This window comes from Zingiber officinale, chromosome 6B (assembly GCF_018446385.1).
Source record: "Zingiber officinale cultivar Zhangliang chromosome 6B, Zo_v1.1, whole genome shotgun sequence".
NCBI classification, from domain to species: domain Eukaryota; kingdom Viridiplantae; phylum Streptophyta; class Magnoliopsida; order Zingiberales; family Zingiberaceae; genus Zingiber; species Zingiber officinale.
In genome coordinates, this window is record NC_055996.1 from 7,478,413 (window position 1) to 7,550,501 (window position 72,089).

Genomic DNA, 72,089 nt, shown 5'->3' on the forward strand with positions numbered 1-72,089 from the left:
CAGGAGCAAGTTCTTTACCTCTAGAGGGGGAGATTTCGGAAGGAGTAATAGGGACTTGTTCAAAAGTAGCTATGGTATGTGAAAGGAGACAAGGAGCTGAGGTATGAGGTTTTTTGCACTTCACCACGAAGGGACCCTCCTATTCTGAAGAGCTTGAGGATTCCTGAAGTCGCGCAGATGGAGGTAATAAGCCAAGGAAAGAAGAGGGTTGATTAAGATGACGATCCCTCAATAATTCTTCACCCATTCTAGTTAAAACCGCCTTTGTCAAGAGAGTATTCTTGTACATAAAGGCAGGAAGGATAGCATCAGCAGAAGAAAAAAGAGAAATTTATGTTAGAAACAATACAATAATGGTTCAAAACATGACTAAGGAAAATATTCTTACCAAAGGAAACATCCAAAGTTGTGTCTGTTGTGCTAAGACTAAAAGCAAACAACATGTCTTCCGCAATTAGGGTAGGCAAGTTAAATTTCATGCCCTTTAATTTCCTCATAGAATAATGAAGAACAGGATCTTCCAAGATATTGCCTAATTGGGGAATAGGGGGAATATTCCAATGCCAAGTTATTGGGTACGGTGGCGGAGAAGGAAGATGCATAAAGAAAAACTTGTCCTGCCATTCTCCTTGAGAGGGAATTCTATGGAACAGAGTAGTTTTAGGGCATGATTGAAACTTAAAAACACTATCTTCCACTTGACGAGGAACGAAAAAATGATAAAAAAAATCAAGGAGATAAGGAAAAATCTAGTAAACAGGAAACGACAACAAAATCAACCATAATAGAGAATAATTGGGGAATGAGTTGATTCAGGGGTAGGTCAAAATATCTACTAACATCAACAAAGAAAGGATAAATGAGAAATCTAAAATCACATAAAACTTGTTCTCAAAAAATCGCCATATTTTTTGGAGGAGGAAGATGAGCATGATCCCTGGAGGTAGGAATGACCAGGCATGTAGGGAAGTTATAGTTCCATTAAAGCTCACAGACGCAGAAAACTCGGAAGAGCACCGAGTGTATCACCCATCGAAAGTTGACATTGTTAACAGGAGGAGGTGGAAAAAACAAGGAGAGTTAGCAGAAAACAAAGAGTAAAAGATATGCGGATTGGAGGAGGAAGACGAAGTGTTAGAGATTTTCCTCTCGTTTCTCTTTAAAAGCCCTGGTATGGTATCAAAAAAGGTGTTTCAAGTAGAAACATTAGATTAAGATGATAAGAAAAGCAGGACTGAGGAGGAGTCGTTGGATGGATTGATAAGGCGATGGACATAAGTACATACCATACGTCATAGGCATGCATGTCACCAATAAAGAAATAGTCTTGGTAGTCGATATAAAAGGTTGCATTCCCGAAATGTTATAATCATTACCAAAATTAAACTTAAAAAAATTTAGAGATCTTAGAAGAGATTTCTTGTATTATGAATTTGGTCGGTCGGTACTAGCCGATCGAATTTCAGGACTAGTTTAGAATATATATATATAGATATATATATTCAGTCACCAAAGGTCGGCCGAATATTAAGTTTAAATTTAAACATAGAAGTAAACTCGATCGGTCACCAAAGGTCGAACGAGTATTAAGGATGAAATTGAGTATAAACATAAACTCGACCAGTCACCAAAGACCGACCAAGTATTAAGTTTGGAGAAAACAAAAATATAAACATAAACTCAACCGGTTACCAAAGGTCAGCCAAAGGTTGAGTACGAACGAAATCAAACATAAAAGTGAGCTTGGCCGATCAGAAAGAGTCGGGCAAAAATGGTTATCAGAGAAGGATAATTTTCTTATAGGAAAATTAATATGTAAAGGCAATAAAATAGATCCGAGTGAATGATAAAACTTAAATAAATAATTAAAAATATTAACCTAACCATTCATTAATAAAACCCAATCAAGTTAATCTAAAGTTGTGCAAATCTATAAGTACTCATCAAAGAGAGACAAAAACAGAGGGTGCCAAGAATTGGAACATCATAAGAAATAAGAAAAAAGTTAATAGTTGTTCTTCATTACAGAAGTCTAAAAATTAAAACAGCTTAGGAAATAAGTCGGGGAATATATCGTCAAGTAGTTCTCGACGGTCCAAGAAGTTAGATGGAGGGACAGAAACTAGGTGTCCTTTCTTCATTAATTGCTTTACACCCCCCTTAGCTCCAAGGGTGAAGGCTTTGGCAATTAAGGTAGCAATAGGAGCATTGAATTCAGGAGATTTTACATTATTCTTTTTCTCTTCTCAAATTTATCATCTTCACCCACCATATATTCTTCCAGAGCCTCTTGAGAAGCTTTTAATTTGGACTCCTTGGAGGAAAGCTCTGCTTTAACTGTGGTTAAGGATGAACTTAGAGAAGTTAACTCAGAATTTTTAGATTCCAAAGAAGCATCCTTAGCAGCTAATTCTATAGCATGAGCATCCTTCAACCCTTGTAGCTGAGATAATAATTAAGCGTTCTCAGCAGTATACTTATCCACTTTGGATATAAGTTCAGTGCGAAGAAGTGTCTTTGATTTAGCTTGAGATTCAAAATTCTCTGCAGAGGCTTTCCATTTACTTGAATTTTCAAGCTCTACCTTGAGAAGCTTGCGAGCCTCTTGTAATTAGCTGGATAACTCTGAGGCGTGAGAAGAAGATGTTCTAGAGGCTTGCTGTCTTAGCTTGGTAACTTCTTGAGATAAATTGTATAGGTGTCAGGCCACACTCATACGGATAATCCACCGCTGTCAGAAAAGAAAGTTATTGTTAGAATGCATTAATGAAAAAATAGAGGAACATAGGGCATGTTACCTTAGGTTCTTCAAAAGAAAACTTATCAGCCAAATCGATAGAGGTGAGCTTCTCAAGTTCTTTACAAGCCTCTACCCAAGCTGTAGTTAAAGAACCCCCCAATAATATTGGAAGGGTAGGAGAAGATGTGGAAGAAGATGATAAAGAGCTATGGAGCGAAGGAGGAGAGAAAAGAAGAATAAAGGAGCCCTGAGTTCCTTGGGTCGATAAGGAAATTGGTTCCAAAAAAGTCACCATGAACTCAGGGTCCGAACTAGCACTTGGAAGAGAGGGATCTTCCGATAATCGAAGAGGGGAAGAAGCAAGTACAGGGTACAAGGAAGAAAGGGTAGGTTCTGAAGAAGGAGCTGGAATATCTCTGATGGGTATATCTTCAGAAGTAGAGATTGTTGGTTGCTACTCGGAAAACCTATAGGTTCCACTGTACAAAATTTTTGTACAAAGGTCTGAACCTTTTCCTAGCTACCATGTGTTCTTTTAAATTAAATTTTGGATCGCCTGCGGAACTTTACACGTTTGATCCAAAACTTAATCTATTTGTTCTTTTAGGTTTTGACTTGGATCTCCTGCGGAACTTAACACGTTTGACCCAAGTCTCCTTAAGTTATTAATTCCATTAAATATTAATTTCCATAAAAGGTTCCCAGTACTGACGTGGCGAGGCACATGGCCTTCTTGGATATGGGAGCAACCACCACCGACTAGACAAAACCTTTAATAGAAAGCTAATATTTAATTTCCTAAAATAACTTTAGGTTAACCAAAGAGAACAATCAAATCACAAGGAAAAGAAAGAAATAAAAGAACACAACTTCGAAAAACCATATTCGAAACACTAGAACGTAAGCCTCTTGTATTTAGTATTATTTCCAAAAATAACTAGTATGATGCGGAAAGAAAAATTACTAGTTATACCTTTTAGAAAAACCTCTTGATCTTCTACCGTATTCTCTTCTTATCCCGGACGTCGTGTGGGCGACGATCTTCCGAGACGAGAACCACCACGCACCTTCTTCTTCTCCAAGCAAGGTTCGGCCACAAGAAGAACCACCTCCAAGGAAGAAGAACTTGATCACCACCAATACTCCAAGGGATCTTCAAGATGAGGCTTCCTCCTCTTCTTCTTCTCCTTCCTAGGTCCGGCCACCAACAAGAGCTCCAAGAGATGTATGGTTCGGCCACCAAAAGAGAAGAAAGGAGAAAGGCTAAGGGCCGGCCACAAGAAGAAGAAAAGAGGGAGAAAAATAGAATAGATTCATTAGCAATGAAGCCTCCTCTACCCCTCTTTTATAATCCTTGATCTTGGCAAATAAGGAAATTTTAATAAAACTTCCTTAATTCTTTTGCCATTGAAAAGGAAAATTTATTTAATTAAAATAATTTCCTTTCTCAATTTTATAATGGCCACAAGAAAAAAACTCCAAGCAAATAAAATTTTAAACACCAATTAAAACTTCCTTATTTGCTTCCGGAATTTTATAAAAATTTCTCAATAATTTTTATCCCTTCATGATTGGTTTATAAAAAGGAAATTAAAATCTTTCTTTTAAACATGTGAATAAAAAGAAAGTTATCTCTAAAAATTAAAATCTCTTTAATCTACAAATAAGGAAAGATATCAAATCTTTTCTTAATCTCTTGTAGAAACTTATAAAAGAGAATTTTAATTTTAAACTTTCTTTTAAATCATGAATATGTTTAAAAGGAAAGTTTTCTTAAAATTTAAAATCCTCCTTTAATCAACAACTAAGGAAAGATTTCAAATTTTAAACTCTCTTTTAAACATATAGATGATTTACAAATAATGAAAGTTTTTACCAAAAATTAAAACCATCCTTTTAAACTACAAATAAGGAAAGAGATTAATCTCTTCTCTTAATCTTTTGTAGAAAGCTATAAAAGGAAATTTTAATTTTAAACTCTCTTAAAAACATGATATCCACATGAGAAATAATTTTAATAAAAATCCTTTTAATATTCTAGTGGTCGGCCACCTAAGCTTGGGACCCAAGCTTTGGCCGACCACCAACTTAACTCATCCACTTGGTCTTGGCCGGCCCTAGCTTGGGTTCCAAGCTAGCTTGGCCGGCCCCATTTGATGGGTAAGAAGGTGGGTATGCGGTGGGTATAAATCTCTATATACTAGAGGCTACGATAGGGACCGAGAGGAGGAATTGGTTTTGGTCTCCCGATAAAATTAAGCATCCCGTGTTCGCCCCGAACACACAACTTAATTTTATCAATAATAATTCATTCCACTAGAGAACTATTATTGAACTACCGCACCAATCCCAAATTACATTTTGGGCTCCTTCTTATTATGAGTGTGTTAGTCTCCCTATGTTTAAGATAACAAATGTCCACTAATTAAGTAAGTTACTGACAACTCACTTAATTAATATCTAGCTCCAAGAGTAGTACCACTCAACTTCATCATCATGCCGGACTAAGTCCACCTGCAGGGTTTAACATGACAATCCTTATGAGCTCCTCTTGGGGACATTCTCAACCTAGATTACTAGGACACAGTTTCCTTCTATAATCAACAACACACACTATAAGTGATATCATTTCCCAACTTATCGGGCTTATTGATTCATCGAACTAAATCTCACCCATTGATAAATTAAAGAAATAAATATCAAATATATGTGCTTGTTATTATATTAGGATTAAGAGCACACACTTCCATAATAACCGAGGTCTTTGTTCCTTTATAAAGTCAGTATAAAAGGAACGACCTCAAATGGTCCTACTCAATACACTCTAAGTGTACTAGTGTAATTATATAGTTAAGATATACTAATACCTAATTACACTACGACCTTCCAATGGTTTGTTCCTTTCCATCTTGGTCGTGAGCTACTGTTTATAATTTATAAGGAACCAATAACATGATCTTCTGTGTGTGACACCACACACCATATTATCTACAATATAAATTAATTGAGCAACTACATTTATCATAAATGTAGACTTTTGACCAATGTGATTCTTATTTCTAGATAAATATTTATACCAAAAGCTAGGCTTTTAGTATACACTCTAACAATCTCCCACTTATACTAAAAGACTAAGCTGCCATATCTGCTGCCATACATCTGATTCCCATGCCTCTCAAAAGCTCTTGCCTTAAGGACCTTAGGTTATCATCTGATGCAATCTAGGCGGCAACAACTTCTCCTCGTTTATACGATTTCTCGTATTGGGTGGTACTTGCGCTCTATTGTGTTTACTTGCCTCATAGACTTATGGTTTCTTCGAGTTTGTTACTGCACCAACATTATTACAACAAATTGGAATAATCTTTGGACAAACCAGAAATCATATCTAAATCTATCTTGAGGTTATTGAGTCATTCAGCTTTTATGGCTACCTTAGAGGCTTGCCATATACTAAGCTTCTATGGTGGAGTCCAGATAAACACCTATGCCTATCACTCTTCCATAGTTATGACTTTACCTCCTAAAGTAAACACAAAACCCCGAGGTTGACTTAATATTGTCCCTGTCCGATTGGAAGTCAAAATCCATGCAACCCATAGGGACCAAAATAACTGCCTTGTAAACTAGCATATAATCTCTAGTGCCTCTAAGGTACTTATATGCTTTATTGCAGTCCAATGTCCTTGTCTAGGGTTACTTTGATATCTACTAACTATGCCCTTGGCAAAATAGATTTCTGATCTCGTGCATAGCATACATTAGGTTGTCTAATTGCCAAGCATAAAGAACCGCCTACATGTCCTCAATCTCCTTTGATGTCATCGAAGACATCCCTTTAGATAAAGACACTCCATGCTTAAAAGGTAAGAAACCTTTCTAGGAGTCTTGCATGCTAAAAACGAGCAAGGATTTTTTCGATGTATTAAACTTGGGATATATCTATATATATATTTTTCTTGCGATCCCTTATTACTTTGATCACAAAAATATATATATTCTCCCAAGTCCTTTATATTGAATTATTTGGACAACCATACCCTTACTTCTGACAACATTTTGATATTGTTTCCAACTACCAAAATTGTTATCTACGTATAGTACAAGAATCACCACCACGTTTCCATCACACCATTTGTATACTCAAGACTTATCCGTTTACTCAATAAATCCAAAGGTCTGGATTACTTTGATAAACTGGATGTTCCAAGACCTTGAAGCTTTGCCTCAGTCCATAGACTGATTGAGCTTTCACACAAGATGCTCTTAGCCCTTTGTAATGAACCCTTCTGGTTTGCTTTATGTGGATGCTATCTTCAAGACTTCCATTAAGGAATGCTGTCTTGACATCCACTTGCCAAATAGATAAAAGAATCTGGATAGACTTAGACATGGCTACTAGTGAAAAGTTTCCTTTTTCATCAAGCCTTGCTTTTGAAAGTTTCTACCTTCCTGTCTATCCCTCTTTTCCTATTATAGACCTTTTTACACCCAAAGGCTTTTACACCAATTGGTGTTTCTACAAGCTTCCAGATTTTATTAGAATACATATATTCTAATTCTGTTATTCATTACTCTTTGCCAAGATGTTGCATTTTTATCTTGGAGTGCTTCGTCATATGTCCGGAGATCAGGTTCATATCCTCCAGGGATCAAGTCAAAAAACTCTCCCAAAACATGAATCCTTTTAGGTTGCTTATCAACCCTCCCACTACGACAAGGCACTTTCTGCAATTGTGTATCATTTGTGATACGTGTTGCAGTTTCCTTGTGGTATCTCATCTTGTACAGTTGGTACTAGTTTAGACATGTCTTCTATTATTTCCTTAAGAACAAATTTTCTTATGGGCACATAGTCATTTTCTAAAAATCGGTCATTGATAATGACCTTCTGATTTTTAAGACTATAAACCTACTTTTGTTTCTCTAGGATAACTCACAAACAAGTGAACTCCTGTCCAACTTATCAGTGTCTCTCATATGCTAGACCACCCAAATCCGAATATACTAGGCTTATGCCCATTCTGCAATTCTATGGGAGTAGAGAGTTCTGACTTTTAGAAGGTATTATGTTCACTTCTGTTTCTAGTGTATATCCTTAAAACAAATTTGGTAATAACTCATCATCGATCTAATTATTCCATAAGAGCCTTATACCTTCCTTTTTCTACACCATTCTGTAGGGGTGTACCAGGTGTAGTTAGTTGGGATTGAATCCCTACTTTTGATAAGTGACTCCTAAATTCTCCCAAGTGGTACTTGCCACTACGATCTCACCGTAGTGTCTTAATACTTTTACTTTGACGTTTCTCCGCATCAGCCTTGTACACTTTGAACTAATCAAAGTACTTAGTCTTGCGGCACATTAAGTAAATGTATTTGTATCTTGAATAGTTATCTATAAAATAGATGAAATATTCGATACTACCTCTTGCCTGGATAGTCATAGGATCACATAAATCAGAATGAACCAATTCCAACATATCTTTGGCTCCATACCCCTTAGACTTAAAAGCTTCTTGGTTATTTTTCCTTCCAAGTAAGACTCGCAGGTTGGAAAGATTTCCACTACTAATGAACCCAAAAGTTCATCAGCTACCAATGAATCCTACTCAAGTTAATATAACCTAGCCTTAGATGCCAAAGATATAATTGGTTCATCTCCGAAGGTTGCTTCCTCTTAAAGTTAGAAGATGTGTTATAATTTCCATTTATTACATCGTGGGAGTTATTGGATTATAAATTGTCAACCAACATACCAGAATCGATAACTTGTCTATTTTTCTTGATAACAGCTTTGTTATCAAAATAGACACAATATCTATTCTATAATAGTTTGGAAACTGAAATCAGGTTCTTCCTAAACTTAGTACGTAAAGACAATTACTAATAATCCAAATTTTATTCTCATTAGAGAATAAACCTCTCCCACTGCAATAGCTGCTACTTTTGCAGTAGTGCCCATGTGGACGGTGTTTTTTTTTTTTTTTATTTTCATTTAGTTGTCGGGTTTCCTGGAACCCTGCAATGAATCAGTGGCTCACATATCTACACACCAGGTACCGGTAGATAACTCCACTAAACATGTTTCAACTAATGAATAAAATACACCTATATTGTTCTTAGTTCTAAAAAGACAGTCTACCTTAATGTCCAAATCCTATTTCCAATCAATTATAATTGGGACCACTAAGTATATCAGCTAGGGATTGACCATTATCCTAAGAATCACAAAAATATTTGGTTAAGACCAACACCTTAAAAATCCCCATGAAATTTTGTATGCCACGTTAGTGTGGACGTATACAAATTCAAAGAGGAAATTTTATCATTTAATTTTATTATCTCGTCATCCTTACTTTATGACGAATAAAATAGTTGGTCTATCTTTAATCAAATATTTGGTCAAGACTCTAAATTTAAAATAATATTGATTCCTCTAACAATACTATTTAAATTTACCAACACCTCAAAACACCGTGCATTTTGCATGCCACGTTAGTGTGGACGTATACAAAATCAACATTTGTAAGAGGAGGGTTTTCACCCATTAACTATCTTGTCAACGTAACTTTATGACAAATAAAATTATCTCAAACACCGTTAATTTTGTATGCCACGTTAGTGTGGACGTATACAAAATCAATCATTTGTAAGAGGGGTTTTAACCCTTTAATTTTATTATCTTGTCAACCTAGTTTTATGACAAATTAATAGTTGGTTTTATTTGGTCACACAAATAATAGCAGTGACTCCGATGGGGAGGATACTATTAGATATGTCTAAGTGTATACCATTACTTGACACTAAGTCCATTAATAAGATTATGCCCCTTCCGTTGGGGAAGATCACACGCTCTTAATTAACTTCCTATAGTCATCCAAAAATGGAAGTCTGTTCTAGTGATCTGCAAACTAGCTCATCCGTTATGGAGGAAGGCACTCAGAACCAACGCGCAAGTTTGTTTGCATCACTTACAAACCAGTAATGGAGACCACGGGATTTACTTAAAAATCCCTCTCCCACTTAGTTATTTATAAATGAGGAATTTTAACTATGCTAGCCTACTAAACTTGTAAACTAACATGCACACACAGCACAGTATAAAAAGCAATAAATAGAAAATCTAATTTTCAACTATTATGGCTTTAATCTTTAGTTGTCCTCTGTGTGTTGTCATCCCAAGCTACTGCCATATTTGGCCACTGCCTCCGGGTCTAGCTGTCGCATCCATCTTGCTCCTAGTTCCGCTGCGCCTCTGGTCCATAGAAGGTTCCACGCTTTGCAAGATTCGATCCACGACATAAATAGAATTTTACATTTTTGATCCTATATTCCATAAAAGGAATGTACATGTATCTAGATCAAAAATAAAATCCTAATAAAACTAAATACAGCTCCTGCTGTATTTTATAATACAATCATGCACACACAATAAAATGCCCTTGACATGTCCAAGGGTCCAATCACACACATAATAACTATAAGCCATAATAGTTGGATCCTGCATCCACAAAGTTAGCACATCCTACTATTATCCTGCCTAAATTATGTATGACATGTGCATAATTAGACTAAATACCAAATACACAGAGGCAAAACCCTAGCTCTGATACCAATTGTTGGTTGCTACTCGGAAAACCTATAGGTTCCACTGTACAAAATTTTTGTACAAAGGTCTGAACCTTTTCCTAGCTACCATGTGTTCTTTTAAATTAAATTTTGGATCGCCTGCGGAACTTTACACGTTTGATCCAAAACTTAATCTATTTGTTCTTTTAGGTTTTGACTTGGATCTCCTGCGGAACTTAACACGTTTGACCCAAGTCTCCTTAAGTTATTAATTCCATTAAATATTAATTTCCATAAAAGGTTCCCAGTCTTGACGTGGCGAGGCACATGGCCTTCTTGGATATGGGAGCAACCACCACCGACTAGACAAAACCTTTAATAGAAAGCTAATATTTAATTTCCTAAAATAACTTTAGGTTAACCAAAGAGAACAATCAAATCACAAGGAAAAGAAAGAAACAAAAGAACACAACTTCGAAAAACCATATTCGAAACACTAGAACGTAAGCCTCTTGTATTTAGTATTATTTCCAAAAATAACTAGTATGATGCGGAAAGAAAATTGACTAGTTATACCGTTTAGAAAAACCTCTTGATCTTCTACCGTATTCCTCTTCTTATCCCGGACGTCGTGTGGGCGACGATCTTCCGAGACGAGAACCACCACGCACCTTCTTCTTCTCCAAGCAAGGTTCGGCCACAAGAAGAACCACCTCCAAGGAAGAAGAACTTGATCACCACCAATACTCCAAGGGATCTTCAAGATGAGGCTTCCTCCTCTTCTTCTTCTCCTTCCTAGGTCCGGCCACCAACAAGAGCTCCAAGAGATGTATGGTTCGGCCACCAAAAGAGAAGAAAGGAGAAAGGCTAGGGCCGGCCACAAGAAGAAGAAAAGAGGGAGAGAAAAATAGAATAGATTCATTAGCAATGAAGCCTCCTCTACCCCCTCTTTTATAATCCTTGATCTTGGCAAATAAGGAAATTTTAATAAAAACTTCCTTAATTCTTTTGCCATTGAAAAGGAAAATTTATTTAATTAAAAATAATTTCCTTTCTCAATTTTATAATGGCCGGCCACAAGAAAAAAAACTCCAAGCAAATAAAATTTTAAACACCAATTAAAACTTCCTTATTTGCTTCCGGAATTTTATAAAAATTTCTCAATAATTTTTATCCCTTCATGATTGGTTTATAAAAAGGAAATTAAAATCTTTCTTTTAAACATGTGAATAAAAAGAAAGTTATCTCTAAAAATTAAAATCTCTTTTAATCTACAAATAAGGAAAGATATCAAATCTTTTCTTAATCTCTTGTAGAAACTTATAAAAGAGAATTTTTAATTTTTAAACTTTCTTTTAAATCATGAATATGTTTAAAAAGGAAAGTTTTCTTAAAATTTAAAATCCTCCTTTAATCAACAAATAAGGAAAGATTTCAAATTTTAAACTCTCTTTTAAACATATAGATGATTTACAAATAAGGAAAGTTTTTACCAAAAATTAAAACCATCCTTTTAAACTACAAATAAGGAAAGAGATTAATCTCTTCTCTTAATCTTTGTAGAAAGCTATAAAAGGAAATTTTAATTTTAAACTCTCTTTAAAAACATGATATCCACATGAGAAATAATTTTAATAAAATCCTTTTAATATTCTAGTGGCGGCCACCTAAGCTTGGGACCCAAGCTTTGGCGGCCACCAACTTAACTCATCCACTTGGTCTTGGCGGCCTAGCTTGGGTTCCAAGCTAGCTTGGCCGGCCCCATTGGATGGGTAAGAAGGTGGGTATGCGGTGGGTATAAATCTCTATATACTAGAGGCTACGATAGGGACCGAGAGGAGGAATTGGTTTTGGTCTCCCGATAAAATTAAGCATCCCGTGTTCGCCCCGAACACACAACTTAATTTTATCAATAATAATTCATTCCACTAGAGAACTATTATTGAACTACCGCACCAATCCCAAATTACATTTTGGGCTCCTTCTTATTATGAGTGTGTTAGTCTCCCTGTGTTTAAGATAACAAATATCCACTAATTAAGTAAGTTACTGACAACTCACTTAATTAATATCTAGCTCCAAGAGTAGTACCACTCAACTTCATCATCATGTCGGACTAAGTCCACCTGCAGGGTTTAACATGACAATCCTTATGAGCTCCTCTTGGGGACATTCTCAACCTAGATTACTAGGACACAGTTTCCTTCTATAATCAACAACACACACTATAAGTGATATCATTTCCCAACTTATCGGGCTTATTGATTCATCGAACTAAATCTCACCCATTGATAAATTAAAGAAATAAATATCAAATATATGTGCTTGTTATTATATTAGGATTAAGAGCACACACTTCCATAATAACTGAGGTCTTTGTTCCTTTATAAAGTCAGTATAAAAGGAACGACCTCAAATGGTCCTACTCAATACACTCTAAGTGTACTAGTGTAATTATATAGTTAAGATATACTAATACCTAATTACACTACGACCTTCCAATGGTTTGTTCCTTTCCATCTTGGTCGTGAGCTACTGTTTATAATTTATAAGGAACCAATAATATGATCTTCTGTGTGTGACACCACACACCATGTTATCTACAATATAAATTAATTGAGCAACTACATTTATCATAAATGTAGACTTTTGACCAATGTGATTCTTATTTCTAGATAAATATTTATACCAAAAGCTAGGCTTTTAGTATACACTCTAACAGAGATAACCCGTTTCTTGGGAAGGGGCGCTAATGTTAACCTTCGTCCAGGATATTTTCTTATGGGAGCAGCTTCTGGTGCTTGTTCTTGTAGCTCCAAAGGGGCATCCTCTGGAGGTAAACTTGTAGAGGCCTCTCCAGAAGCGGAATGGGAACTAGGAGCAAGTGTTGGTTATGTAGAGGGCTCAGGCAAAGAGGCATCAGATGCTTGAGCTGATGCGATATTGAGTTTTGCTCTGAGCTCTTATTCCTTAGTTAGTAATTCCTCCTCTTCTAGGAGGATTACCTTGTCAACCAAAGCTCTAAATATAGCATCCACTACAACAAACAAAAGGGTATTTTAGTTAGTAAAGGAGGGATAGTTAGAATTTCGGAACTTACCAAAGGAACATTGTAGGCTTTTTTTGAATAGGGCTCAAGCCAAAAAGATATAAGAGATCACTGCGTATCCATTGGTGAATGTGGAAGCAATGACCTAGTAATTTACTGGAATAGTCAGAAAGAATTGGCTGTTGATGAAGCTCCTTTATGTCAGGGAGAGAGGGAAAGGAAGATTGTCATTTGGTAGACCAGGCGACGGGCCCAGGAAATTTGACAAAGAAAAAATATGATTTCCAACCCTTGATGGATGAAGGGTTAAAACAGTTATTTCTGAAGCATGTTGAGCTCTTAGATCATCTAACTTCTCAGTCTTTTGTTTTAAATCCAAATAAGCTTTGTCCCTCAAAGCTACTTCAGACCGAACTTGAGACTGAGCTGCTAGTAGACATACCCCTAGCTCTCTTTGGTGTGAGTGATGTAGATATAAGGCTTGCATAGCCTCCGCCAAAGACGTCTCTTTCTTGGACAATAGTTGATCCCAAGGAGGAAGATTTGAAGCCATAACTCTCAATAATATCTCTAGAAGAGAGTGAAGCAAGAAAGAGTAAAGGTTGATGTTGCAGAAGTTAGGATCACACCTTTATTTAACTTGGTTATCAGATATATGATGGGGGGACACGGGATCACTGTGGTAGGTATGAAATGTTCAAAAAAAGGATAGAAGTAGACTTAGGTCTAGTCAGTCGGTCATACCTCCTTCAATTAGACTTAAAGGGGAGGCTAGTGATATGGGTTATGATAAATCGGCCTAGCGAGTGAAGGAGGCATCTAGGTTGAGAAAGATAAGAAAGGTATATAGTCGGTTAAATGAAGGCCGACCGAGCACCCACGTGTTCATATATGCTCGGCCAGGAAAAGCCCACCCGAGAATAAAAGCATTTAGCCTTATATATGGTTCTCAACATATTACTCAACATATTACCGGCTGACCGCAGGCCGAGCGAGCACCCACGTGCTCATATATGCTCAGCCGGGAAAAGCCCGCCCAAGCATAAAGGCATTTAGATTTATATATGGTTCTCAACATATTACCAGCCGACCGTAGGCCGAGCAAGCGCCCACATGCTAATATATGCTCGACCGGGAAAAGCCCGCCCGAGTATAAAGGCATTTAGCCTTATACATGGTTCTCAACATATTACCGGCCGACCGCAGGCTGAGCGAGCGCCCACATGCTCATATATGCTTGGTCGGGAGAAGTCCGCCCAAGGGTAAAGACATTTAGCCTCATATATGGTTCTCAACATATTACCAGTCGACCGCAAGCCGAGCGAGTGCCCACATGCTCATATATGCTCAGCCAGAAAAAGCCCGCTCGAGCATAAAGACATTTAGCCTTATATATGGTTCTCAACATATTACCGGTCGATCGCAGGCCGAGTGAGCACTCACGTGCTCATATATGCTCGACCGGGAAAAGCCCACCCGAGCATAAAGGCATTTACCCTTATATATGATTCTCAGCATATTACCAGCCGACCGTAGGCCGTGCGAGCACCCACATGCAAATATATGCTCGGCCGGGCAAAGCCCGCCCGAGCATAAAGACATATTCAATAGAAGGTATTCCTAATATACAGGCGACTTGAATGACTGGCTAAGACATATTCAACAGGAGGTATTCTTAACAGCATATACAACCAACTTGAATGACCGGACAAGACATGCCCAAGAGAATATTTGGCGGGAAATATCTTCTAGAAGTTTTTTCAGTTATAATGGCGTGCCCCCTTATTGCATAAAGTATAGAAGATGACTTCATCTCCTAATAAATCCTAACGAATCGGGGACTACTTCATGACTACAGAGGTCACTTGAGGTAGTATAAAAAGGGGGATCCTCTTCGTTGGCAAGATACGCAAGTTCTAGCATCCAAACTCTGTTTCATTTCAGTTACTGTTCTTCTTCCTTTCTTCCACTTTTTGAGAGAAAAACTGACTTGAGCGTCGAAGGGCCTAGCTAGGGATCCTCACCCTAGTCTTGGTCACTAACGCTTTGTTGGTTTATCTCGTTGTGCGTAGGATTGCAGAGGTCTTCTTTTAGATCTCAAGGAGGTTATCTTCATCAGGGATTGTCGTTCATCGAAGCCAGCGCACATCTTTGTAGATTTAAGATAGGATCAAATTTAGAGCCGTCTGTGGGAACTATTCACCTGGATCTGAAGCTACGAAGATGGAGGAAGCTAATAAACCCAACACCATTACTATATCGCAGGATGATTTGGAGTTGCTCATCAATGCCAGAGTACAGAAGATATTGCAACAACAACAACAACAAGTCAATACTGGTGGCACGTTACCTGTAGTGCTACCTCCGGCGTTGTCTGTAACTTCTCATTACCGAGAGAGGGAGATCAAGGGAGGAGATCTAGTTCATTTGTTCTCTGCTCCTCTCTCTCCCACTCGACGTCATAAAGCATACTTCCGGACACCTCTTGAGAAAGGGGGATGAAGAGCAATTCTTCAAGAATCTTCTGGAGAAACCCCTACAAGGGGAAAACAAAAGGGAAAGATAGTAGCCAGTGATAGTTCTCCTGAAGGGATTATTACTCCATTCTCTTAACGAGTGTTAGATAATCCGTTGCCAAAACATTATCAGAATTTAAATATCGAAGAATACTCGGGAACAACTGATCCTGAGGATCATCTTCTTAAATTTGAGCATGCGGCGCTCCTCCAACAATTTACCGATAGAGTTAAATGTCGGATGTTCCTTACTACTTTCGGAGAAGCAGCTCAGAGATGGTTCAAGCGATTGCTGGAGAATTCTATTCGTCGCTTTAAGGATTTTCACAAGGTATTCTTACATCATTTTCTAGTAATCGGAGTTACCATAAAACTCCTTGGAGTCTCTTTTCTATCAAGCAAGGCCCTAAAGAATCTATCAGAGCTTATATTAAGAGATTCAACCAAGTAGCTATTGATGTTCCATCAGCCACCACGGAGATCTTGGTAAGCACCTTCTCTCAGGGGGTTAATGACAATGACATTTTCAAGGATTTGGTTAGGAATCCTCCTACCAATTTTGACATATTAATCGAGTGGGCTTTGGAGTTCATTAATGTGGAGGAGGCTCAAACTACCCACAGGTTAATATTTCTATGTCGGTTCCGGCAGTAGTATGTCCGGTGGGACTTGCCCAGCCCCCTAAAGGACCTCAGGCGGATCCGCACCATCGTCATCCAGAGCCTCGGCCTCAAGTAGTACAACAAGTGGATGCTCTCACGCATTTCCCACAAAGGTGGTGCATGTATCATCTAATCAGTACCCATAACACAGAAAACTATTTTGCTCTAAAAAATCAACAGGCGAGTTTGTCAGTTTATTCCGAAGAATGTCCCATTATTCAAGCTTCACTTCGGATGCCTTCATGGAGCTCTAGGAATTTTTTCCAGAATTCTTTAGCTAAGGAGTAGCCGATGTGATTGGCTTCTTGATGTAGTAATATGCTTAGCAAGTGGTATTCCGCTCAGCTATTGTCTACAAAGTCATTTTGCTCCTTCTTCGTCCATAGGTATTCTTCTTTCTCCTCTCCTTGTTGATCCTTGGTAAATACAAAACCGTACTTGATTATTAAAAGCATTTTGAAATTGGTTTTTAGGAATACCTCCATTCGGTGTTTCTAGTGTGTGAACTCTACCCTTTGGCGAATTGATGCTTGGTTTAGCCATCGATTTCTTTGCTTCGCTTGGCGGTTAGTCCTTCTGAAGCATCTTAGCTCTGATAACATTTGTTGGTCCCGGTGCAACCAGCAAGACAGGGTGAATTGCCCGAAATGACAAAGATACGCTTTCCGAAACTTTAGACTTTGATTAAAATAAATCCTTTAATAAACAAAACTAAATTGCATAAAATAAGTATGAGACAAAAAAGGATTTACTTGGTTTGCAACCAGGGAGGTTGTTAATCCAAGGCAAGTGAACCTCAACTAGTCGACTTCTTCTTCGACATAAGTCAGAGGTGGAGAAGCCTTGTACAGAATGCTAAACGAACATATCTTTGAAGAATGGAATGAAAAACTCGAATGCAACAAGTGTTGTACTAAATGAAGAAGACTAGGGCTCTATTTATAGCCCACTGGTCAAAACTAGTTGTTTACTGACGTGGCATCTCCGGGCTCCCCCAGTGTGGTAAACTTTATCTCCACACAACAACTTGAAGATGAAAATTTTTCATGCTCGGGCACTTGGACCATGTTTGGGCACTCGAACCGTTGCTGACATGGACCTGAATAGTGATCCACTACGACGAGGTGCCCGTTGGGTACCCTGGTGGTCCGAGCACCTGGACCATCTTATCTAGGTGCCCTGATCAGTCAGCCTTAGGCTGATCGTCCAGCACCTTCTCCGGTCACTGGCTCCTTCTCCGATCGCTTAGGTGATCTCCAGCCTTCCAGAGTTGAGCTCACCAAAATCCAACTCCGACCTTCTCCTCGAGCAGTGTTCTTCTTCGTCTTCTCGTCCTTCAGATGAGTCGCACACGTCCTTCTCGCTCCATCGGAGTATTCTTCCATAGCTTCTCGTCCCTTAAATGCACCGAGTCCATCGACTCGATTCCTGTGTCATCATTCTCATCCGCTATGTCTTCCGTTTGACTTCTTGTGATTCTAAGCTTCTGCATACTTAGACACAAGGATCAAATACACAGGACCTAACTTGACTTAATTGATCATATCAAAACTACCACGGAGTACTTATAGGAAAGACATATTGCTCTAGAATTAGAAAGAGTCAATCTACGTTTTTGATATTCTTAGAACCTGAAAAGTCTGATGAGCCTTTAATACCTTTTCATGCTTTTTCATCATTAAACTCACTTTTATTCTCAGACTTAGGAAATATAAACCTAGTTTATTGAGGCCTTAAGAAATATAACCATATTAATGCATTTTGACTTATCTCGCAGAGTTGCTCCAAGTCTCTCCTATAAAGGCCATCATTTGTATTGTTTGGGGCAGAGATATTATTTTTGAGATTGAAATATATTTTAGGTTTTAAGCTTGTTAGAAGATTTATATTCTTGTTATCTCTCTAAACTATTTGTGGATTTCTTAGAATAGTGAGTATTGTGTATTATGTTACCTCCTATTTCTCCTAGCTGTCTGGTGTCATAAGCTATAAAAGATCTTCCTAGTAGAAGATTCCCTTTATGATTTAGATAACATCAATTTAAAGACCATTCAAGGTGCTACTAATTATTAAATCTTAGCCTTGCGAGTTACAACAAATATCTTCATATTTTTCTAAAGTCCCAAAATAACTAAAAATGGAACAAAACAAGAATAATGAGATAAGAATGCAAGATATATATCAATTTAAAGATTTGCATTGGTATATATACATATCCATTCATGAATCTAAAGTTCTTCATCTTAGAAAGTTAATTGTCTTGCCTATCTTTGTATGCCAGTACTAATATATAATGAATTATATTGAGAATAAACTATCGGTACTCTAATGCATTCGTCAACCTAAATTGTCTCATAGTTACTTCACCAAAGCACTCATTATGCAATTCATTATTGTGAGAAATATTGATTTATTACTTAATTACTTTTCAAATTTATTAATTATATAAACATATTAGCTCAAATTTTAAATTAGAGAGTAAGCTAAATTACTTTGTGTGTGTGAGAGAGAGATTCAAGTCTCTATCTTTTTATGTTGATTTTATTGTAGAAGGGTGCCAAAGAAGTTTCCGCCACCATGCCGAATAAACTTTGCTTACAAGAGTCAACTTCTTAGCTGGGAAGAAGATAATGGCATTTACTTGATCATTACGATATACATTATATTAATGCATTTCCAATCGTGATGGACTGATGGTCCCACTTGAAATATGTGACCGAGATTAAGGATCGTATGAATGCTCATGCAGCAATCTTAAGCCTTAAGCTACCGCTAGCTGCCCGTGTTACATGACAAAGGATCAAATTAAAATAATAATAATAAAGCTTAATGAGTTGACAGTGATCGAAATCTTCTGCAAATGATCAATAGAGACAGATAGTAGTTGGAGATTGATTAATGAAGGAGGATAGTCGGCATAACTCTATCAATCAATTCAAAAAAATAGTTCACTTAATTAGGTCCATATTCTATATGATTGGAGTTATAGATTAACTGTTATATTATAAAGCTTTAGAGAAGAAGCCTTAGCTTCTAATAATTGTTCGTCATGTTTATCTCATTCATATAGATACCTGCCTGATGCTTATATAGGAGGCCTAGCTCCTTGATTGGCCAATAACTACTTTGAAACCTTTTTAATCGACTAAAATCATGTTCTTGTTGGGATCTTATATATCAACAGTACAATCAACTCAACAAAACTCGAGCTAACTCAAATCTTATTATAATCTCTCAGGCAAGTTAGTACTCCTATAAATTCACTCCACCAATTATGTTGTCTTCACCACCTGAGTAACTAACTACTAAGCGACATGCTTCCGGCAGCATGATTCTCTCAGGTGCCTTTTCTGTAACTCCGATGAGTCTGTAATACCTTTTAGGATTATCTCATAATTTCAATCAAGTACGCAGGCTAATTTGTGCTTTTAACAGTATACTTTGTGAATCTAGCGCTCGGCCTAGCAAATTCTGAATTACGATTGTTGCGTGCAATCGTCAAATTATCCCACCAATGCTAGGTAGCCCAAACGGCTCTCCAGGACGACCAAATTGCATTAGGGACCTCAGAAGGTCTGTTGCTCCTCTGCCTCCACTTGTACAAAATGTCCTTGTACAGTTTAGAGCGGTAGGTATTCTAAATTTTCTTGAACATTTCCTCCTGGTACTCCTCTCAAACATATTTCTTCTACAATAGTATATTTTAATAATTAATATTATGTTAACTCTAAATATGTTTCTATTGAAAATACTTACCAAAAAATCACCATAATAAAAATTCTTCATATCCTGGTTTACGAGCCACCATGTAGTACTAACAAGAGATAATCGTTCTTTAAACTTTTTAAATATATACAATACTACCTGGTGACTATCTGGGACAAAACTGTATGAAAAAATATCATATATTAGATATGTTTAATAATTAAAAAGAAACTAAAGTGCTGAAATAATTACTAAATATTGTATTACTTATCAGTCACCAACAACTCGCAAAACAATCTGGTCACCACATGATCTTTGTGCTGGTTGAATGACTATATATGCAAAATCACAGTATAAGATATACACATTTAATATTATTGTCTTCTAACTAAGGAGATGAAAAAATAAAAAGAAAATTCATACAATACACCATGACATTATTAATAATTTTTAATCACTTGATGTCATTCTAAATCAACTAAAGTAACATTTTGTAAGTTATCATCGCTAAACTCCACTAATACATCAACTTCCTCACTACCAGACATCTCTCCATCATTTATTTTCACGTAAATGACATTAACATTTACAAGTAATTGTGATGTAGATTATATTTATGTATCAACTGAGTATATCTTGACTTCTTTATTTTGATATGCATCATTATTTTGGGCAGTTATGGTGTTTGACATTTCTATAGTCGACTGAGGCTCTATTTGACACACTGCTAACCATTCAGTAAGTCTTCTTTTCTTTATTGGGTACTTAAGATAAAATACTTAATCAGCTTGTATCATAAAGATGCAATACTCAAACTTGTTGAATCTTTTGTTTGCGTTGACCTCAACTTCATTGTAGAAATGATATATTATAATACTTGTTCTTAGAGTTGGATCATACCATGAGCATCTTAACAATACACATCTTTTTAAAGATAAAGCTGGATACTCAATCACGATAATTTCCTCAAGTCTGCCATAATAATCAAATTGAGGTTTATAAATCCTTTTACGCAAACACCAGAATTATATGTAAGTCTTTGTGAATCCATTAACATAAAATCTGAATCCATTAACATAATAACCAGAGTAGATTGTTATGTTACGGAGAGGTCCTTATGCAAGATTTTTTTAGCCTTTCATCTTGCGCATTTGATATTCTACAGACATTCACCTATAATAGTAGTAATTATATAAATTATATGCATATATAATATAATTTCATTATAATAAATAATTTAATCACTAACTTACATAAATTTGAAACCAATATGCAAATTCATCCTCTAACTTGGTCTCTACCTCACTTGCACTTATTGATGAAGTTTGTAGATGCAGTTGTTGTTCGTACAAACTGTCAAAGAAGGTAATTTGAGGGTGTATTAGATAGCATGTCAAATATTCTTCAATAATGTATCATATTTATACTTGAACTATTATCTTATGCATGGTTTGAACTCTTCACAGTTCAAGAGTATGTATGTTCTAGCAGTATGATACTCTTATTCATTTAACCATCTAGAAATAGTTGCACCCATTGTCTTACCATGAAACTTGAAAATAGAAAGCATCTCTGGGTCTGTTGGTTGAGTATCATTAGAATTTCGAGGATACTTACGATGTCTAATTTTTACATTATCAACAAAATAGTAAGAGCAGAAGGAAGTTATTTTTCAACCAAATATGCATTACATATTGATCTCTCAACTCTTACTTTGTTACGAACATTATTCTTTAATTTCCTTGGAAATTTTTCAAATGGGTACATCCATCTGTATTAGACAAGACCACCTAGTTGTGTCTCATACGGTAAATGAATAGGTAGATGCTCCATAAAATCAAAAAAACTATGTGTGAATATTCGTTCAAGCTTACAAAGTATCATTGGAATGTTTATCTGAAGCCGAAGCATATCTGGTGTCATAATAACCCTTGGAGTCAAATCTCTGAAAAAGAGACTCAATTTTGTAAGTGCTTGCCAAATATTATTAGGAAGTAGGTCATGGAAAGCTATTGGAATTAGTCTTTGCCTAAACACGTGCCAATCATGACTCTTCATTCCAAATATTTTTAACCTATTCGTATCAACACAAAGAGACATATTCGAGGCATATCCATTAGGAAATTGATTGCTTTTAACCAAGTACATAATGCTTGTTTACCTTCTTTTTCTATTGTATAACATGCTTTCGGATATTTACCAGTTGTTTCATTCTGATATAACTCAGGTATGTTTACTAATTGTCTTAATTTCTCATGTGATTTTATTGTATCTTTAGTTTTTCATGAACATTCATCAAAATATTGAAGATATTATCAAAGAAATTTTTCTCAACATGAATCACATCTAAATTATACCGAATGAGTAAATACTTCCAATATGGAAGCTCCCAAAATATGTTTTTTTTTCCTCCAATCATACTTGTTTACTCTAACAATGTACTTATTTATATCATCAGAACCATCCTGATATATTGATAGAAATCCATAACTAGCAATTTCATCAAGAATTTCTTCACCTAATTTTGATACTAGAGGAAGTTTCCTAACCATTTCATTCCTTTTAAAATTTTTCTTATTTCTTCTGAATTGGCAATCAATTGGTAAAATTTTTTGATGATTATCAAACTAGGATATCTTTCTACTACAAGACAATGAAAATGCTTCAGACTCACTTATGCAATGTGAACATGCTAACTTGTGAGCCGTACTCAATTCTGAAAAAATTGAGTATATTAGAAAATCACTAATCGTCCAAAACAAAGCAGCATGCATTGTAAAGTTTGATTTACTTTCAATGTCATAAGTCTCAGACCCTACATTTCATAAATGGTTCAGCTTAACAATCAAAGATTGTAAAAAAATATCTATTTTCCCATTCAGATTCCGAGGACATGGAATAATTACAGTAAGAAACATGAATTCATCTTTCATGCACATCCATAGAGGTAAGTTATATGATGTTAATATAATTGGTCAAGATAATTATTGTTATCCATAACTTCCAAATGGCTAAAATCCATCTGTAGAAAGTTCAAGTCTCACATTGTTGGTGCAATCATGCCTTGGATGTTTTCAATGTATTGACAACTATTTAAGTTAGGTTAATACGTTTGGATCTAACGTGTGCTGCAAGTTTTGTAGGAAGAAGTCCAAGAAGGTCGAGTACCGGAGTCTTGGCAGGAAAAGTCCTTGCAGGTCAGAAGACCGGGTGTAAGGCAAGAGAAGTCCAAGAAGGTCGAGGACCGGAGTCTTGGCAAGAAAGTCCAGGGATGCATTCATCTGACACGAGGTATTAGTTGGGAAACCAGCAAGCAATCGATTGGTAAATAGATTGAGGCGCATAACTATGGAACAAAATATTGCTGAATCGATCAGCCGATCGATTGGAAGAAACCAATCACTAGGCCAATCGATTGATAGCCTCTGCGCGAGAGCACAGAAGGAACTTGGATCGATCCGTCGATCGATTGGAGGAATCCAATCGATCGGTCGATCGATTCACATGCTTTCTGCAAAAGAACATAGTGCGAACCTAGATCGATCAGCCGATCGATTGGAGAAAATCAATCAATCGGTCGATCGATTCAGAAGGTTTCTACATAAAGGAGCAGTGTGATTTTGAATCGATCAGCCGATTGATTGGAGGTAACCAATCGATCAATCGATCGATCGATTGAATCCACTTTTGTACCTATGAAATATCCGGCTGAATCGATCCAGTGTTGGCCCAATCGATAGTGACGACGCTCAACGACTATATTTGAATCGATTGGAGATGTGCTTAATCGATCGACGGCGACAATCACGTGAGAAATGGCTACTTTTGAAGACAAATAAAAAGGGAAGATGCACTGTAGCAAACACTGTAAAATATCGAAAAAATGACGAATATTAATAAGGGAATTTTTTGAAATTTTTGGACATTTTTCAAGAATTTTTCGGAGCTCGTACGGACGAGTTAACGGGGATAAAAACGGGGTCCGGAAAAACCTGTTTAGGCTACCCAGTTTTAATAAGGAAAAGTTTTATTTTTCTTTTCCTTTTCCCTTTTCTTTTTCCTTATATTTTTTTCTCTCCTCGTTACTGTGCCGAGCCCGAGCACTCATCCACTCCACTCTTCTTCTCTCGCGCCCGACGCCGGCCCTAACCGCCGGCCGGCGGTTTCTTCCTCCCGAGCCGCACACCCGAAGACCTTTTCTTCATCTTCTTCTCCACCCGAGCCGAAGCTTTCCCCTGCCCTAAAATCGCCGAAAGCTTGCTCTATGCCCACTGGTGCCGACGCCGAGCACTGCCGCTCTTCCTCAGCGCTGTCGCCGTGGGGATCCCAGCGCCGTCGACGCCCTTCTCCCGTTTCTCTCTGCCCTAGTTTTGCACAGTGTCACCGCTACCACAACCGGCAACCGGCTGTCCTCCCTCTGCCGACGCCGACTCCTCCACTGTGCAGTGCCTAGCCGACTCCTCCACTGTGCAGTGCCTAGCCGACTCCTTCCTTTGTCCTAGGTTCCCTCTTGTTGCTGGATCCGAACCCTAACTCCTCTGGGTTGGGTTGTGGTCAGCCTACCCGACTGGTAATTTTTCCTACTGCGCCACCAGCTGCTTCTCCGGATCTTATGTTGGATTTGTTGGCTGATAACAGTGGTATTTGTCACTGATTTCTCACAGCAGCTTCTCCGGATCTTGGCAGTAAGTTCTATAGGATTTGAGCAGTGTTGAGGCATCAGGGAATATGGGTAAGGTTGGTGTTAAGTTAATTACTGTTGAGGTGAGTATGGGAAGATGAACTTGATGATTTCGATGGTTTGAGCTATTGGTATTACTTTTGTTATGTAAGCATAGGGTTAATTATATTAAATCCTGTGTAGACCTTATATGGTGATTTCCTTTGCAGACATTGTTGGAGAAAGCCCTAATCGCTGTGATCTTCCTTTTGTGTGATCCAGAGGTAAGGCTTAATGAATACAATTAAATATGTTGGTTGATTTTTGGTGTAATTAGGGTTAATAAAACTAACCTTAGATGGTCGATGGATTAGAAATTTATTTAGCTATTTGTTTATACTTAGCTAAATTATACTATTTATCACAGGACCTTGGCGCGAGACAAGTTTCTTAACGTCCGGATTTGGACTGATTGGATCTTTCCTATTGGAGGCGGGTACCTCTTGACTTATCTTTTATGATATTGTCATTGGATATGTATAGTATTTTATAACTACATGCAATGAACATGTTTGCCTTTGGTATGTCACTGTTTGATATCCATAGCATGTAGGATTTGTCACCTGTGATGTATCCGTGATTATATCTCGTGATTTGTTGCCATGATTATCTTGTTACCATGAGTATCTTAGTTTCTAGAGTGACATACCATGCTTACTGAGGTTAGGACTAGGATTTGGATTGTTGTTTCTGGCCTGTGTATCTAGATTATCTGATACTTAGGTTTTTGTGCTATATCAGATTTGTGTACCTCTATTTGTATATCATATATGATTCGGGTGTTTAGACCCTGATTCTTTGATCTGTGTATATTGTTGGTACATATGCTATGGAAGAGGGATATGATTTGGGTCTAAGTTGTTATACCTTAGAGGACTTGTATACCATAGATCCGTGGATTTGACTTACGATCTTGTGGTACCCATATTATGTATATATGGATTTTCTATGCTTGATCGGGATATTCCATACTTATTATGTTCGGGACATAGGGTTATTGATATTCTATCTGACTGTACTCTAGATCTTGGTATGTGACCATCGCTTTTACTGATACCCATTTTGTATGTATGGATATGGTTATGTTGATCGTTTTGCCATGCTTAGTGTCATGCATCATGATTGCATCTTTGCGATAGTCGACTCCATTGTTGTTGAGCACATCGTTACATGGATCGCACACACCACCACTCATGGGTTAGTGGTCGATTCAGGCGGTGTGTGTTGCAGCAGGGACTTTGTTTGGCTACGTTGGTCCGCTCATGGGTAGTGTGACACAACGTGTTGCCGTTAGGATTCCTCCCGTCATCGTGTACCGGGAGTTGAGAGCATTGAGCTCCCCATTTATGATGGTGTACTCCGACAAGATCCCGTCCACTCGGTCACTCATCAGGAGCAGTGACGACAGAGTGCACGGTTGTCACAGCCCTACCCACTCGGTCTCGCCATTTGTGTGTGAGATGACTGACTGGCGTCAGGGGTGATCAGGACGCATCATTGACATCATATGCATTGATGCATTTATTTCTTGTGATTGTGTTTGCTGCATTTATTTGCTGCATTTGGTTGGATGCATATGTTTGACATGCATACAGGATTTAGGGCACTTTCGGTTTGACGACCCTTTTGTTTGGATAGGAGTTCCTGGTGAGTACAGCTTCCTTAGTTACCTTTCAGTTTTGCATCTTTCCTAGATATATGATTAGGAAGCTGTATTCCATGTTTATTGCTGTTAGATATATCTTACTAGGCATGTCTATTGGTATTCGCTGAGTTGTTGAACTCACCCCCGTGGACTCTATATTTTTCAGGTACCAGGTTATTTATGGTGTCGCTTGGAGCATCCTGTCTGCTGGTCCCCACGTCACATCAGAGGACTTATCGGTTTCACGTATGTTTTGCTTGTTTTTATGTATCAGTTTGTTTAGCTCGGTACTCTGGTTTTATTTTTGGAGAGTTGATGTTGTTATGTGGTGTTTTGTGTTTGTTATTGGTTGTGTAAGCCTAGCCGGCTAGCAGTTTTGTGTTTTGGTTTTGGTACAGCCGAGTGGGCTGCTTTATTTTTAACTGCGTGGTTGTGTCAGCCAGAGGCTGAATTTGATATTAACTGCGTGGTGTTTGTTTTCTTTTATTGTTATTATTCCAGCCGCATGTGGCTGAGGTATATAGTGCTTGTAGAAAAGTTTCAGATTGTCCGCCGTACAGGGGAGATGTTGCCGAAATTTCTTCGGACAGAGACTCCTCCGGGGCGTGACAATGTAGTGGTATCAGAGCAGGTATACGATACTTGCTATGTGTTTTGGATTTTCGAGATTTGTCTGATATCAATTTATTTGGTATCAGAGATCGACTTACGTGTCTTATTTCCGGTGTTTCGGATTTTGTGTTTTGGTCTTCTCGATGTGACTTTTCGGATTTTGGGACCTGGCAGCAGCAGGACATCTCCAAGCTATAGGAGGTATGTTGGTATACTGTTGTCCTACCTTTTGTTAGTATATGCCCTGTTCACTATTACAGTTTATGACCTGTATTAGCATTATTTATTGGTATTTGTCTAGTTGATATATCATATAATTTATGTGTTAGGTAAACCATTGATCATGGTAGATCGGAATAGAGATCAAGGATTACAGGTCTCTGCTGATTTTTCATATCACACCATTAGTAGTATTAGCTTCTATTACTACTAGTTGATTAGCGTATTGAGGCACATACCAGCCTCTGCTAGTATTAGCTGGGTAGTGGATAATATCTATATCTTCATGTTGATCTAGCCAGTAGTATATCATTTTATCTTAATTAATTACGTCAGTAGATAACTGGTTTACTCTTGTTAGATGGGTCAGTGAAAGACTGACTTACGCTTGTCGACTTGGGTAGTCGTAGATTGATATACCTTAGTAGCTTATGGAGGATTAAGGTATTCTTGATTAGTTAATAGATGACCGATTTAGCTTTATTGGTCCGATCTGAATCTTTGGGTAGTTTGTGCTTAGTTTGGTATCTAAAGTACATTTGAGTACATGTTTTGTACTGATGTGGAAAAGACAGAGTTGATCGTATATCATTGTCGATTTTGGTCAGTCTATGGAGGATCGATGTATCATATTCTATGGATACTTTAATTTTTGACTGTATGTACCTGATTGGATTAAATATGTTGATTATGCATATATATGAAGTGTACATATGGTTGTTATGAGTTGAAGGAGTTCTATGATGGATAGTTCATTTGTGGATAGTGTGGGTATTCCCATCTAGATATGGTTATTGTAGGTTCCTTGTGGATTATAGCTATTTAGTTAGCTGTACGTGTCTGATTGACATATTGGAGGTATCTTGTTGATTATGTGCGATTTGTAAATGCACCTGGGTTTTAGTATGCCTTATTGGAAGTATATATTGATTATACTCTTGGCATATGTGTATATTTGTCATGTGAGTATTGTTTGGGGGTATTGTTGATTTTACCTACGATGATATATGCACACGAGTTCGGTATGTATTGTTGGAGATATCACGGTGATTTACACCTATATTGTGAGTATGTTGGGTGTGGACTAATTAGAGGATTATGTTGATCATACATATGTTGTGCGTGCACGTGTGTCAGATGTATGGTTGGTAGCATCATGATAATTCTACCTATGTTAAATGTAGAATATTAAATGTCTACATTATGATATTGGTCGTTATACCCTGTCAACTAATTCTCCCATTAGTGGGTGACCGACCCACTAGGAGGATGATAGAGTTGACTATGGATTAGATTTGCTTACTGGGTGGTTATACCCTAGGCTACCCACATTGATCTGTGGTAGAGAGATCTTGTGCAGTCTCTAGCTAGATAGTTAGGTGCTTGGACACTTATGTATTGTTGTGGTAGAGCGTAGCTCCCACATGTTATGGATCGTTTGTGGTAGAGCGTAGCTCCCACATATTCTGGATTGTTTGTGGTGGAGCGTTGCTCCCACATATTACGGATTGTTTGTAGCGGAGCATTGCTCCCATATTTATTGTGGATATATATTCTGGATTATTTGTGGTGGAGCGTTGCTCCCACATATGGAGGATTTCTTGTGGTAGAGCGTTGCTCCCACATGTATGATATTTCGTGTGATAGAGCATTGCTCTCACACTGGAGGTTCTATTCTTTGATGATTATATATCGTTGGTGATTAGATCTATTTATTGTTGAGGATCTCATGGTTAGGAATGTCTGTGATACGGACATTTTGTGTCTTGGTTTTACCATTAGTGCTTGTGGTGCCCTAGATGTTATCATAGACTCGATGATATGGGTATTCCTAGGATGTTTAGATTGGTTTCCATTGTCTTTGTTGACGATGTGGTGATCTATTTCGGATCCGAGGTGAGTCACGTGCACCACCTTTGCATAGATCTAGAGATGATTCGACGAGAATATCTATATGTGATTATCAATAGTGCTGATTTGGATTGTCTTATGAGATGATGTTTGGGACACACGATCACCAGTAGGAGTGTACCGTGGTTCCACAGGAGATAGAGGTTGTTACCGTTGGGAGCAGCCGAAATCAGTGCAGGAGATCCGCAGTCCTTGGGACTGACAGGATATTACAGACCTTTCGTCGAGGGTTTCTTTCGCATAGTTATGCTACTTACACGCCTGACCTAGAAAGGCGTGAAGTTCACTTGGACTGAGGATGACAAGACCAGCTCCTAGGAGCTGAAGTGGAGACTAGTGTCGGCTCCGATTTTTGGGTTTTACCTTCTGGAGAGAACGGATATGTCCTTTGCGCCGACGCATCTATTCAGGGTTTGAGCGCTGTTCTGATGCAGCACGATAGGGTAGTCTCCTACTTCTCGGCAGTTGAAGGAGCATGAGGAGAATTACCCAGTACATGATTTGTCGTGGGCCGCCATTATTTTTGCCTTGAAGATTTGGCGATATTATTTATATGGTATTATATTTGAGATTCTCACTGATCATAAAAATCTCAAATACCTGTTCACTCTGAAGGAACTTGATCTCCGACAGAGGAGATGGATGAAGTTCCTGAAGGACTACGATAGTACAATTAGCTACCACCCTGGGAAAAACTAATGTGGATGCTGATGCACTCAGTAGGAAGTCTAGAGCGACTTTGGCTTGCCACCGGACTTCAGTCACGGACTTGATTCAGGGTTTCTCTGAGTTAGACCTTGAGGAGCAGGGACCGACAGAGCAGGGTACTCTGGTTATCATGGTTGCTCAGTCGTCAATCAGGACGAGGATCCGGAAGCCCTAGACTGTTGGTATTTGCAGTTTATTTGCAACTAGATAGCTTCCGGGCAACAGACCGAGTTCACACGAGACGAGGAGAGTGTTATACACTTCCGAGGCAGATTATGCGTACTTCAGTCTCATCCGGTCTTATAGGGGTTACTGTCAGAGGCTCATCGCTCATAATTTGCTGTCCACCTAGGCGGTACCCGTGTGTACCAAGATTTGAGGTGTTCCTATTGGTGGAATGGTATGAATAAAGACATCATAGAATTTATGGCGAGATGTCTGTCTGTCAGTTGGTGAAGTCCGAGCATCAGAGACCAGCTGGTTTACTTCAGTGGATTCCTATTCCCGAGTGGAAATGGGAACATATTATCATGGACTTTGTGTTGAGTTTACCGAGGACACGATGAGGCCATAACGCGATTTGGGTAATCGTAGATCGATTAACCAAATCCGTGCATTCCTTAACGATTCAGAGAACTGATTCCTTGGATCGATTGGCAGATCTGTACTGCCGAGAGATCATCAGACTACATGTTGTTCCTTTGAGTATTATATCGGATAGAGACCCCGGTACACGTCTCGATTCTAGCAGAGTCTGCAGTAGGTCTTGGTCACTCAGCTCTAGTTTTTATCCGCAGACAGATGAATAGTCAGAGCGGACCAATCAGATTCTGGAGAACTTGTTAAGGTCAGGTGTATTGGGTTTTTCGAGGCAGTTGGGAGGACCGCTTGCCATTGGTAGAATCCGTCTACAACAACAGCTTTCATTCGGCTATCCAGATGGCACCGTTTGAGGCGTTGTATGGTAGACCTTGACGAACACCCGTCCTTTGGGATGAGATTGGAGAGGTCCAGCTGTTGGGACCTCATGGAGCACAACATGAGGCAGAGTTGGTCCGTATTATCATACGGAGAATGTTAAAGGCGCAGGATCGCCAGAAGTGTTATGCTGATCGGAGACGCAGACCACTAGAGTTCTCTGTTGGCGATCATGTATTTCTGCGAGTTTCATCCACGAAAAGGGTGAAGAGATTTGGTCTCAGAGGTAAGCTAGCTCCGCGGTATATTGGCCCTTTCGAGATATTTGAGAGGATCGGAGCAGTAGCTTACCGACTGGCACTACCACCGTCCCTGTCAGGCGTGCACGATGTATTCCACGTATCCATGCTGAGAAGATACGTGCCCGACCCGACGGATGTGCTGACAGATATTCCAATTCCAGTTCAGCCTGACATTACTTATGAGGAGGCTACTTGGGAGCTTGAAGATACGATCCGAGCTCGATATCCCCATCTTTTCACTTGAGGTATGTGAGTTTATTTACCGTTCAGCATTAATGATTATTATCTATTATTAGTACTTGCTGACGGTAGATACTGAAATTTGGGGACCAAATTTTTATTAGTGGGGGAGAATGTAAAATATCGAAAAAATGACGAATATTAATAAGGGAATTTTTCGAAATTTTTGGACATTTTTCAAGAATTTTTCGGAGCTCGTACGGACGAGTTAACGGGGATAAAAACGGGGTCCGGAAAAACCTGTTTAGGCTACCCAGTTTTAATAAGGAAAAGTTTTATTTTTCTTTTCCTTTTCCCTTTTCTTTTTCCTTATATTTTTTTCTCTCCTCGTTACTGTGCCGAGCCCGAGCACTCATCCACTCCACTCTTCTTCTCTCGCGCCCGACGCCGGCCCTAACCGCCGGCCGGCGGTTTCTTCCTCCCGAGCCGCACACCCGAAGACCTTTTCTTCATCTTCTTCTCCACCCGAGCCGAGCACTGCCGCTCTTCCTCAGCCCTAGCCGCCGCACGGGACATTGCCGGCCACCAGGACCGACCCAGGCCGCTGTCGCCGTGGGGATCCCAGCGCCGCCGACGCCCTTCTCCCGTTTCTCTCTGCCCTAGTTTTGCACAGTGTCACCGCTACCACAACCGGCAACCGGCTGTCCTCCCTCTGCCTAGCCGACTCCTCCACTGTGCAGTGCCTAGCCGACTCCTCCACTGTGCAGTGCCTAGCCGACTCCTTCCTTTGTCCTAGGTTCCCTCTTGTTGCTGGATCCGAACCCTAACTCCTCTGGGTTGGGTTGTGGTCAGCCTACCCGACTGGTAATTTTTCCTACTGCGCCACCAGCTGCTTCTCCGGATCTTATGTTGGATTTGTTGGCTGATAACAGTGGTATTTGTCACTGATTTCTCACAGCAGCTTCTCCGGATCTTGGCAGTAAGTTCTATAGGATTTGAGCAGTGTTGAGGCATCAGGGAATATGGGTAAGGTTGGTGTTAAGTTAATTACTGTTGAGGTGAGTATGGGAAGATGAACTTGATGATTTCGATGGTTTGAGCTATTGGTATTACTTTTGTTATGTAAGCATAGGGTTAATTATATTAAATCCTGTGTAGACCTTATATGGTGATTTCCTTTGCAGACATTGTTGGAGAAAGCCCTAATCGCTGTGATCTTCCTTTTGTGTGATCCAGAGGTAAGGCTTAATGAATACAATTAAATATGTTGGTTGATTTTTGGTGTAATTAGGGTTAATAAAACTAACCTTAGATGGTCGATGGATTAGAAATTTATTTAGCTATTTGTTTATACTTAGCTAAATTATACTATTTATCACAGGACCTTGACGCGAGACAAGTTTCTTAACGTCCGGATTTGGACTGATTGGATCTTTCCTATTGGAGGCGGGTACCTCTTGACTTATCTTTTATGATATTGTCATTGGATATGTATAGTATTTTATAACTACATGCAATGAACATGTTTGCCTTTGGTATGTCACTGTTTGATATCCATAGCATGTAGGATTTGTCACCTGTGATGTATCCGTGATTATATCTCGTGATTTGTTGCCATGATTATCTTGTTACCATGAGTATCTTAGTTTCTAGAGTGACATACCATGCTTACTGAGGTTAGGACTAGGATTTGGATTGTTGTTTCTGGCCTGTGTATCTAGATTATCTGATACTTAGGTTTTTGTGCTATATCAGATTTGTGTACCTCTATTTGTATATCATATATGATTCGGGTGTTTAGACCCTGATTCTTTGATCTGTGTATATTGTTGGTACATATGCTATGGAAGAGGGATATGATTTGGGTCTAGGTTGTTATACCTTAGAGGACTTGTATACCATAGATCCGTGGATTTGACTTACTGATACTGTGGTACCCATATTATGTATATATGGATTTTTCTATGCTGATCAGGATATTCCATACTTATTATGTTCAGGACATAGGGTTATTGATATTCTATCTGACCTGTGTACTCTAGATCTTGGTATGTGACCATCGCTTTTACAGTACCCATTTTGTATGTATGGATATGGTTATGTTGATCAGTTTTTGTCATGCTTAGTGTCATGCATCATGATTGCATGCTGTGCGATAGTCGACTCCATTGTTGTTGAGCACATCGCCAGTTACATGGATCTGCACACACCACCACTCATGAGTTAGTGGTCGATTCGAGCGGAGTGTGTTGCAGCAGGGACTTTGTTTGGCTACGTTGATCCGCTCATGGGTAGTGTGACACAGCGTGTTAGCCGGCAGGATTCCTCCCGTCATCGTACCGGAGTTGAGAGCATTGAGCTCCCCATTTATGATTTGGGGTCACAGGACAGGAGTACTCCGACAGCATCCCGTCCACTCGGTCACTCATCAGGAGCGGTGACGGCAGAGTGCACGGTTGTCACAGCCCTACCCACTCGGTCTCGCCATTTGTGTGTGAGATGACTGACTGGCGTCAGGGGTGACCAGGACGCATCATTGACATCATATGCATTGATGCATTTATTTCTTGTGATTGTGTTTGCTGCATTTATTTGCTGCATTTGGTTGGATGCATATGTTTGACATGCATACAGGATTTAGGGCACTTTCGGTTTGACAACCCTTTTGTTTGGATAGGAGTTCCTGGTGAGTACAGCTTCCTTAGTTACCTTTCAGTTTTGCATCTTTCCTAGATATATGATTAGGAAGCTGTATTCCATGTTTATTGCTGTTAGATATATCTTACTAGGCATGTCTATTGGTATTCGCTGAGTTGTTGAACTCACCCCCGTGGACTCTATATTTTTCAGGTACCAGGTTATTTATGGTGTCGCTTGGAGCATCCTGTCTGCTGGTCCCCACGTCACATCAGAGGACTTATCGGTTTCACGTATGTTTTGCTTGTTTTTATGTATCAGTTTGTTTAGCTCGGTACTCTGGTTTTATTTTTGGAGAGTTGATGTTGTTATGTGGTGTTTTGTGTTTGTTATTGGTTGTGTAAGCCTAGCCGGCTAGCAGTTTTGTGTTTTGGTTTTGGTACAGCCGAGTGGGCTGCTTTATTTTTTTTACTGCGTGGTTGTGTCAGCCAGAGGCTGAATTTGATATTAACTGCGTGGTGTTTGTTTTCTTTTATTGTTATTATTCCAGCCGCATGTGGCTGAGGTATATAGTGCTTGTAGAAAAGTTTCAGATTGTCCGCCGTACAGGGGAGATGTTGCCGAAATTTCTTCGGACAGAGACTCCTCCGGGGCGTGACAATCTAGTGGTATCAGAGCAGGTATACGATACTTGCTATGTGTTTTGGATTTTCGAGATTTGTCTGATATCAATTTATTTGGTATCAGAGATCGACTTACGTGTCTTATTTTTCCGGTGTTTCGGATTTTGTGTTTTGGTCTTCTCGATGTGACTTTTCGGATTTTGGGACCTGGCAGCAGCAGGACATCTCCAAGCTATAGGAGGTATGTTGGTATACTGTTGTCCTACCTTTTGTTAGTATATGCCCTGTTCACTATTACAGTTTATGACCTGTATTAGCATTATTTATTGGTATTTGTCTAGTTGATATATCATATAATTTATGTGTTAGGTAAACCATTGATCATGGTAGATCGGAATAGAGATCAAGGATTACAGGTCTCTGCTGATTTTTCATATCACACCATTAGTAGTATTAGCTTCTATTACTACTAGTTGATTAGCGTATTGAGGCACATACCAGCCTCTGCTAGTATTAGCTGGGTAGTGGATAATATCTATATCTTCATGTTGATCTAGCCAGTAGTATATCATTTTATCTTAATTAATTACGTCAGTAGATAACTGGTTTACTCTTGTTAGATGGGTCAGTGAAAGACTGACTTACGCTTGTCGACTTGGGTAGTCGTAGATTGATATACCTTAGTAGCTTATGGAGGATTAAGGTATTCTTGATTAGTTAATAGATGACCGATTTAGCTTTATTGGTCCGATCTGAATCTTTGGGTAGTTTGTGCTTAGTTTGGTATCTAAAGTACATTTGAGTACATGTTTTGTACTGATGTGGAAAAGACAGAGTTGATCGTATATCATTGTCGATTTTGGTCAGTCTATGGAGGATCGATGTATCATATTCTATGGATACTTTAATTTTTGACTGTATGTACCTGATTGGATTAAATATGTTGATTATGCATATATATGAAGTGTACATATGGTTGTTATGAGTTGAAGGAGTTCTATGATGGATAGTTCATTTGTGGATAGTGTGGGTATTCCCATCTAGATATGGTTATTGTAGGTTCCTTGTGGATTATAGCTATTTAGTTAGGTACGTGTCTGATTGACATATTGGAGGTATCTTGTTGATTATGTGCGTTGTAAATGCACTGGGTTTTAGTATGCCTTATTGGAAGTATATATTGATTATACTCTTGGCATATGTGTATATTTGTCATGTGAGTATTGTTTGGGGGTATTGTTGATTTTACCTACGATGATATATGCACACGAGTTCGGTATGTATTGTTGGAGATATCACGGTGATTTACACCTATATTGTGAGTATGTTGGGTGTGGACTAATTAGAGGATTATGTTGATCATACCTATGTTGTGCGTGCACGTGTGTCAGATGTATGGTTGGTAGCATCATGATAATTCTACCTATGTTAAATGTAGAATATTAAATGTCTACATTATGATATTGGTCGTTATACCCTGTCAACTAATTCTCCCATTAGTGGGTGACCGACCCACTAGGAGGATGATAGAGTTGACTATGGATTAGATTTGCTTACTGGGTGGTTATACCCTAGGCTACCCACATTGATCTGTGGTAGAGAGATCTTGTGCGATCTCTAGCTAGATAGTTAGGTGCTTGGACACTTATGTATTGTTGTGGTAGAGCGTAGCTCCCACATGTTATGGATCGTTTGTGGTAGAGCGTAGCTCCCACATATTCTGGATTGTTTGTGGTGGAGCGTTGCTCCCACATATTACGGATTGTTTGTAGCGGAGCATTGCTCCCATATTTATTGTGGATATATATTCTGGATTATTTGTGGTGGAGCGTTGCTCCCACATATGGAGGATTTCTTGTGGTAGAGCGTTGCTCCCACATGTATGATATTTCGTGTGATAGAGCATTGCTCTCACACTGGAGGTTCTATTCTTTGATGATTATAAATCGTTGGTGATTAGATCTATTTATTGTTGAGGATCTCATGGTTAGGAATGTCTGTGATACGGACATTTTGTGTCTTGGTTTTACCATTAGTGCTTGTGGTGCCCTAGATGTTATCATAGACTCGATGATATGGGTATTCCTAGGATGTTTAGATTGGTTTCCATTGTCTTTGTTGACGATGTGGTGATCTATTTCGGATCCGAGGTGAGTCACGTGCACCACCTTTGCATAGATCTAGAGATGATTCGACGAGAATATCTATATGTGATTATCAATAGTGCTGATTTGGATTGTCTTATGAGATGATGTTTGGGACACACGATCACCAGTAGGAGTGTACCGTGGTTCCACAGGAGATAGAGGTTGTTACCGTTGGGAGCAGCCGAAATCAGTGCAGGAGATCCGCAGTCCTTGGGACTGACAGGATATTACAGACCTTTCGTCGAGGGTTTCTTTCGCATAGTTATGCTACTTACACGCCTGACCTAGAAAGGCGTGAAGTTCACTTGGACTGAGGATGACAAGACCAGCTCCTAGGAGCTGAAGTGGAGACTAGTGTCGGCTCCGATTTTTGGGTTTTACCTTCTGGAGAGAACGGATATGTCCTCTGCGCCGACGCATCTATTCAGGGTTTGAGCGCTGTTCTGATGCAGCACGATAGGGTAGTCTCCTACTTCTCGGCAGTTGAAGGAGCATGAGGAGAATTACCCAGTACATGATTTGTCGTGGGCCGCCATTATTTTTGCCTTGAAGATTTGGCGATATTATTTATATGGTATTATATTTGAGATTCTCACTGATCATAAAAATCTCAAATACCTGTTCACTCTGAAGGAACTTGATCTCCGACAGAGGAGATGGATGAAGTTCCTGAAGGACTACGATAGTACAATTAGCTACCACCCTGGGAAAACTAATGTGGATGCTGATGCACTCAGCAGGAAGTCTAGAGCGACTTTGGCTTGCCACCGGACTTCAGTCACGGACTTGATTCAGGGTTTCTCTGAGTTAGACCTTGAGGAGCAGGGACCGACAGAGCAGGGTACTCTGGTTATCATGGTTGCTCAGTCGTCAATCAGGACGAGGATCCGGAAGCCCTAGACTGTTGGTATTTGCAGTTTATTTGCAGCCAGATAGCTTCCGGGCAACAGACCGAGTTCACACGAGACGAGGAGAGTGTTATACACTTCCGAGGCAGATTATGCGTACTTCAGTCTCATCCGGTCTTATAGGGGTTACTGTCAGAGGCTCATCGCTCATAATTTGCTGTCCACCTAGGCGGTACCCGTGTGTACCAAGATTTGAGGTGTTCCTATTGGTGGAATGGTATGAATAAAGACATCATAGAATTTGTGGCGAGATGTCTGTCTGTCAGTTGGTGAAGTCCGAGCATCAGAGACCAGCTGGTTTACTTCAGTGGATTCCTATTCCCGAGTGGAAATGGGAACATATTATCATGGACTTTGTGTTGAGTTTACCGAGGACACGATGAGGCCATAACGCGATTTGGGTAATCGTAGATCGATTAACCAAATCCGTGCATTCCTTAACGATTCAGAGAACTGATTCCTTGGATCGATTGGCAGATCTGTACTGCCGAGAGATCATCAGACTACATGTTGTTCCTTTGAGTATTATATCGGATAGAGACCCCGGTACACGTCTCGATTCTAGCAGAGTCTGCAGTAGGTCTTGGTCACTCAGCTCTAGTTTTTATCCGCAGACAGATGAATAGTCAGAGCGGACCAATCAGATTCTGGAGAACTTGTTAAGGTCAGGTGTATTGGGTTTTTCGAGGCAGTTGGGAGGACCGCTTGCCATTGGTAGAATCCGTCTACAACAACAGCTTTCATTCGGCTATCCAGATAGCACCGTTTGAGGCGTTGTATGGTAGACCTTGACGAACACCCGTCCTTTGGGATGAGATTGGAGAGGTCCAGCTGTTGGGACCTCATGGAGCACAACATGAGGCAGAGTTGGTCCGTATTATCATACGGAGAATGTTAAAGGCGCAGGATCGCCAGAAGTGTTATGCTGATCGGAGACGCAGACCACTAGAGTTCTCTGTTGGCGATCATGTATTTCTGCGAGTTTCATCCACGAAAAGGGTGAAGAGATTTGGTCTCAGAGGTAAGCTAGCTCCGCGGTATATTGGCCCTTTCGAGATATTTGAGAGGATCGGAGCAGTAGCTTACCGACTGGCACTACCACCGTCCCTGTCAGGCGTGCACGATGTATTCCACGTATCCATGCTGAGAAGATACGTGCCCGACCCGACGGATGTGCTGACAGATATTCCAGTTCCAGTTCAGCCTGACATTACTTATGAGGAGGCTACTTGGGAGCTCGAAGATACGATCCGAGCTCGATATCCCCATCTTTTCACTTGAGGTATGTGAGTTTATTTACCGTTCAGCATTAATGATTATTATCTGTTATTAGTACTTGCTGACGGTAGATACTGAAATTTGGGGACCAAATTTTTATTAGTGGGGGAGAATGTAAAATACCGGAAAAATGACGAATATTAATAAGGGAATTTTTTGAAATTTTTGGACATTTTTCAAGAATTTTTCGGAGCTCGTACGGACGAGTTAATGGGGATAAAAACGGGGTCCGGAAAAGCCTGTTTAGGCTACCCAGTTTTAATAAGGAAAAGTTTTATTTTTCTTTTCCTTTTCCCTTTTCTTTTTCCTTATATTTTTTTTTCTCTCCTCGTTACTGTGCCGAGCCCGAGCCCTCATCCACTCCACTCTTCTTCTCTCGCGCCCGCCGCCAGCGGTTTCTTCCTCCCGAGCCGCACACCCGAAGACCTTTTCTTCATCTTCTTCTCCACCCGAGCCGAAGCTTTCCCCTGCCCTAAAATCGCCGAAAGCTTGCTCTATGCCCACTGGTGCCGACGCCGAGCACTGCCGCTCTTCCTCAGCCCTAGCCGCCGCACGGGACATTGCCGGCCACCAGGACCGACCCAGGCCGCTGTCGCCGTGGGGATCCCAGCGCCGCCGACGCCCTTCTCCCGTTTCTCTCTGCCCTAGTTTTGCACAGTGTCACCGCTACCACAACCGGCAACCGGCTGTCCTCCCTCTGCCTAGCCGACTCCTCCACTGTGCAGTGCCTAGCCGACTCCTCCACTGTGCAGTGCCTAGCCGACTCCTTCCTTTGTCCTAGGTTCCCTCTTGTTGCTGGATCCGAACCCTAACTCCTCTGGGTTGGGTTGTGGTCAGCCTACCCGACTGGTAATTTTTCCTACTGCGCCACCAGCTGCTTCTCCGGATCTTATGTTGGATTTGTTGGCTGATAACAGTGGTATTTGTCACTGATTTCTCACAGCAGCTTCTCCGGATCTTGGCAGTAAGTTCTATAGGATTTGAGCAGTGTTGAGGCATCAGGGAATATGGGTAAGGTTGGTGTTAAGTTAATTACTGTTGAGGTGAGTATGGGAAGATGAACTTGATGATTTCGATGGTTTGAGCTATTGGTATTACTTTTGTTATGTAAGCATAGGGTTAATTATATTAAATCCTGTGTAGACCTTATATGGTGATTTCCTTTGCAGACATTGTTGGAGAAAGCCCTAATCGCTGTGATCTTCCTTTTGTGTGATCCAGAGGTAAGGCTTAATGAATACAATTAAATATGTTGGTTGATTTTTGGTGTAATTAGGGTTAATAAAACTAACCTTAGATGGTCGATGGATTAGAAATTTATTTAGCTATTTGTTTATACTTAGCTAAATTATACTATTTATCACAGGACCTTGACGCGAGACAAGTTTCTTAACGTCCGGATTTGGACTGATTGGATCTTTCCTATTGGAGGCGGGTACCTCTTGACTTATCTTTTATGATATTGTCATTGGATATGTATAGTATTTTATAACTACATGCAATGAACATGTTTGCCTTTGGTATGTCACTGTTTGATATCCATAGCATGTAGGATTTGTCACCTGTGATGTATCCGTGATTATATCTCGTGATTTGTTGCCATGATTATCTTGTTACCATGAGTATCTTAGTTTCTAGAGTGACATACCATGCTTACTGAGGTTAGGACTAGGATTTGGATTGTTGTTTCTGGCCTGTGTATCTAGATTATCTGATACTTAGGTTTTTGTGCCATATCAGATTTGTGTACCTCTATTTGTATATCATATATGATTCGGGTGTTTAGACCCTGATTCTTTGATCTGTGTATATTGTTGGTACATATGCTATGGAAGAGGGATATGATTTGGGTCTAGGTTGTTATACCTTAGAGGACTTGTATACCATAGATCCGTGGATTTGACTTACTGATACTGTGGTACCCATATTATGTATATATGGATTTTTCTATGCTGATCAGGATATTCCATACTTATTATGTTCAGGACATAGGGTTATTGATATTCTATCTGACCTGTGTACTCTAGATCTTGGTATGTGACCATCGTTTTTACAGTACCCATTTTGTATGTATGGATATGGTTATGTTGATCAGTTTTTGCCATGCTTAGTGTCATGCATCATGATTGCATGCTGTGCGATAGTCGACTCCATTGTTGTTGAGCACATCGCCAGTTACATGGATCTGCACACACCACCACTCATGGGTTAGTGGTCGATTCAGGCAGTGTGTGTTGCAGCAGGGACTTTGTTTGGCTACGTTGGTCCGCTCATGGGTAGTGTGACACAACGTGTTAGCCGGCAGGATTCCATCCACTAGGTCACTCATCAGGAGCAGTGACGACAGAGTCCACGATTTGGGGTCACAGGACAGGAGTACTCCGACAGCATCCCGTCCACTCGGTCACTCATCAGGAGCAGTGACGACAGAGTGCACGGTTGTCACAGCCCTACCCACTCGGTCTCGCCATTTGTGTGTGAGATGACTGACTGGCGTCAGGGGTGATCAGGACGCATCATTGACATCATATGCATTGATGCATTTATTTCTTGTGATTGTGTTTGCTGCATTTATTTGCTGCATTTGGTTGGATGCATATGTTTGACATGCATACAGGATTTAGGGCACTTTCGGTTTGACAACCCTTTTGTTTGGATAGGAGTTCCTGGTGAGTACAGCTTCCTTAGTTACCTTTCAGTTTTGCATCTTTCCTAGATATATGATTAGGAAGCTGTATTCCATGTTTATTGCTGTTAGATATATCTTACTAGGCATGTCTATTGGTATTCACTGAGTTGTTGAACTCACCCCGTGGACTCTATATTTTTTTCAGGTACCAGGTTATTTATGGTGTCGCTTGGAGCATCCTATCTGCTGGTCCCCACGTCACATCAGAGGACTTATCGGTTTCACGTATGTTTTGCTTGTTTTTATGTATCAGTTTGTTTAGCTCGGTACTCTGGTTTTATTTTTGGAGAGTTGATGTTGTTATGTGGTGTTTTGTGTTTGTTATTGGTTGTGTAAGCCTAGCCGGCTAGCAGTTTTGTGTTTTGGTTTTGGTACAGCCGAGTGGGCTGCTTTATTTTTTTTACTGCGTGGTTGTGTCAGCCAGAGGCTGAATTTGATATTAACTGCGTGGTGTTTGTTTTCTTTTATTGTTATTATTCCAGCCGCATGTGGCTGAGGTATATAGTGCTTGTAGAAAAGTTTCAGATTGTCCGCCGTACAGGGGAGATGTTGCCGAAATTTCTTCGGACAGAGACTCCTCCGGGGCGTGACAAACACAACACTTGAATACTTATTGTGCTAAGCAAAAAGAGAGCTCTCCAAGTGATTTCAAAGCAAAAGATTTTGAGTCTCTTCCTCCTAAGCCTAGATCTCATCTTGTAAGAGGAAGAGGCAACCTTGTAAAGGTTTCTCCACCTTCATTTGTGATAATGAGAAGGAGAAGTTCATATTGGAGCTTGATCGTGTGGGTGTGTGCCTTGGATTAGTCACCTCAAGGAGGTGGAGACCAAGTAAACCAAGGAGTTAGCATTGTTTTCTTATTTTTCTTGTCTTTCATTTCTCTCTATTTGCTTTCGCTAACAAGTTGTAGGTGAAAAATTGAAGAAAGGCTATTCACTCCCCCTCCCTCCTCTAGCCATACACAAAGGTCCTATCAATTGGTATCAGAGCTAGGAACACATCGGAAGAACTCATTGTCAACCAAAGCATCAAGATGGCGTTTCAAGAGAGATATAGCACCGCTCGACCACCTTTCTTTGATGGCAACGATTTCGCATATTGGAAAGGTAGGTTGAAATATTATTTGATGAATAATATTAAAAATTGATTTAGTGTTGTAGATGGATTTGAGAAACCAAAAGACGGATCGGGAGCACCTCTTCCAACCAAGGATTGGACAAAAGAGATGATAAAGAAGACCTAAGCAAATGCAAAAGCCACAACAACATTACAATGTGGACTCCCAAAGGAGCAATTAAGCAAAATAGGACCATTTAACTCCGCCAAAGAGCTTTGGGAAAAGCTCATTGAATTAAATGAGGGATCAAGCGAATCTAGGAGGGCCAAGAGAAATCTCTTGTTGGGGCAACTTCAAACCTTCACCATGAAAACCAATGAGAGCGTGAGTCAAATGCATGGAAGATTCAAGGAGATAGTGAATGGACTCCATGTAATAGGTGAGAAAATTGACAATAGGGATCTAGTAAGGTATGTCCTTCAATCTTTTCCTAGAACCACTTTATGGGCATCAATGGTTGATGCGTATAAGGTATCTAGAGATCTCTCCTTGGTTAAGCTTGATGAATTATTTTGCGAGTTTGAACTTCATGAATAAGCTAATGTGGTTTCAAAAGAGAAAGGTATAGCTCTTATTGTAGATAAGAAGGAAAAGAAAAAGAAGAAAGAAAAGAAGGTGGAATCTTCATTATCCGAATTCGAGCAAGAATCATCGGATAGTGATGATGAAATGTTGGCAAGTGAAGTGGTATATTATGTCAAGAAGATGATGGGAAGATCAAGGAAATTCACAAGAAAGGATGTGAAGAAAATGTTTCAACCTTCAAAAGGTAAAAGTAGTCAAAAAGTTCAAGTTTTAACACTAATGTCATTTGTTATGGATGTAACAAGAAAAGACACATCTAGCCAAATTGTCCGGAATTGAGGAAGAAAGAGGAAAAGGAGAAGAAGAAGGAGAAAAAGAAGAAGGAAGCCATAGTGGCTCAAGCTACTTGGGATACACCAAACGTTGACTCATCGGATGATGATGAATTATGTCATGTGACCCGACATATGGCATTTATGACATATGAAGATAACAAAGAAGAGTCAAGTCAAGAGGAAGGGTCAAGTGAAGAGGATTCATCAAGTGAGGAGGAGTCAAGTGATAAATCATCATCAAGTGACGATGAGGTAAAAGAATCTCCCAAAGTAGAATTTCTTTACAAAATAATTGCTCATCTCAAGAATGCTTTTGCTAAGTCACAATCTAGAGTGAAGACCTTGAAGGGAAAACTTAGGAGCATTAGAAATGATGCATGCATGTCTAGTGAGTCAAAAATGCTCAAGGAAGAAAATGAAAAATTGAAGGATGATGTGATTGAATTAAGAGCATGTTTAAAGAAATTCACAAATGAATCCAAGTATCTAGATATGATTATTAGAGATCAAAGAGCCGTTTGCAACAAAGCCAGAATAGGATATAGACCTAAAGAAAAGGAAGTTGCATATATGTCTTTAATAAATGGTACTAGAAATGATGCACTTAGAAACAAAGTCAAGAAAAATCTTAAAGGCAAGGTAAAACAAGCTTGGGTGCATAAGAAATATTTGAATGACATTTCCAAATCAAGTACATGGGTACCAAAGAGTTGTGTGTTTTATGTTGTTTAGGTAGAAGAGAGGAAGGATGCAAGTATGTGGATTGTGGATAGCGGTTGCTCACGGTGATGTGAGCAAGTTCTCCACAATAAATTATATAAAGAAATGAACGGTATCATTTGGGAATAGTGGGAAGCTCAAGATTATAGGTAAAGGTACAATTGAGGTATCACCCACAATTATCATTCATAAAGTCTTATTGGTTAAAAATATGGGGTTTAATTTGCTTAGTGTTAGCCAATTATGTGACGCCGGATATAATGTAGAGTTTCACCCCGATTAGTGTTTAGTTAAGCATAAAAATCTTGAAAATGTTGTGTTAAAAGGATTTAGAAAGGTAAATCTTTATTATGTTGATCTTTCATATGCTTCTAACCCCTCTATTAAGTGTTTGATATCAAAAGAAGAGGAAGGATGACTATGACATAGAAGACTAGGACATATCATTATGAGGAACATAGCCAAGGTAGCCAAGATGGAGCTAGTAAAGGGACTACCAAAGATCAAGTACATCAAGGATAAATTGTACGATGCATGCCAAGAGGGTAAGCAATCAAGGTCATCACACAAAGGTAAAATCTTAACTAGCACTTCATTACCGTTAGAATTATTGCATTTTGATCTTTTTGATTGTCATAGAACACCTTCCTTGGTAGGTAACAAATACTGTTTGATGATAGTAGATGATTACTCTAGATATACTTGGGTTTATTTCTTGAAACATAAGGGGAAAACTTTAGAAACAATTATAGGATTTACCAAGAGGGTAGAAAACGAAAAGAACCTCAAAATTGATAGAATTAGGAGTGATCATGGTGGAGAGTTCGAGAATTTGAACTTTTCTAAGTTTTGTCTAGAAAATGGCTATAAGCATGAATTCTCTTGTCCAAGAACACCTCAACAAAATGGTGTAGTGGAGAGAAAGAATCGAGCTTTACAAGAGGCGACTAGAACCATACTCAATGCATATTCCTTACCGAGCTATTTGTGGGCCGAAGCAATTAATACCGCTTATTACATTCAAAATCGTGTCTTGATTTATAAATTTTTAGGGAAAACACCTTTTGAACTATGGAATGACACAATTCCTACAATTCACTATTTTAAAGTCTTTGGCTGTAAGGTCTATATTCTTAATACTAAAGATGACTTAGGTAAATTTGAGGTCAAGTCCAATGAGGGAATTCTAGTTGGATACTCATATACTAGTAGAGGATATAAATTATACAACAAAAGGACTCAAACGGTTGAGGAATCATCCAATGTTGAGTTTGATGAGTCCACTAGTACTTACCCTAGGAAATCATCTATTGATAAGGATATAATTGAACAAAATCAAGTCATTACTCAAGAAATACAAAATCTACACTTAGGGGGTATGGATCAAGGGGGAGGAAGAGATGGTTCGGATGATGAAAGAAACAATGTAGACAATGATCCTCCTAAAAATGATGATTCCATAACCTTGAGGATCGTAAGGCGTCATCAAGATCATCCTATTGATCAAATAGTTGGAGATGTAGCCCAAGGGGTAAGGACTAGATCCTACTTTAGAGATCATACTAGTCAAATCGCTCTAATATCACAATTTGAATCGAAATCAATTAATGAAGCTTTAGTTGATACGAATTGGATTCTAGCAATGCAAGAAGAGTTGAACCAATTTGAGAGAAGTGACGTATGGAAATTAGTTCCAAGATCCAATGATAGTACAATTGTTACAACAAAATGGGTTTTTAGAAACAAATTGGATGATCAAGGAAAAGTCACTAGAAATAAAGATAGATTAGTGGCTAGGGGCTTTAATCAAGTTGAAGGACTTGACTATGATGAAACCTATTCTCCGGTTGCTCGATTAGAGTCCATTCGGATCTTATTAGGATATGCCGCTTATATGAGTTTTAAATTTATCAAATAGATGTGAAATCGACATTCCTAAATGAGTTTATTAAGGAGGAAGTGTATGTGGAACAACCACCCGGATTTGAAGCCATTGATTACCCAAATGATGTTTATAAACTTAAGAAAGCCTTATATGGGTTAAAACAAGCTCCCCGGGCTTGGTATGAAAGACTCTCATCCTTCTTAATCTCCAAAGACTTTAGAAGAGGAACAATTGACCCAACCCTATTTTTAAAGTCTAAGGATGGAGACATTTTTGTTGCACAAGTTTATGTTGATGACATCATTTTTGGTTCAACAAATAATGAACTTCTTCAAAACTTCATTAAACATATGGAAAGTGAGTTTGAGATGAGTCTAGTTGGAGAGCTAAGTTTCTTCTTAGAATTGCAAGTCAAAGAAACCAATGAAGGAACTTATGTCTATCAAACAAAATTTGCTAAGGAACTTATCAAGAAATTTGGTTTGGAAAATGCTAAGGTAGTATCTACTCCTATGGGAACTAATACCAAAATAGATAGTGATCAAGAAGGAAAATTAGTAGACCCAAAGCAATATAGAAGTATGATTGGTAGTTTGTTATACCTAACCGCTAGTAGACCAGATATACTCTTTGCGGTAGGTATGTGTGCAAGATACCAATCATGTGCCAAGGAATCTCATTTAGTGGCGGTAAAGAGAATTTTGAGATACATCAAGAGTACCCTTAATGTAGGTCTTTGGTACCCTAGGACTCGAAATTTTGATTTGATTGGATACTCCGATTCTAATTATGCGGGTTGCAAATTAGATAGGAAAAGTACTAGTGGTGGATGTCAATTTCTTGGATCCTCCCTAGTAAGTTAGAGTAGTCGAAAACAACCTTGTGTCGCTTTGTCTACCACCGAGGCCGAATATGTAGCTATGGGTAGTTGTGTAGCTCAATTACTTTGGATGATGCATACTTTAGAAGATTATGAGCTTCACTATTCCAAAGTTAAGGTATTGTGTGATAATGTTAGCACCATTAACTTAACCAAAAATCCGGTGCATCACTCTAGGACAAAGCACATTGAAGTGAAACATTACTTCATTAGGGATCATGTGGCAAGAGGAGACATTATACTAAATTATGTTGATTCTAAGTCAAATCTTGCCGACATATTTACCAAACCACTATCCGAGGCGGAATTTACCTCACTTAGGAGAGAACTTGGTATATGTTTTGTAGAATAGTGAGTATAGCATTACATGATCCCATATCACATTAAGAATGTATCTTATTACATCTCACATTAGACCTAAGAAGCCTTGCTTGTATATTTCTTCAATTAGACATTATGTGAGATGATTAGGATGATGCTTTTAGTTCAACATGTTAGTCATGATACATTACTTTGAGCCAATATGACATCTAGTAACATTAATCCTACATTACTTTGGGCCAATCATAGGGAAAGCAAGTGTACACATCATGTGCACTTAGCCCTACGATTATGATTGGAAATTTTAATTTAAAATACATATAAACCTTACTTTTGAAACCCTTGTTGAAGTTTGTCTTTGGATGGGAGTTATCATTGAATAATTAGACACGAATATACCAAAATATTGAAGTTTTCGACAACTCTCAATTTTGTGTAAATCTTCGCTAATAAGAGTCCATTTTTGTCAAACTTTATTTTTCCTTGATAATATGAGACATATATAGTGTCTACATAAATTTTCATGATTTTTAGAGTAGTGTACAATTATTTGTGCATTTCCAAAACTTGGATTTGAAAATGTTCAGAAATGCAGTAATATTAGAATTCTCAATCGATAGGTCAATCGATTGGGAAGCTCGGATTTCACCATAAAGGGCAGTTGAATCGATCAATGAATCAATTCAGTGGGTTTCGATCGATCGATGGATCGATTGAGATGCATTTTCGATTTTCATAGAGGGCATCTGAATCGATCAATGGATCAATTCAACGCGTTTGAATCGATCGATGGATCGATTGAGATGCGTTTCTGACATTTCACAGAGACTTCGTGAATCGATCGACCGATCAATTCACTTGCTCTCAATCGATCGGTCGATCGATTGGGTATTTAAAATCCAACTTAAATCACTGTTGACCTAAGTCCGCCCTCACTTTCTCTCATTTTCCTTTCGACTCGATCCGTGCCCTAGCTTGGGTGATTCTCCCGGAAAATCTCTAACCTGCATCGGCCGTCCTCTCCGACGGTCCTCTCCGGTGAAGGGCGTTCTTCCATCTCTCTCCCACTTCCGCTCCTTCTCTCTTGGCGACCGGGGCCGCTTCTTCTTCCTCGTCTCTGCGTTGCACACAAAATGCGGCCTCCGAACCCTAGGTAACATCTTCACTGTTTTCTCTTTGGCTCTTGCTTCTAAACCTAGATTGCTAATCTACCTGTGTGTTGTGTGTTTGTGTGTGGCACATTGCATTTCACTCATGCATTGCATTTTCTTCCCTGCATTCTCTGTTGCCCTGCACGTTTCTTGCCATTGCTATTGCTTGCTCCTTTTCATTGCTTACCCTTAGGAAGAAACAGAAGGTCCGTGGGTCGGGTGAGAGTTATTCTCGGACGCCACCTCGTCCTCTCCCTCCCACTGATCAGCGTTTCCCTAATGCTGCTATGCAGCAAGCCTTTAGCAAGCACACTTTTAAGCTTATCCCTACTAGGTCTATTGATCTTCCATTCTATAGGGATTCTTGTGTGGAGGTCTACAATATCCTTGTGCATTACAACCTTGACTTCATACTCTCTTGTGAGCAAAGTATAAATGTGGCTCTTGTGTCTGAATTTTACAACAACCTGCATACTTCTGACGATGTTTCGTATCGCACTCGTGTTGCGAAACGAAGTCTAGACTTTTCTCCTGAGATCCTTCAAGCATTTTTGGGATGTCACCCCTCCACTAATGATTTTGTATTCTATCCTTCACTCCCTGGTCTTTTGCCTCTGCCATTTGAGCACGTTAGTATTGCTACTATGCATCAAAGTTTGTTTGGTCGTCCTCGTCCGGACAGTCCAAATACACAGCTCACAAACTTTTCTTCTCTCGAGGTGTCAGCTGGGGACAACGCACTTTACAAAGTGGTTGTTAACTACTTTTTTCCCATTGTCTCGCGTGCCCTCGTTGTTCTTCGACCTTCCCACATGTTTTTGTTGTACGCTATCCGGCAGACCCTTAACATCAACATTTCTCTAAACATCTTTCATTGCATCATTCATTTCATCCAACCAGTGCAGCAGACGATCCACATGCCTTTTGGGCATCTCATCACTGCCTGGCTCGAGTCTATGGGGATTGATGTCACTCAAGGTCAACTGGAGCCCATGTCCGCTGCGTATTCCCGGATATCTTCCCGATCTTTCATGAAGACCATCTTAGGGGTTGGTCCTGTAGGAGTCCGGTTTCTCGATGGGCGCGCGCTGGGTGAAGGCCCAAGGGCTTGCTGAAGGGGGGTTGCACAGGCACTAGTTCTTGCGGGGGCTGATGCTGAGGAGGATATTGCGGAGCCTGATTCTCCGACATTCGAGGAGTCTATGGATACTCGTCTTGAGGAGCTGCATATGGAGATGGCTGCTCTGGCCACCAAGGTTGACACGATGCAGGCGACTCTGGATACTCTGGTGGATTTGATGAGCTCTTGGGCGACGCATCACCCGTCTCCATCTGCTCCTCCTGTTGTGGATGTTCTTGAGGATGTTGTTGCGTCTGCTGATGCTTTTGCTCCTGCTACTACATCTGCCCCTCCTTCTGATCCTATCGACGTTTCTGATCCTATTCCTACTCCTTCGAGAGATGATCATTTTGAATTCTTTGTATCTCTATGACATGTGATCTTGTACGTTATGTGGATGTTTGTTGTGAAGTCCCTCCTGTGAACTTCACTTTATTTTGGGGGAGTACCCCTCGGGTTGAAAGACATAATATCAATATACTGCTTCTCTCTATTATCTTTCATTTTTCGAATCCAGATTGTTATCTTATATTGATATTTGTGTGATTTAGGGGGAGTACCCCTCGGGTTTATCGTGTTTGTTTAGTGCACCAATTAAGGGGGAGTTTTTGTTTTAATATTTGACAAAGGGAGAGAAGTAAGTTGAAGTTTATGCTTAATTAGGAAGGAGATTCATGCTTAGTCATATATGAATTTGCTATTATTGCTTATGATCAAGTAAGATGAATTTTATGCGTAGTTAATAACAATATTGTCATTTACAGTTAGCTTATGACTATTGCTATTTACTGCTTATCATCTTATTATTATGGTGTGTTGGAAATTAGCCTAAACTCAAATAGATTGTCAAACATAAAAAAATGAGAAGATTGTTGGTGCAATCATGCCCTGGATGTTTTCCATGTATTGACAACTATTTAAGTTTAGGTTAATACGTTTGGATCTAACGTGTGCTGCAAGTTTTGCATGAAGAAGTTCAAGAAGGTCGAGTACCGGAGTCTTGGTAGGAAAAGTCCTTGCAGGTCAGAAGACCGGGTGTAAGGCAAGAGAAGTCCAAGAAGGTCGAGGACCGGAGTCTTGGCAAGAAAGTCCAGAGATGCGTTCATCTAGCACGAGGTATTAGTTGGGAAACCAGCAAGCAATCGATTGGTAAATCGATTGAGGTGCATAACTATGGAACAGAATACTGCTTAATCGATCAGCCGATCGATTGGAGGAAACCAATCGATCGGACGATCGATTGATAGCCTCTGCACGAGAGCACAGAAGGAACTTGGATCGATCCGCCGATCGATTCACATGCTTTCTGTGCAAGAACATAGTGCGAACTTGGATCGATCAACCGATCGATTGGAGATAACCAATCGATCGATCGATCGATTCAGAAGGTTTCTGCACGAAAGAGCAGTGCGATTTTGAATCAATCAGCCGATCGATTGGAGGTAAGCAATCGATCGGTCGATCGATTGAATCCACTTCTGTACCTATGAAATATGCAGCTGAATCGATCCAGTGTTGGCCCAATCGATTGTGACGACGCTCAACGGCTATATTTGAATCGATTAGAGATGTGCTCAATCGATCAACGACGACGATCACGTGAGAAATGACTACTTTTGAAGACAAATAAAAAGGGGAGATGCACTGTAGCAAACACAACACTTGAATACTTATTGTGCTAAGCAAAAAGAGAGCTCTCCAAGTGATTTCAAAGCAAAAGATTTTGAGTCTCTTCCTCCTAAGCCTAGATCTCATCTTGTAAGAGGAAGAGACAACCTTGTAAAGGTTTCTCCACCTTCGTTTGTGATAATAAGAAGGAGAAGTTCATATTGGAGCTTGATCGTGTGGGTGTGTGCCTTGGATTAGTCACCTCAAGGAGGTGGAGACCAAGTAAACCAAGGAGTTAGCATTGTTTTCTTATTTTTCTTGTCTTTCATTTCTCTCTATTTGCTTTCGCTAACAAGTTGTAGGTGAAAAATCGAAGAAAGACTATTCACCCCCACCCCACCATACGCAAAGGTCCTATCAATTGGTATCAGAGCTAGGAACACTTCAGAAGAACTCATTGTCAACCGAAGCATCAAGATGGCGTTTCAAGAGAGATATAGCACCGCTCGACCACCTTTCTTTGATTGCAACGATTTTGCATATTGGAAAGGTAGGATGAAATATTATTTGATGAATGATATTGAAAATTGGTTTAGTGTTGTAGATGAATTTGAGAAATCAAAAGACGGATCGGGAGCACCTCTTCCAACCAAGGATTGGACAAAAGAGATGGCAAAAAAGACTAAGCAAATGCAAAAGCCAGAATTATCCTTTTCGCCTTAATTGGATCTGTTCATTCTTTTCAAGATTTGAGATGAGGATTGAAGATATACAAATATCAAGACGGATACGTGATATCGATCATATTTTGAGACCAATTTAATTCCACAACTTATCATTTTCATGGTATTAATATTCTTTATCTGAAATGACGTTAACGTTGCAATTTCATAATTAACATCGATCTCTTCGTTTATCCTTTCCTAATATCATATCCTCTTAATTCACAAGGCAAAGAAGTAAGAACCGTCAATCTCTCTATGCATCGGTTCATTAGACATCGATCTAGCTAGAATTTAAAATTGTGTGGGAAGCTTATGAATTTAGCTTTATCTTTCGCCTCTCCCCACATCGATGGGATAGCATTAGATTCGATTTCTCCATCAATCTATTCACTTTACAGCAATCTTATCTTGCAAAATGGGCTGAACAATATAGTCAAGCATCATTGACTTCCAAGTGCTGCTAATTAACTGATATATTCAGAGCTATTTGTGCATGTCCTCATCCTCTCATGGCTGTCTCCCATAGCCACAGAATGATCGATCGATACGTAAACAAATTAATTCGGAGAGTAGCTGATCTTACGAAACCGGTAAATCTAATTAGTCCTATTTTTCTAAGGATGCCCGTAATAATAATCTAAAGATGCCCGTATCCGAATTTGATTGTATCATATAAGAAAAACAAGAGTAGTTGATCTCGAGTTGACTATTAATTCGACCTCTAGTTAAGATTTCTTTGGTCGTATCTAAGCCAATTAATTGTGTCTCGGTGATGCTCACTCGCAACTACTCTTCAAAGCAATTTAATCATTTAAACTTCCTGTCTTCCGAGAATGAACTGGAAGTGAATCAGTATTAATGGTAGGGAAAGCCTAATACTTGTGTTCTTGGTGGCATCCATCACGGGAACGTGCCAGTTAATTGCATGCATGGGTCTACACGGAGCCGTAGATATCCTGCCCCAGGGCAAGCTACCAAAGTTGACTCCGCAACCTCTTTTCTTGCATGAATACAGCCCTATGATACTAATTAAGTCCACACCGTGCTTACTTTAGCATGTCTTTCAGTTTACACTTAAGTCATCATCTGTTCAACTTAAATGATGAAACTAACAGTATATAAGTAGCGGCCATGGCGAGTCCTCTGAGCTCATCTTAATTAATTGTGGTGCTTGAGTCGAAATTAATTAAGCCATGGCATCCGCCTCAAGCTTATTGCTCAAGATTTCTTTCTTCTTGATGCTGTTGTTCTCGACTGGGAAGGGGCAACTTTCCCCGTCGTTCTACAGCCAAACGTGTCCCACTCTGGCCGCCACTGTGAAGTTAGTGATGACGACGAGTGTGCTTCTGGATCGCCGGACGGGAGCGTCCATTCTTCGGCTCTTCTTCCATGACTGCTTTGTTAATGTAAAATTAGGAATAGCCTGTGTGCATGTTTTCTTGAATTTAGGAAATCAAGATGATCAGGGGAATTAAGTGTTTGAATTGCAAATTAACAAACTGCAGGGTTGCGATGGGTCGGTTTTGTTGGACGACGCGGGGAGTTTTGTGGGGGAGAAGGGCGCCGGGCCGAACGCCAACTCGCTGCGCGGCTTCAACGTCATCGACACGATCAAGACGGCGGTGGAGCTGCTGTGCCCCAACACCGTCTCCTGCGCCGACATCCTCGCGATTGCTGCTCGCGACGGCGTTGTTCTGGTAAAAAAAAATCATTTTTTTTAATCTAAATATCCCGCTATTAATTCTGGAGGTGTTTGATTCTATCTTATCAAAATAAGTTTTGTATCGACAACCCAACCCAAGTAAATCACTTGAAAAGCACAGAGCAAGTGTTATTGTCACAAATTATTAAAATTTTCTATTACCAGGAAAAATAGAAAATTTCTAATGGCCAAATATTTGTTAAATTCCTGACCTCTCCTATGTGACAAAGATATCTTCCACACATGATCCTGGGACCGAAAGTAGAGAGATATCTGAGATGAACTTTTTGTCACACGAGGATAAAAAAAAATCATTTGGATTTTTAGGAAAGCAGTAAATTTTAAAAATGTTTTTTTTAATAAAATTTTAAAAATATATAAATTTTCTGGCAGCTTGGTGGGCCATCATGGTCGGTGCCGCTGGGCCGCCGCGACTCCACCACCGCCAGTCTCAGCGCCGCCAACAGCAACCTCCCCAGTCCGGTCTCCAGCCTTTCTCAGCTCATTTCTGCCTTCGCCGCCAAAGGGCTCAACGCCCGCGACATGACCGCGCTCTCCGGCGCCCACACCATCGGCCAGGCCCGCTGCGTCAACTTCCGCTCTCACATCTACAGCGACGCCAACATCGACGCCGCCTTCGCAGCCCAGAGACAGGGCACCTGCCCTTCCTCCGGCGGCGACAACAACCTCGCGCCGCTGGACGCGCAGACCGCCAACGCCTTCGACAACGCCTACTTCCAGAACCTGCTCTCCTCCAAGGGGCTCCTCCACTCCGATCAGGAGCTGTTCAACAACGGCACGCAGGATTCGCTGGTGCGGCAGTACGCCACCAACCCGTCGGCCTTCGCCGCCGACTTCGCCGCCGCCATGGTCAAGATGAGCAACATCGGCCCGCTCACAGGAAGCAGCGGAGAGATCCGAACCAATTGCAGAAGGGTCAACTGATGATCTATATCATCCAATTATAAATTCTTAAAGAATTTTTGTTACATGTTTTGAATCTAGCTAGCTCGACAAGTAATAAGGGTATGTGTGCTCGTTGTGTACTAATTAGCTAGCTAGCTACGCCACGTGCTTTTTGTTTTATAGCAAATTGCTATAAGAATTATTGTTTTCGTCTTCGTCAAGTGATTCAACTTTTTCGGTGTATATTATTTTAATATTTTTAAAAATTAAGAAAATTTTCTAATAAAATGATTTTTTTTTTAAAAAAAAAGTACCCACAAGATTGCCATGAATCATGTTCCGTGATTAAGGAAAAAGATTAGCGCAGTGAAATGGTATGATTAATCAGATATTTAAAGGTTGAATCCTAATTATAACTCATTTTAAGAGTTCTCTTTAAATGGGAGGATAATAATTATTTTGGTGGTTGATCAAAATTTTTTATAAAATTAAATAAATCACCTTTAGAATATCCGTGATAAGTAAGACATGCTGAGGCCATGGATATCTACTTACGAGTGAACCTGAGTAAATACTGATGAAGAGAGTAAATATAGGTTGGGATATACCAATTAAAAAATAATAAAAATATTTTCAAAAAAGAAGTTTGAATTGCATATTAAACGAGTTAGTGATTTTTTTATTTTAATTTTAAATTTTGATTAAGAAAATCTTCCCAATTCGTTTCAATCCGAGTCACTCACGGAATTCACAATCAATATGGCTTGATACATTTAAAACGTCTTTAAATAAATTAATACAATTTTAATCTAATCTATTTGACAGGACAAATCGATCGGACAAGTCCAAATCTAAATGGACATGGATTGATACATTTACATCGTTTTAAACTAAATTGATAAAATTTTATTCTAATATATTTAAATCGATCGGACAAGTCCATATCTAAATGGACGACTCTAATAATGAGTCCGGAAGAGTAAAGAACGAAAGAGCTAACTCATTGCTATGACATGTTTCCCACTCTGACTGGGGTCCACTACTAATTTGACTTTTCTATGGATTATTAATGATTTGAAATTGTTAGTTCTCTTCTTTAAAAAGTTAATTCATCTAAAAACTTAATTCATCTGTATACCATAAGAAGACCTCTCGGGAGGGAGTTTGAAGCTGAGAACAAGTCTATCATACCAAAGAGAATAAAAGAAGAGGAAAACATCAATACAGAGACTAGGAAGGGGTCTCTCAGTGTAGTCATTTAAACGCTGAAGTCAAATGAGGAAACTCTATTACAGTCATACAAGATGAGTAATCAAACATAGTGAGGAGCGATGGAAAAGTTTACCTGAGTAGGAAGAAGGGACCATAAATATATATAGTGTTTTTTTTCTTAGCACGAATAACAAGGCATATTATTAAAATAAAATCAACCATACTAGTAATATGTCGTCTTTCTCCAATTGTACCAACTAATTCTGTATATAGAGAATGGAAGCCTCCACTCTACAGGTTACAAGAGCATATTCCAATGATTCCCTAACAATGGTTACACATGGCGTTAAAAGAGCTATTGTACTGATGGGTTGTTGATTATTATTCCATAATGATAGACCTTTTGGGACTTCCAAACCTTGATGAGCCCTGGTGATGTTTCTGCATTAGTTTCATTATTTAATGATATCCGATCGGACTTCCGTCCCGAGTGGGTCTGAGCAGATGTTTGAGGGGGTGTTGAGTATCTATGCGGTTGAGTTAACTTTTGCCGATTCAATTCATCCCCTGGGTTGTGAAGTCCGACCGTACCTTGAGGAGAAAAGCTAAGTATATAGAATCCACGAGCTAGCTGAGAGAAATAGATTGCTTGGAACCCTACATGGGAAACATCCGCTCAGAGCTTCTCAGGAGAACCAACCCGAGGCTATCCGAGTGGTTTTTTACGAGTGTTCAACCAAGCTTCCAAGAATCACACCCTTACTCCTCTAAGGACTATCTTGAGGCCAAGCTGCTTAAGTTAACTACCTCGGGACTTTGACTGCCACGTCTCTCGGGACTTTGACAGCCACATCCCTCAGGACTTTGACACTCGCGTTGAGGGTCCCCTCCTATTCACTGTATCACATGTCTCTCCTTCAAGACTAGTTGAAAGAGGTTGTAAGTTTGACTGACTAGACTGTGATATAATTGTTGGTGTAGGGTGCACCATAATCGAACCTGAGTTTTGATGTTGTCAAAAGTTAAGTTAAGTCTTATTGTAATCTAACAAGTTGACTAAGTATGCAGACTATTTACTCAACCAGTGAAAGTCCTAGTCACAACTAGGCGGGAAAAGTCTTTGCAAATCATGGAAGCCAGGCAAGAAGCCCAAGTGGATCGAAAGGACCCGACACTTGGCAGGGAAGCTTGATAGGTCTGGAGAAGATCGAGGGAAAGTTCTAGTGTGTCGATCGATGCTAAGCGGCAAAGTCCAAATAGGTCTGGAGAACAAATGTTTGGTAGGTAGGCTGAGGTAAGCAACTGGAGAGAAGCGATAGTGAGGTCGTGCTCTAAAAAGAAACAAACTCTAAGTCGCCGATCTAACTAAAGAATCAAGAAAGTTTCAAAGTTAAGATCAAGACAGTATTACTGTCAAATACTACTCATGTATCATAAAATTATGGTAACCTTTGTTCTGTAGGGATATATACTGTTTAACTCTGTTTTCTAGGAACCCACCTGATTGGTCTACCAAACCAGCAGATTAGTCAACCGAACAAGGAAAACTTAGACCAGGGATTAGACCATAGCAAAGTCCGGTCAATGCCTGATCGGTCGACCGAACCAGTAGATTGGTCAACCGAACCTTGATGACATAGTAGAGAGTAGATCGAACCGAAGCAAAGAAGAAAGTCAGGCTGATCAGTTGACCAAACCCCGAGATCAGTCGACTAAACCCCAGGATCGGTCGACCGAATGATCACCTCATTAATGATGAATTAAGTGTGAATATCGGCGAATAGGGAAAGTTCACTGTTCGATCAACCGAACAAGGTGATCGGTCGACCGAAACATTAAAGCTCATAAATGCGCAATGATCGAATCTTAGAAAAGAAAGAAAGCACAGGGTTAAGTAGATCGATAGGAGGTTCAGTCGACCGATCGTATCAGCCAACCGATAGATTTATCAATCGACCAAACTATGCTTATAAAAGGGGAGCTCGAGATTCAAGGCAGCTATCAAATTTTCTATTCATCTCTCTGCAAAGTCTCTATTCGTGCTTCAACTCTACATCACATCCTCAAGCAAGCTACTACTCCGATAAACTACTGACGATCTTCATCGCTTCATATTTATTTGGTATAATTTTAATTTAGCTTGCATTGTACTTAAATTCAAATGAGATAATAAGCTGTTACTATCTTATACTTTTTATTTGTACGAATTACTTCTTTTTGAAGATTTCAGAAAGAAGAGTTTTAGTAGATTTACCAACGATGTGATCAAGAGGTCACGGGTCTTGGTGTAGGAGTCGACCTAGGCTCTGAACCAAGTAATCAAAACGAGTTATTTATTTTTCGCTGCACTACTGTTGTTTCAACGTTTTAAAAGAAAAAGTTTTTAACATGCAATATTCCCCCCCCCCCCCCCCCCCTCTATCGTATCTTTTGATCCTTTAATTTGTATCAGAGCCTGGTAGCTCTGAAATTACTTAATCATTTTTGGAACAAATTTTAAAAACTTTTTATTTTTTCCTTTAATTTTTTTTACACTTAATTTTGTATCCCGCACTACAAATCCCAAGACGAGAGTCTTGGAAATTTTCTTCCTTTTTATTCTTTGATAGCAAGGATGTTGAACTCCTACCAATAAGAGTACAACACAGTCCTCCCTCCATTATTTAAATGGGAGAATTTCAGCTATTGGAAGAATAGAATGGAGTACTACCTCAAGTCTGACATCGAGCTCTAGTTCACCATACTCAAAAGAAACACTCCTCTAATGGTAGATGGAAAGCCCATAAAACCAGGAGACTGAACTCCTGTGATGATCAAGAAGGCGAAACTAAATTACAAGGCAATCAACACCATCCAATGCGGGCTAACCATGGAAAAACTAAACTGATTTGGGTCGTACAAAAATGCAAAAGAACTGTGGGACTATCTGGTAGAGCTACACGGAGGAACTGATGAATCTAAGGTAAATAAGAGAGATTTACTATTAAATAATTTATTTAATATTAAAATGCTTCTCGGAGAGACGCCCACATAATTACATGCTCGACTAAAGGATATCCTCAATGGCCTACATCTGATCGGACACAACCTAGAGAATCATGACACAATAAGTTACACACTAAACGCTTTCTCGAGAAACGCTTTGTGGGCATCAATAGTAGATACATACAAAGTTTCAAGAGATCTTTCAATTCTTAAATTAGACAAATTTTTTTTGTGAATTAGAATTACACGAAAGTCTAACTTGAGTTAAGACGAGAAAGGGATTGCTTTGTGTTAGGGTCAATTTGTAGCTAGAGGGGGTGAATAGCTCGTCACGCTTTGTTTGCTTGCTCTATGATGATGATATGCAGCAGATAGAACTCGAAACAAGACTCACAACACTAACACATAGATTTACTTGGTATCCACCTCAAGAAGAGTTGGCTAATCCAAGGATCCACACACGACACGCTCTCCACTATGAAAAACACTCCTTCTCGGTAACTACCGGAGGTGGAGAAACCTAGTACAAACTCACACAACAATATACAACTCTAAGCAAGAAGTAAATACAAAAGTGTACAAAGCAAAAACCTCTTCTTGCTTGATCTCTTGTTGATGAAGATGCCTCTGGACTAGCTTGAAAGTGCAACAGCACTTGTCTTCCACTCGAAGTCCGGCATACATTAGCAAGGAGAAATCGTGTAAGCGCTGTGTCGAGAGAGCTGCGAAGAAGAAAGCTCTCCACGGTTTTATACTCTGCGCTTCTAGGGCTCCCAATCGATTGGGTTTACTCCCAATCGATTGCCACGTCACATCCATGCAATCACAGCCATCCATTGCTCACTTCCTGTGCAACGGTCATATCCCAATCGATTGACTAATCGATTGGGGAGGCTTGAATCGATCGGCTAATCGATTCAGAGTGTCTCTATGCTCTACTAGAAACGGCCTGAATCGATCAACCGATCGATTCAGGCTTCCTCGCGTCCGTGAGAGAAAACCAGTTCCCAATCTATTGACCGATCGATTGACGGTGCCCAATCGATTGGCTGATCGATTGGGGACCATTCTGTGCTCTCGATAACTCTTCCCAATCGATCGGCAGATCGATTGGGCCAGCCTTCACTCGCAGCACACTTTCAATTGATCGACTGATCGATTGCTCCATGGTTCAATCGATCGGTTGATCGATTTACCTCCCTTTGACTTGCTTAACTTAAGTTCAAGATTCTCAAATCCAACATCTGGTCAACCGTGACCTGTTGAGACTTCTCATGCCAAGCATCCGGTCAATCTTGACCTACTGGGACTTCTTCACCAAGTGTCTGGTCAATCCTTTCACCCACTTAGAATTTTCTCCTCGTATAAAGTGTCTGGTCAACCTTAAACCACTTGGAGTTACCGTCTCGTGTCAAGTGTTCGATCCTCCATGACTCACTTGGACTTCCTGTTGGTGCAACCTTAGGTCAAGGTTGACCTGGTTGACCAGACTCAAGTTGACTTGACTCGAGTTGTGTTTTGATGTTTGACGAGTTGTGTTTGACAATGGTTGTATCTTGATGTTTGACAAGGATACAAGCTTGGGAGATTGAGGGCTCGGTACCCGTGGTCAAGGTTGACCTGGTTGACCCGAGGTGAGTTGACCTGACTCGGAAAAGTCCAAGCAGGGAGCTTGGCACGGGAAAAGTCCAAGCAGGGAGCTTGGCATGGGAAAAGTCCAAGCAGGGAGTTTGGCATGGTGAAAAGTCCAAGCAGGGAGCTTGGCACGGGAAAAGTCCAAGTATGGAGACTTGGCACGGAGAAGTCCAAGTATGGGAGCTTGGCACATGGGAAGTCGGAGAGGGCTCGGTAGCTCGTTCTCCGGACTGTGGTCAGAGAGGGCTCGAGAGCTCGTTCTCTGGACCGGATGGAAGTCGGAGAGGGCTCGGTAGCTCGTTCTCCGAACTGAGGTCAGAGAGGGCTCGGTAGCTCGTTCTCTAGACCGGATGTGGAAAGTTCTGGTGAGTGAAGCCAGGCAGACGGGAAAGTCCTGGTGAGTGAAGCCAGGCAGTTGTGAAAACCCTAGTGAGTGAAGCTAGGTGAAAGTCTTGGTGAGTGAAGTCAGGCAGTGGGAAAGTCCTGGTGAGTGAAGCCAGGCAGTTGGAAAGTCCTGGTGAGTGAAGCCGGGCAGATTGGAAATCCTGGTGAGTGAAGCCAGGTGAAAACCCTAGTGAGTGAAGCTAGGTGAAAGTCCTGGTGAGTGAAGCCGGGCAAGGGAAAATCCAGATGGATCAAGGGTGATCGGACATCTGGTGTTGAGAAGGTCAAGTAGGTCAAGGGAGTGACCGGATACTTGACACGAAGAGAAAAGTCCAAGTGGGTCAAAGGGATTGACCGGACACTTGGTAGGGAGTCTTAGCAGGTCAAGGGAGTGACCAGATGCTAAGCATGAGATACCAATAGGTCAAGGTTGATCGGATATTGGTTGGAAGGCTTGGGACTTGATTTGGGCAAAAACCAAGCTCTGGATCGATCAGTGGATCGATCCAGTGATACGCTGGGTATTTGGATCGGTCTGGTGACCGATCAGTAACCAAACAGTAGCCTACTGAGTGTTATCTGATCGGTCTGCAGACCGATCAGGAAACAACGATCAGAAGGCAAGAAGCTCGGGAGAAAAGAAAGGGGATCGGTCCCTGGACCGATCAGAGAAAGCTCTGATCGGTCCCCAGGACCGATCAGGATGAAGCTGGACCGATCAGGAGCATGCCTGATCGGTCCAGGAGCTCTGTGGACCGATCAGGCTTCAGCCTGATCAGTCCAGGTCCTAGCCGTTGCGTAGCAACGGCTAGTTTCTTCTGTGTCTTCTTCACAGGTGCAGTGCAGGCTGAGTAGAGTATATAAAAGGAGTTCAAGGGTTTCTACAGGGCAACTCTTCTTTCTCTTCCTACTGACTGCTTGATCTTCTGCTTGCTGAGATTTGGTGCTGTGTTTGAGCTCTGCTGAGCTCCCTACTCCACTGAAGCTTTGAGTGAGCTTCTCGGCTGGTCAGCTGCTGCTGTTCTTCTGTGAAGTTGCGGCTTCATCAACGGAAACCAGTCGAAGGCAAGCGTGTTTGTTTTTACATTCATATTGTTGCCTCTTCTTGTATTTCTTGTACACTCTGATCTTGCTGTTGCAAGAAAGTATTGTGGCGAGGTTTCTCCACCCAGAAGGAGTTTGTTTTAGCCGGTTCTCCGGGGACTCATCCACCGACGGATTGATAGGCTTCGTCCACCTCACGGACACGCCGAGGAGTAGGAGTTTCATCTCCGAACCTCGTTACATCGACGCGTATTGAGGTTTGATTTCTTGTCTTCGTTTCTTGTTTTTATTTCCGCTGCGCTAACCCTAGTTTGTAGAAAGAAACGCGAAGATTTGGGGTCGGCTATTCACACCCCCCTCTCTAGCCGCGATCATCGATCCTAACAAGTGGTATCAGAGCAAGGCCGCTCTTTGTTGGATCAACACCCGGGGGAGCACGAGCTAGAGATGGATCAACTCGGAGAGGACATCACGATTCCACCCTTCTACGATCGCGACGACTTCACGTTTTGGAAGGTAAGAATGAAATATTTTCTTATGACTAATCTTGAGAATTGGAGGTGTGTGCAATTAGGTTTTACTCCTCCATTGGATAAAGAAGGAGAACTTTTGGAGAAGAAGAAGTGGACGAAGGAGCAAATCCACCAATCAACCATCAATGATGAGGTAACGAAAATCATTGAATTCTCTTTACCTAATGATGTCTTGTGTAGGATAGGTGGATATAACGATGCCAAGGAGTTGTGGAACAACTTGGCGAAGCTCCATGAGGGAAGCTCCATTTCAAGTCATGAAGAGGAGCCAAGTGAGCCAAGTAGCTCACATCATGGAGAAGAGGAATTAGAAGTTGAGGGCTACTCAACATCTAAGGAAAAAGAGGAGGAGAGTTCTTCTTCAAGATTGGAGCAAGAAGAAGAAGCCTCTACCTCCGGAAGGGATGAAGGAGAGAGCTCTCATCCCACCTCAACCCTAGGTAACTCAAGCAATTTAAGTTCTAGTAAATTGCATATATTATGCTTTGAGTGTAGGGAATTTGGACATTACAAGAGTAAGTGTCTAAAGAGGGTTAGGAAGACTCCACCGGCGCCAAAGATCAAGGAAGCCTGAGTCCCGACACGCAAGAGCAAGGAGCACGTGGTGTGCTTCCAATGCAAGTGAAGGGGACACTATAGGAGCCAATGTCCGAAGGGGAGGCAACCTCACAAGGACAAGAGATCGAGCACATGTATAGGGGGAGCTAGGGCAAACCCTAAGGTAATCTATAAGGCACATTCTTGCAATTCTAGTAGGATGTATGCTAGTAGCCTTATTGCTATTGTCAAGAATGATAAGCATGCTAATTATAGGAATCGATACACATGCTTAGGAGCCAAACATGTTAACCTAGATAAGGATAACTCTAGAAATGTCAACCCTAGGATTAACTCATCTAAGGTTAAGGGAAACCTAGGTAGGAATCCCAAAACTACTCAACATATGCCTAAGAGTACCTCAAGGAACAATGACAAATTAAAACTTGAGGTATTAGAGAAGGAGAATCATGTCTTGAGGTCAAGACTTGATACTTTGGAAAAGGCTCTTAAGAACTTGGAGAAGTCATCTCTAGGGTTTAAGGGTCAAAAACCAATGTCCAAGGACAAGAAAGGTTTGGGTCACAAACCTAAGTCCCAAGTGGTCAAGCCCACTTATCACAATGTTCCATTCGATTATGGAACAAAATCTAGGGCTAGGAAGACCATTACCAAGGTCACAAGGGGAGTCACCCCTAGAGTTGATCTTGATGAGTCCCAAATGACCAAGGCTTCAAAGCCTAGGAGGGTCATTAGGAGGGTTGCTAGGGAAGTCATCCCTAGTGAATATTTAGTGAACCCAATGAGCTCCAATAGGTATTAGGTTCCTAGGAGCGTGATTTCATCACGCTAAATGAGTTAGGGTGTGCCAACCTTACTTGAATAGGTAGTTAATCTATTCATAGCAAAAGGTGACATTTGAGGAATTTTCAAGGGGTAATCAAGCCTTGAAAATGAAATTAACAATTATTCCTAAGGTGATTAGAATGTGCCAATCAAATTTGAGGAGTTTTCTAGAGTCAATCTAGTTGGCACATAGTGATCTAAAAATCTTTGGTATATGATTTTAGGTCTATTATACTTAGGAATATAGAACCTATGGCAAAATGATCAAAATTATCAAAAATGACAACTAAGGCTAGAATTAGGTATTTCCTATACCTTTATGTGCTATTTGCCATATATTGTTTGCCATATGCCATGTCATGACATCATATTTATTTTATGATAATTTAAAATGTCATGATAATGCTTAGGTTATTTATATGTCATGCTTTATTTAAGTTTCATACTTTATGCCATGACATCATGACATTGGCATATGTTATTATTATGTATGATATCACTCTATGCCATGTCATCATTTCTTGTATTTATAATCAATGAAATTGATTTAAGGTTAAAAACACAATTTGATATGGAGATCAAATTGATGTTTAGAAAATGCATGAGACCTTAGTCTAAGATAACCTAAACACATATCTCACATCAAAATTGACTTGGATGTGTTTGATACACCTTAGATGTGTGTGAGATATTAGGATGATGAGTTAGGATCAAGGTGCATAGTTCTTGTACCTAGATGAGCCTAATTCTAATTTGGGGATCATAGGGAAAGCTTATGTACAAGTCATGTACATTTAGCCCAAAGATTGTGGTCCTAAATTAAAGGGTTTAAAATCATTTCAAAATTGGTTTGAAAAACCTTGATAAAGCTTTTCTAGTGATAGCATTCATCATTGAGCAAATTGATACAAAGTTGAGGTAAACTTGAACTATTTCAAAGTTTTTAGACTTTGTATCAAGATTTGAAAATGGAAGTTATTTTCATAGAAAACTATTTTTCCATGATAGTATATGTTATGAGGAATGTATCCTCAAAATTTCACAATTTTTGGAATTTTCTGTAATTTTCTAGAGGTTTCTGAATTTCGTGGAGAGAAATCAGAAATCAGAAATCAGAAATCAGAAATCAGAAATCAGAACTTACAGACCTTTGTCAGGTTTGTGGACCGATCAGAAGGGTTTCTGATCGGTCCAGGGGAGCCTGGATCGGTCACTGTGACCGATCCAGAGGGAGCCTGATCGGTCTGGTGACCGATCAGGGCGTGCCAAGTTGCTGAATTTCGACTGGTTGTCTGAAATTGCAGCTACGGAAGTGGTGTTTTGGATTTCTAAAGGTTTGAAACTCACCAAGACATTGTTGGTGCAATGGTCAAGGGGGAGTTAACCTTTAGGGGGAGTTTTACCTATTAGTCAAGGGGGAGTTGACTTTTAGGGGGAGTCTTTACTCCTAAAAGACTTGAGTGATATGGGATTATCACTAAGTTAATTATTGACTCTAGTGTCAAGGGGGAGATTAAGAGTTTCAATGAAAGGTATGAGACTTTCATTAGGAAGAAACTCTTGACCTTGATTCACTCTTTTTGATGTGTGTCAAAAAGGGGGAGAGTAGAAAGGAGGATGGAGAATATCTAGAGAATGTTCAGGGAAGAACATTGGAAAACCTAAGTTAGGTTATCGGGTTAACCTAACTTGATTATGGGTTTTGTCAAACATCAAAAAGGGGGAGATTGTTGGTGCAACCTTAGGTCAAGGTTGACCTGGTTGACCAGACTCGAGTTGACTTGACTCGAGTTGTGTTTTGATGTTTGACGAGTTGTGTTTGACAATGGTTGTATCTTGATGTTTGACAAGGATACAAGCTTGGAAGATTGAGGGCTCGGTACCCGTGGTCAAGGTTGACCTGGTTGACCCGAGGTGAGTTGACCTGACTCGGAAAAGTCCAAGCAGGGAGCTTGGCACGGGAAAAGTCCAAGCAGGGAGCTTGGCATGGGAAAAGTCAAAGTAGGGAGTTTGGCATGGTGAAAAGTCCAAGCAGGGAGCTTGGCACGGGAAAAGTCCAAGTATGGAGACTTGGCACGGAGAAGTCCAAGTATGGGAGCTTGGCACATGGGAAGTCGGAGAGGGCTCGGTAGCTCGTTCTCCGGACTGTGGTCAGAGAGGGCTCGAGAGCTCGTTCTCTGGACCGGATGGAAGTCGGAGAGGGCTCGGTAGCTCGTTCTCCGAACTGAGGTCAGAGAGGGCTCGGTAGCTCGTTCTCTGGACCGGATGTGGAAAGTCCTGGTGAGTGAAGCTAGGCAGACGGGAAAGTCCTGGTGAGGCAGTTGTGAAAACCCTAGTGAGTGAAGCTAGGTGAAAGTCCTGGTGAGTGAAGCCAGGCAGTGGGAAAGTCCTGGTGAGTGAAGCCAGGCAGTTGGAAAGTCCTGGTGAGTGAAGCCGGGCAGATTGGAAATCCTGGTGAGTGAAGCCAGGTAAAAACCCTAGTGAGTGAAGCTAGGTGAAAGTCCTGGTGAGTGAAGCCGGGCAAGGAAAAATCCAGATGGATCAAGGGTGATCGGACATCTGGTGTTGAGAAGGTCAAGTAGGTCAAGGGAGTGACCGGATACTTGACACGAAGAGAAAAGTCCAAGTGGGTCAAAGGGATTGACCGGACACTTGGTAGGGAGTCTTAGCAGGTCAAGAGAGTGACCAGATGCTAAGCATGAGATACCAATAGGTCAAGGTTGACCGGATATTGGTTTGGAAGGCTTGGGACTTGATTTGGGCAAAAACCAAGCTCTAGATCGATCAGTGGATCTATCCAGTGATACGCTGGGTATCTGGATCGGTCTGGTGACCGATCAGTAACCAAACAGTAGCCTACTGAGTGTTATCTGATCGGTCTGCAGACCGATCAGGAAACAATGATCAGAAGGCAAGAAGCTCGGGAGAAAAGGAAGGGGATCGGTCCCCAGGACCGATCAGGATGAAGCTGGACCGATCAGGAGCATGCCTGATCGGTCCAGGTCCTAGCCGTTGCGTAGCAACGGCTAGTTTCTTCTGTGTCTTCTTCACAGGTGCAGTGCAGGCTGAGTAGAGTATATAAAAGGAGTTCAAGGGTTTCTACAGGGCAACTCTTCTTTCTCTTCCTACTGACTGCTTGATCTTCTGCTTGCTGAGATTTGGTGCTGTGTTTGAGCTCTGCTGAGCTCCCTACTCCACTGAAGCTTTGAGTGAGCTTCTCGGCTGGTCAGCTGCTGCTGTTCTTCTGTGAAGTTGCGGCTTCATCAACGGAAATCAGTCGAAGGCAAGCGTGTTTGTTTTTACATTCATATTGTTGCCTCTTCTTGTATTTCTTGTACACTCTGATCTTGCTGTTGCAAGAAAGTATTGTGGCGAGGTTTCTCCACCTAGAAGGAGTTTGTTTTAGCCGGTTCTCCGGGGACTCATCCACCGACGGATTGATAGGCTTCGTCCACCTCACGGACACGCCGAGGAGTAGGAGTTTCATCTCCGAACCTCGTTACATCGACGCGTATTGAGGTTTGATTTCTTGTCTTCGTTTCTTGTTTTTATTTCCGCTGCGCTAACCCTAGTTTGTAGAAAGAAACGCGAAGATTTGGGGTCGGCTATTCACACCCCCCTCTCTAGCCGCGATCATCGATCCTAACACTTCCTTCCACCAGATGTCCGATCACCCTTGACCCATCCGAATTTCCTTGTGTCAAGTATCCGGTCACTCCTTTGACATACTTGGACTTCCCAACACCAGATGTCTGGTCAACCTTGACCCACCTGGATTTCCACTTGCCTGGCTTCACTCACCAGGTCTTTCCATCTACCTAGCTTCACTCACTAGAACTTTCCATCTATCTAGCTTCACTCACTAGGACTTTCCATCTGCCTGGCTTCACTCACTAGGACTTTCACCTAGCTTCACTCATCAGGATTTTTCGACTACCCAGCTTCACTCACCGGGACTTTCACCACTAAGTGTTCGTTCAATACTGACCCACTTAGATTTTCCTTTCTTCCAACCTTCCTATTGGAATTGCCTTTTCCTAACCTCCAGTTAGGACTTTCCCAATTAAGTATCCAGTCAACCTTGATCTACTTGACTTTTCTTCACATCAAACTGGTAAAACCTTGACCAGAGGAGAATTGCACCAACAATCTCCCAAATCAGACGATTGCACCTGCAATCTCCACATATTGTCAAACATCGAAACTTAAACATCAAAACTCAAGCTTGAGCCAACTCAAGCTTAGTCAACTTAGTCAACCTTGACATAGGGATATTGCACCAACACTTTGTATACATGATAAAGTAAAGAAACCTAGACTAGAATCAAGAATGAACCAGAAAGTGAGTCTGACTTAGACTCAACCAATGAAGAAGAGTTAGTCAACATGGTCCAAAAACTACTAACAAGAAAGAAGTTCAAAAGGAGCACCAAGAAGACACCAATTTGTAGGACCGTTGCGGTCGGCTAGAAGGGGGAGTTGAATAGCCCTGTAAAACAAAAACAAAAATACCCTTCTCAAACTCTAAAACTAACACTTGTAAATTAAAGTCAGTAGAAAGTAAATCAGAAAGACGAGGCACCGGATTTGACTTGGTTACAATCAAGGAGGTTGTTAATCCAAGGAATTTCGCACTAGTATCTCCTTCGGGCAGAGAAGCCTCTTACAGCAGTGAAAGCACAAAACAAGGAAGCTAATCTAAAATTGAAGCGTACAAACTTTGGAAATGAATTGCTCTGAGTTGTTGAAAAGCTTCTGGACCAAGGCTATATTTATAGCCTTAGTCGGGCGCCTGGAGGGTTCCGGGCGCCTGGAGGGTTCCGGGCGCCCTAGGGGGATAAACTTTATCCCCCAACGTTCAGATCGAGTCAAATCTCGATCCTGTGAAAAAGTCAACTTTGGGCGCCCTGGAGGGGTCCGGGGCGCCTCGGATCCAAAAGTGGGTCTTCTGCTCTGGCTGTAACGACCACCCTTCTTACTACTACTACTCTCTAAGGATGACCGTTACTTAACTACTAACTCTACTTAACCGGTATGATTAAAAATCACATGGAAACCCTACCGAAAAATTTCGGCAGAATCTCCCTTGTACCGATGACCATAATCATTAATACATAACATAATATACACAGCCACAGGCGGCTGGAACACATATCAAACACACAAAAAGAACAACATCACCACGCAGTTTAATGAAATCAAATCATGCAAGTAATAAATAGAGGAAACAAAATAAAAACATACGATTAACTAACAGCGGAAGACTAAATGACTCATATAATACATTCTTAATAAATGGCAATCTTAATAAATTCTTAAACTAAGTCCCAAGGCTTCCATAGTCCTGGCATCACACACCATCCGCGCCACCTTGTCGTCTTCCTTACTAAATCTTTTCTTTTCCTTTATCTGCAGTAAGAGGAAGTGTAGTCTATAAGCAAAATTTGCTTAGTAAGCACTATCTAACTCACAAAAACTCGATATGCATGTGAATATACTGAATGCTCAAAAGGAAAACTACTCATGCTCATCTACTAGTAAATAAACAAGCATACTGAAGTGCTAAACATATAAAGCTACTCATACTCTTCTAATAGCAAAGAACAGTAAACTAATCTAAATAACATGCTAGCATAAGAGAAAACTCAACTTGCTGATTTTAAAACAAAGTGAAACTTAATTCATCTGTTCTAATCTTATCCTTTAATACTTTATAGTTATGTAAAACTTGCTTTACTTGTTCTAAAACTTATACTTATAATACTTCAAAATAATAATCAACTTCTCTTGGGCCCGGCAACTGTGCTTTTACTTTTGTAACGATCCGACCCATTTGGCGACCCTCGGGTCGTCGACTGTCGACCGTCGACCGTCGGCCGTGCCGTTACTACTAGGTTATCTGAACCTAGGGACGACTATGGGAGCTCAGCCCAAGGACAACTGAGAGTCCAGTACAGTGCCACTGATAAAAGTAAAATACTTGTTATCTTTTAATACTTCTATATAATGCCTCGGCATTTTCTTTAGCACCTTGTGTGCCAAAATCCCTAAAGTCTTGACTTTGGGATCTATTTAAGGCCTTGGCCTTTTTCTTTCTTTTCTTTATCTTTCTTATACTTGTTAATACTTCTAATAATAGAATGTCTCATACAAAACTGCACTAAAATGCTTATTAACATTGCACTAAAATGCTTAACATAATTTTATGAAAATACTTAATGAAACTGTACTGAAATGCTCAATAAAACTGCATACTATGCTAAACAAAGTTCTGCATATTTAGCTAACTGAAATCTGCATACTGTGCTAACAAAACTGCACTATAAGCCTAACGAAACTGCACTTGAATGTTAACTAAAATCTGCACTTGAAATTCTTAATAAAATCTGCTCTACTTAACAAAAATCTACACTGCTCTTCTTAATAAAAATCTGCACTGCCCTTCTTAATAAAAATCTAGATGCTACATTCAAGCTAAACAACTTTCGACCGAATTCTCCTAAGACTAGGCTGTTCATGTCCGGTTAATTGCAAATCTGCTAAAGACCTACAATTAATGTGAAATTTCAGATCTCATACCCACATCAATTGAAAGATTCAGAGAAGACTTCATACAGATTATTCTCATGGTATCACTTAACAGTTCATTTAAAATTCAAATAACATTAGGTAACTATGGAATAACAATTTCTAAGACATTGCAAAATTCCCATCTCTATGAATAAATCACAATTCAATCACAGATCCTCCCATTTGCATCAACTATCAACACGAGATGCAAATGCAAAAACAAAAACAGAATCATAAAACTTGCTCACCAACCTACTCTACTATCAAGTTATTTTTCAACACATATGTAGCAACCTCAACACCATTTCAAACAACTCTATCATCAAAGCATGTACCATTACTAATGCATCAATTCAACTCCATTATCCAGATGTACATCAAGGACCACATAGAAGGGCAGCAATACGAATCTAGTAAGTTCCACTGCCAAGTTCGCCTTCATCCTTATAACTCATGAACAATCCACAGGAAGGGAGGCAGGCTACCCCACTACATCACTACTGAACCTCACTATTACGAAACTGGAATCACCAAACTACCTAGCTTAATTTAGCACACATTGGAAAACATCAGCAACAAGATGTAGTATGAAATCCGGATTCTACTACAAACTGTCTTTCTTAAGCTATCACACATTGGAAAGAAAAGCATCAACAACCAAAACCCCTTAAAGCATGCTTCAAAATCCAAAAGGAAACAAGAATCCGAAACCTCAACATATGGCAGAAAATAAAGGAAATCCCAGAACTACTCTTACCGCAGGTGAGTAAGCAACTTACCTTGGGTTTCTTGGACTTACAACCGAGAAGGAGGCTTCTAGGGCTTTCGGCGAGCTCGAAATCCCGACTCTTCTTCGTGCTCCCGACTCCTCCTCATCGAGAAGAGCTTAAGGAGATGGAGGAACTCCTCGGAGAACCTTGGCCGATCGCCGGATCGAAGCCCTAGCTTCGTCGGCTTCGCCTTCGCTCGAGCCGAAACGCCGTCGTGCGCAGAAGGGAGGAGGAGAGGGGAAAGGTTAGGTCACGGGTAATCAATCAAGCCCTAAGTTCTCCTCCTTTATAACCTCATACTTTTGTTAACTTGTTAAATAAATTTCCTACCTTTTCTAAACAAAATCGAAGGCTAGATCACTTGGTCAGCCGGATTTTGACCAACTCTAAGGTCATGGCTTCGATTCCTCAGTCGCGCACTTTACGTTTCAATTTATTTCCAATGTTCCTAACTATACCTTATATACATTTTATTCCATATATAATTAACAAAACATTTGCAGCCCAGTTGGTTGGCTGAGTTCGTTAAGATCCTTATAGGTCCGGGGTCCTGGGTTCAAAACCCGACTTCAACATATGTTATTATCTTTTTTTTTTAAACTTCTTTCTCTTGGTAAAAATATCAAACGAACTTCAAAATTTGCATAAAAATACTCTATAAATTCCTAAAAATCTCTAGAATTTTTCTAAAGTATTTCTAAATATTTTTGAATTATTTTTGGGGCTCAAAATGAGGAAATTTGGGTCGTTACAATTCCCCATACCTTATAAAAAGTTCATCCTCGAACTTAGAATAATTTTGGATATTTCTATCTCATACTGTCCTCACACTCCTAG

General features: G+C 40.1%; 1 protein-coding gene and 3 long non-coding RNA genes across 4 annotated transcripts; all 4 read left to right on the forward strand.

Moving 5' to 3' along the window:
* The first annotated feature begins 24,722 nt into the window (after positions 1-24,722).
* Positions 24,723-25,401, forward strand: LOC121989904. The gene is made up of 3 exons (XR_006114361.1): positions 24,723-24,814; positions 24,909-25,188; positions 25,332-25,401. It is a non-coding gene; the product is annotated as an uncharacterized LOC121989904 (long non-coding RNA).
* A 6,810-nt stretch (positions 25,402-32,211) lies between these two features.
* Positions 32,212-32,901, forward strand: LOC121989905. The gene is made up of 3 exons (XR_006114362.1): positions 32,212-32,323; positions 32,418-32,697; positions 32,841-32,901. It is a non-coding gene; the product is annotated as an uncharacterized LOC121989905 (long non-coding RNA).
* A 6,888-nt stretch (positions 32,902-39,789) lies between these two features.
* Positions 39,790-40,479, forward strand: LOC121989906. The gene is made up of 3 exons (XR_006114363.1): positions 39,790-39,901; positions 39,996-40,275; positions 40,419-40,479. It is a non-coding gene; the product is annotated as an uncharacterized LOC121989906 (long non-coding RNA).
* Positions 40,480-53,243: 12,764 nt separating this feature from the next.
* Positions 53,244-54,951, forward strand: LOC121991845 (peroxidase P7-like). The gene is made up of 3 exons (XM_042545904.1): positions 53,244-53,534; positions 53,634-53,825; positions 54,224-54,951. The coding sequence occupies exons 1-3, from the start codon at positions 53,322-53,324 to the stop codon at positions 54,773-54,775; spliced, it is 957 nt and encodes a 318-aa protein (XP_042401838.1). The 5' UTR covers positions 53,244-53,321; the 3' UTR covers positions 54,776-54,951.
* Positions 54,952-72,089: the final 17,138 nt, after the last annotated feature.

Coding starts and splice junctions, on each gene's coding strand:
- LOC121991845 (XM_042545904.1), top strand. CDS start 53,322: ATGGCATCCGCCTCAAGCTTATTGCTCAAGATTTCTTTCTTCTTGATG. Junction 53,535..53,633: donor TCCATGACTGCTTTGTTAAT/GTAAAATTAGGA, acceptor AACAAACTGCAG/GGTTGCGATGGGTCGGTTTT. Junction 53,826..54,223: donor CTCGCGACGGCGTTGTTCTG/GTAAAAAAAAAT, acceptor ATTTTCTGGCAG/CTTGGTGGGCCATCATGGTC.